The following is a 72089-nucleotide window of genomic DNA, read 5'->3' as shown; positions in this document are numbered from 1 at the left end:
CGCCCTAAAAGCCAAGACGACAGCTGAGAAAGTCTTCATGTTTCTGTCCTACAAATGACCCCACACCTGCCTGCCCCCCCCCCCCCCCCCCCCCCCCACACACACACTCTCCATCACTCACTTGTATGTCTTCTTCTATTATTGCTTCCTCTAAACTGTTGCTACTACAGAGGAACCTCCGAGAACACAATCCCTTCCGGAACGCTAGCCAAGCTCGCGTTTGTTTGTTTTTTTTCCCGTAGGAAATAATGGAAATAGAACTAATCGGTTCCAGGGTTTAGCTGTTGCCATCATAAAACTCTTCACTACACAGGAAATGTTTGAAGTAGTCGTATTTTAACATTCTTCAAGCGAAAGTCAACCCAAACATATTTTTTTCAGGAATATGTTCCCAACAAGCCCACTAGTTGAAACACGGCATTCTGATTAATTTTGCGTTTTTGGAATATAGGTTAAGCAGCAACATGTACTAGTTTTTAGCCATCTGTGGGGGCGGCCATTTTGTCTTCTGTAGACTGAAAATAACATCACAACTGCTCACAACGACCAATCACGGCTGACCTGTTTTCTGAATCTGAGCCATGATTGGTCGTTGTGAACTGTTGTGATGTCATTTTCATCGACAGAAGACAAAATGGCCGCCCCCTCAGATGGCTAAAAACGATTGGATTAACACTTATTCCGCAAACGCAATATTAATCAGAATGCCATGTTTCAACTAGTGGGCTTGTATAGAACATATTCTTGAAAAAAATGTTTTCCCTGACTTCCGCTTTAACTATCATATAAGTGGACAAAGAAATGAATAATTGTTAATAATAGGGCTGCCGGTGTTGACTCAAATTGAGTTGCGAATTGGCCTTTGGAAACGAACGCCAAATCAGAATTTTTGCATTGGAGTCAAAACGGATCAAAGCATATTGTCATCACAGACGAACGTTTGGATGGCACTTTTGTCTCTCTATGTGTGATGTTTCTACATGAGGAGTGCACATGGGTGAGAGCTTCGTACACGCTACATTTGAGCTGAGGCCCGGAAGTAGTTGCGTGTGCATGGGAATACTTTTGACTTTGATGGTCAGGAAGGAAAAAAAAAAATCCAGGCTTGATTGAATGTAAAATAAAATGCAAATTACAGGTCTGAATACAAATGAAGAAGACGTAATGTTCGCACACCTCACTTTTGAAAGTTGTTACTCAAACAAGAGGAAAAAGAAGTTAACAATGTGACAATCACTTCCTCAACTTTGAGAACAAGTAACAAAAAAACAACAAAAGGAATGGAAAGCTGAAGAACAAGCAAAACACATACATTGCTAATTTGCCTTGACGCTTTTTGGAATTTTGTTCAACTTTTCGGGTCTATTTTTGCCAAAAATTGTTGCGGAATTTTCCACTTACGGGGGCGTACTGAAAACTCCAATGTCATTTCATTTTTAGCACAAATCTATACTACTGGTAAGTCCACAAGTGTGGGTGTTATGTTTATACATTTTTGGCTGATCTAAAATATTGAAAATGGCTTGCGCGATCTTTGACGATTTAAAGTCAAATGGTTGAACAAGCCGTTTTGGGGAAGTGATTTTGATGATACAGGGATTCCTGCGGTGTATCGATTCTCTGCGGTTGTGTTTGATTGTGATGATTGGAGAATTAAAGTATACGTGTGCGTGTGCGCCTGAGGCATCTTCATCTCATCACCGTAGCTGTGTTGCGCTCACGCTCATCCAATACGCTGTCGTAATGACAGAGCGCACGCCAATAATGGCTTTGTCCAAATTGAACACGCTTTAACTTTAATGCAAGTCGCCAATCCATTCGGCCTCGCTTAGCGCTGTGCGAATGTGTTTAAAAGTCTTGGTCTTTCCTCACTAATGAATTTAAATGTGGGGGGATTTACTCGCAAGGGAAGGTGAAGGGTCACGTGAGAGATGTTGTTGAAGCAGCAGTGTTTGTTTAGAGGAGCCAGAAGATGACAAAAACACATTGCACACTTTGGAACTTCTCCAGTGGAGCTCAGCAGCCATCACTAAACCGACATGAACTGCTTCAATTACAGATACACAGTTTCTGGAGATTTGAATCATGCCCAACATTTTAAAGTGGAAGTCAGCCCAAACATATTTTTTTCAAGAATATGTTCTATGCAAGCCCACTCGTTGAAACAAGGCATTTTGATAAATATTGCGTTTGTGGAATAAGAGTTAATTCACCCGTTTTTAGCCATCTCTGGTGGCGACCATTTTGGCGACTGAAAATGACATCACAGTTGCTCCGGGCTCAGGTAACGACCAATCGTGGCTCACCTGCTTTCTGAAGCTGAGCTGTGTAAAGTTATACAAGAAAAAAAAAACACAAACTGATGTTTAAAAAAAAAAAAAGACAAAGGTAGAGTACCATTGAGTCACACAGGACAAAAAGGCACCCTCAGTTACTTACCATTTTTATGTTTGTTTTGTGTTTATATTCCAGAAGTGTTTTTATTCAAATATTTACTTTAATTTGATCTTATAGTTAAATTATAATTTGAATTTAACTTAACTACTGCGTTAGCTTTGGTTAGTGATAGTGTTGTGATGCTGGAGCCTTAAAAAAAAAAGCCAGAAAAAGCTTGAGTTAATCATTCCATGCTAGAAGAAATGAAGTTTTGCACGATTTTCTGACATCGTTCATAAAAACACGTCGATGTGTGATATTTGATGCTTAGTTTTCCCCAAAGCTTTGCTCATTTTCCAAGTGTACAACCTCAGAGGCGTTCGACTTGAGGCTAACATTTTTAGCCGTAATTAGAGAGACAGCCTCCTCAGAGTTCTGAAGTGAGTTTGACTCTAGACACAGGCCTTCTTCTATGGAGTTTGTATCTTTTCCCAAAACTTACGTGGGTTTCATACATGTTAGGTTAATAGAAAACTTTTTTTGTTCTAAATTATCCATAGGTGTGTTTGGTTGTTTGTTTGTATGCCCAGGAACTGATTGCCGACCAGAGTGCACCATGCCTCTTAAATAAGATGGGATGGAACCAGATGCCATTTATATGATGACAACTTTGAAATGTCGCTAATATTTGTACAAGAAAAGGATCTAAGGAGCGCAAGTTATTGTAAGAAATGGCTGTGATTGATTATTTAGACACGTTGACTCTCAGTGAGCCCGCGTGTGTGTTTTACAACTAATCCATGAAGAATCCTCTTGCTCGGCTTCCTCTTCCTCCCAGGATGTCCGGGTCACATCAAAGGGGGAGAGGCGACCTTTGAACCAGCGACCCCAGTTTAGCAGCTTTTATGAGGCAGTATGGCGAGAATCCATTAGCTACAGCGACAACAAAAACATGGGGATCTCTGGACAGGTGAAGCCAAGCCATTTAGCATCAATGATCATTGTCCTATTAAAACCACACTTTTTTTTTTTCAAATCAATTAAAAAGGTTGCTGTATAAACTGACCCTGAAGCTACGTTTACATGACAGGAACAAAATGGGAAATATGGGCTTGGCCTATCATTTCTTTTTCACAGATCCCAATGTAGTAAAATTCAAAGGTCCAAAGAGAACGAGCAGTGTGAGAAACTTCAAGTCAGTTATTACTTTGGGGTGACTGGTGAATCTGTTAAGCATTCTAATCTTGGGACTTTATGCCTTGAGCTGAGCATTTAGTCCAAAGTATCATTTGTAGGGGCCGGACAGATGTGAAAGCTTTCACTTCACTTAGACTTGTTAGGTGACTTTTGCAGCCTGTTAAATTTCATAAGAAATTAGGACTTGATAACGGTGCCTCATTCTGCTCATATTTTCTGGTCCCAGCAATTCTTTTTGCAGGGAGAGTGTATTAAGCATGTGTAAAATTTTAAGTCATTCAGATTTTGTTGTTGTTTTTCTTTAAACTGCCTAAATTGGGGGCTACTCCAATATAGTCGTATATTAAGTAGAGCCTGACCGATTAGAATGTTTGGCAGCCATTGCCGATTCCGATAGTTGGCCGAATAAAATTCTGATAACCGATTAATCGACCAATTAATTGAAATGCAAATGATGAAAAAGATAACTTATTTTTGGGTCCCTTTGCAACAATAAAGATATGAATCACAGGCAGAACAGTTGACTTTGTCCTTTGTGTTTTACATCAGAGAGAAAAATTGGCAAAAATTGCCTGATTTTTTGGGCAAATTTTATTATTATTTTTTTATTTTATTGAATTAGGTGGGTTGCAGCAGGGTGACATATTAAACATGCAAAATACTGGCTCTCGAGGATCAGAATGGCCCACCCCTGTTTTAAATTTTTCAAAATATGGGCCTTCATATTTGAAAAATATACTTCAAAGTCCAAAATACATTTTGTGGTTTGAGAGCGTGTTAAGATGGACTGGTATAATAAATTTCAAGTCCTTGAGTCTTCTGGAGTGATGGTGTGGCCTCTGAAACTTCATGACAGCACCCCAACGGAGTAAAAATCTTTGGCTCAAATATTTTTTTCCAAGATGACATTTATGTTAGACGAGTGTTTGAAATTTCAAATCCAAGGTTTGACTGGCGACCTGTTAATAAACTTTCTAATATGGAGGCTTAATGATAGCACCCAACAGGGTAAAAATCTATTGTTCAAAAGGATTTGTTTTGCTGGGCATACTATGTTAACAACATAATCATTTGTTATGAGATCACGTCCTTGTTTTCACAACTAATGACAAAAAGTCATGTTCCCCCTCTAACGTGCAGCGTGTGTGTGTGTGTGTGTGTGGGTGTGTGTGTGGGGGGTGCGTGGGTGTGAGTGTGTGTGTGCGCGCCAGTGCATTTGTGCATGTAAATGGGGGGCCCCAGTTACATTTGAAGTAGCCCCTCCAGCCCTAGGCTCTGTTTTTGTCTTTGTCCCTCATGAGTAACTTATCTAAACTGTGTCGCCCGTGCGGCTTCGCGTGGAGCCTCTCGTTTAGTATTCCGCCGCACACCTCTGAGAAGCCATTAGCATAAAAACACACACATTCACATGCAGATGGGTGGCTCTTAGCCTCTTAGCCGCACGGCTAATGGCACTAGCCACTTAATTAAGGTCACTTATGGGTAAACTCCGTTAGCACGGGCTCTAATAAGTAGTGGCCAGACAATGGTGTGAGTGTATGTGTGCGTTTATGTTGAAGCCTGACCTGCAGCCTCCATTAGCTGTTGGTTATCGAGTGGTTTGTTTTGCAGAGAGCCTCGTCAAGGTGATATCATTTCGTACGGACAGCGGTGTGTGCGTGTGGTCTCATCAGAGTCCGCGGTTGTCTGTGAAGCGAAAGCCATGTGGAAAGCGAATATCCGGCACCTCCTTAATTTATAGCCCCTTGCTTTCCACCCCGTCTCCCTCGCTCATTTGCTCCCATCCTCCCTTCCGGTGCCTCTCAGGTCGCCTCGTCTAGAAACAATTAGTTCCCCACTGCTCAAGCTCACTTTACGTCGGTGTGTGTTTGTGCGCTGCACATGTGTTGTCCCGCCGGAACATTGTCCTCGGAGCATCGCCGCACAAGATGCTTTCGAAATCCCGGTGATCTTTCACCTCCGATGGTGTTGAGATGAAAGGTTGGGGAGAAGTGCAATTGCTTATCTAAAAAATTTTATCTAAAAAAAAAAAAAAAAAATCATCATTAAGTGAAATGTTTTATTTTCTCCTCTGTACTCATGAATGTTCTTTAACCAAACAAAAATATATATTTTTTTCCCCGAATACTTACTTGAAGGAATTTTCAGTAGGATGCCCGAATATGAAAATATTCGATATTTTCGATTATATATTCGATTATCTTCCTCCTTCGGGATTTTGTGGAGATGAAGTGTGTGGTCTCATCTCACCGTAACACAGCACACTGACACAACAATGGCATCTCTAAAAAGAGCCGTCGACAAAAACCTGAATGTTTGGAGGGGATTGGCGAAATGGATGGATGGCATGTTGGGGAGCGGGGGGGGGTTGTTGAAGGAGACCCTGAGAGGAGGATTGACAGGGAAGCAGAAGATGCACGGAAGGATAAAAGATGGATTAAGGTTGTGTCACAGATTGGCAGGAGCGCTGCGCCTGTGTGCGCTTAATGTGCGCCGGCGGTAAGCTGGGAGATGTGCGACTTTATTTGTTGCAACAGCCTCGACGCTCCTCGCGTCTCACCGGGAAAAAAAGCCTTCATCACAAACGTATTTATCCCGTGTGTGTGTGTGTGTGTGAGAATCTAAAGCCCCTTACATGTGATAATGACAGCTGTAATGTCTGCTCTAGACTCAGCACTCACACTCCACTTGCATGTTTGCGTATCTGACACACTTGAAAAGCTTGTTGTGTTAACGCGGCAACCTATCAGGAAGGGATAATCTTATGTGTGTGTGCATTCTGTAAAGGAACAGTGCGTGTGATGAATGTTCTATGACAAGTGCTGGGGTTGAAATCTCCAATCATCGCACTTCACAATTATTCACCCTTTCACCGTATCCTGATTTTCGTATCAGCGCAAGGCATGCTATGCTAATTTGGCAGTCAGGGGCGGAGTCAGAACTGGCCAGGGTAACACAATGATTGACTATCATTCTTCTCCAAAGTTGTGAAGTCCACCTCGGCTACTATACACAAGTGCACATGGCCGAGAAGTCATTGTTTATCAAACAATCCACAGTCAGGGTTTTATTAAATTAAATGCACAGAGGAACAATCGTGGAGGCGTTCTCCAAGTGCTCATTTCACGTCGCAGATCTGCTTTATGTCGAGACTCTAGTGCGGGGGTCACCAACATTTTTTGAAAGTGAGGGCTACTTCTTGGGCACTGATTAAGGAAGACATTTGCTCAAATTACCTTCAATGATGTTATTATTAATAATGAATGATTCATCTATGTGAAGACACCAACCATGTACATGATTCAACAAGGTATGAAATGAATAAATGTCAGTATGTCACTTTACACCTCGATAAGAGTTTACATTTTCAAATGATCATTTATACAACATTTCTAGAAAAAAACTGTTCTTAAAAACCCGAATTAATATTACCCGTGTTCTAACACGAATATTGGATTATATAAACACGATCGGAATACCTTCTTTGAAAGGGGCATTTGTCTGCGCATGCTCGATTTCCCAAGGTGTCTTGGTCTTTGAAGTACAGGAAGTACTTGTATGGGCTTGTAAATACTTGTAAGCACTTGTAAGACACTTCTCGCTCCGGCGATTAGCAGCAATGCTAATTGTCGTAGCGAGAAGTGTCTTACATTACCACTAGATTTATACATAGATTTTTTCCGTGGCATTTTCTCTTGATTTTTTGTCTCCTGCGAAAATGACACAGTGAGTCTACATACACGCACATGTGTGTATACGTCTGTATGTCTGGCACGCAACCCGCCGGAAATACACAAGCAGAGGTAGTAAGCATGGTATTCACAGATACTACAGTACTGTACAACGTGAGGATGACGACCCCAAGTGGACAAAAATAATACTTGCCCCTCACATGCATATATTTTGGTTTTACATGCATGAAGCCACCCAGAACATAGCGTAAACACAGCCATAGTGTTTTACTTGACGTATTTGTACAATTTGTAAGATGTAACCAAGCTACTATTGTTGCTATCCACGACGGTTGACAGTGAATGAGGCTTTTGTCACCGTGGGATGGAATTCTCTAGTGCGCGTCCGTTCTCGCCCATGTGTGTGCTGTTTGTACAGTTCCTTGTGTTTTTACAGTGTGTGTGTGTTACGCTTGGGCGGCCGTCACAGGCTCATGCACTCGCTGTCATCCATGATGGTGCGTACAGTATGTTTACACACGGACCGCAGTAGTGTGTGTGTGTGTGTGTGTAGTGTACTCATCACGAGCCTGAAGTCTGGAGCCGTGCCCGGCCCGACACTCAAGCGGTGGGGTGGCCCGGCGTCCCACAGGGCCCGTGGCTCCAAGCCTGACCCGGAGAATGTTCCAGATCTCTGAAGAAGCTCCATCCGTTTGTGAGCGCACAGTGTGCCTGCGCACACACCCCCCGTGTGCGTGTATGTGTGTGTGTGTCACTGATTGGCAGACAAGAAGCTTAATGATGTTCCCAGAGCAGACACTTAGCTGAGGAAGAGGAGGAGGAAGACCCGCAATGGGCTCCTCACACTTATAGAAATAGATGACCGTATTTTGCAGACTATAAATCGCTTCAGAGTATAAATTGCACCAGTCCAAAAAAATGCATCACGAAGAAAAAAAAAAAAAAACCTATACAAGTCGCTCCAGAGTATAAATTGGATTTTTGGGTGAAATTTATTTTCCAAAAAGCGAGACCCAGAACTATAGAGCTCGGACTAATCGTGAGTTCATTCTGAAATACACTCCGAGTGCACACTGCTTCACTCCGACCGTTCATAAACTCAAATGTGCCGTTCGGTTATTCAGAGTGCCCAAAAGAGGAGTGCCAGAGTGTTCTTTAGGGGACACGGTGCGCCCAGTGCAGGCAGTCCATTTGGAAACAGTTCAAACACGAGCTGCTAATTGTTTTATAACATAGGCTGCATTCAGAAATTAATGGGAGTGGGGCATGCTCTGCCTCTCTGAACACACACACTATCAGACTGGTGTTAGGGTTTCAGATTGAATTTCCGAACGTGCTCCATGTTGATGGCAGCAAATGAATTCTGAAACTTCCATTTCTACAAATACGGATTTTTTTTCTTCTTAGTTTAAAATGACTTACCTTAACTAGAATGCCACATCGCATTGTGGCCAAAGGTGGAATCCTGGTTGGTTGTTGCACCCTTTGTTGCTGTAAATCCTTGTCGTGGCATAAGGAAACCGCAAGATAAACTAAATAAACATCGAACATTAGTTAACATGACTATTTCTACTTCTTCTTCTCCCATTTCATCATCTATTTTCTTTTGCTGGCAAATACTCTTGTTGCATTACTGCAATCTTCTGGCCACCGGTGGTGATGAACACTTAGGGTACATTTAAGGATTTGGGGATTTTGGGTGCCAGTCCGACCTCTAATTTTAACATATCGTTGCTGTCCTGTAAAAAACACTTGTCCATTTTTTTCAATTTTCTTATTTTTACGTGAATGGTGTTTCCACTTTACAGGCATCACATTAACGTGAAAATTTTAAAAAATTGGACATAAATGTTTTTCACAGGACAGTGACAATATACAAAGGTCGCACCTGAGTATAAGTCGCAGGACCAGCCAAACTAAAAAAAAAAAAAAAGTGTGACTCATAGCATGAAAAATATTGTACATTTTTTGTTAGGGCGGCATGGTGGTCGACTGGTTAGCATGTCCGCCTTACAGTTCAGAGGTCGTGGGTTCGATCCCGGCTCCGGCCTCCCTGTGTGGAGTTTGCATGTTCTCCCCGTGCCTGTGTGGGTTTTCTCCAGGTACTCCGGTTTCCTCCCACATTCCAAAAACATGCATGGTAAGTTGATTGGACTCTCGAAATTTCTCCATTTTCAATAAAAGTTGTGTTTTGAACAATCTTTTATTGTGTGAGTGTAAAAGGTGCTATATTCGGTGAAACCTCTGCCATGATCAAGAAAAGTTTGTGCATTTTCATCCAAATTGCAAGACGTTATTGGACCAGCCAAACTGGTAACGGCGAGTACTGAAACGGAAATACTTGTACTACTAGTATAGGCGCATCCCTAATATCAACCACCTGATATGCCGACAGATAATACCTCGATCAAGGTGCACATATGTCAACATGGCGAGTTGCTTTCACCGCATGTTACCTCTTGTTGTTGAAATCCTCCTGGGCACTATAATCCACACGCGCTCAACTCTGCGTGTGCGTGTTGACATGTTTGTGCGCGTCTACGCGGCTTTGTATCGGCGGCTACATGCGTGATGGCGCTGGTGTTTGTGTGCCGTTGCCTCGCAGGGTCCCACGGTGGCTGTTCCCCGCGCTCCAGACGCCTGCTCGGGCGATAGCATTGTCTGCGTGTCCAAAGACCTGCCGGCTGCCCTATTCCGCCATGTCTTTATCATGCTAATACAGCCAGAGACGGAAGCAGGGAGGCGGGAGAGGGGAACGATAGCTCCGCAAATAGAGGAGAGGTAATCTTTCCCCTCCTCTCTCTCTTTTCGTCGGCCTTCCTTTCTTTGCCCCCCACCCCCTCACCCTCCTCCTCCTCCTTCGCCGCCTTTCTTCTCGTGCCCGCACCCTCTTCATCTGCCGCTTCCTTATCTCCCCCTCACTTCTTTGATAATCCCTCTGAACATTGTCTTCATAATTACACACAACAATGATTCCCATCCTTGCTGGAAATATGCACAGAGAATATTTCATATTTCACAGAGAGAATTAATAACTTGGGCCTCGTATGTGGTTCCATCCCTCCACGTGTGTGTGTGTGTGTGTGTGTGTGTTGTTTTAACACGACTTTTACATTATGCATGCTGACAGCCTGTCCTGTTCCCTTTAAAGGCCCATCTTGTTTCCCCATTATATCTGCTTTCCCAGTTAATAGAGCTCTTTGTGTGCCACTTCCCTTCGTGCAGCCGCTGCTACAACACAAAAGGTCAACGCCGCTACCACCCGACAAGCCGGCGCGGACGCCACGGCCCACTCGCTCACCAAGGTGGCGGCGGCCGCACAGGTGACTTAGATATTTCAGGACAAGGTTTATCGCGGAAGCGAGATCTGTGCGGTTCGTCTTCCGCAAGTGATGCCAGGGAAGGAATTACAAATTTGTCGTTATAAAGAAAACTAATGACAACTAGAACTACGATTGCAAAAATTATTTTCGGGAAAGATATGAAATAAAAGCACAAATGCTTAAAATTTTTTACTGAAACTTCATCTTAGGCTTATAAAATTAACAAACTAAATAATTATAGTGAAAATGTCCTTTGTATTTGTCTCAATATCATATATGAGCTTTTGGGGTTAATTTCAAATGTATTTATTTTGGTATTGCTGTGCATCCACAGCTTCAGAAGGGAGAAGGTCAAACAGTTGTTAGAGAACTGTAGTTTACTTAACTTTACACAACTCAGTGACATTTTTGTTTGTTATCTTGCACTAAAACACACCATATATTTAAAAAAGTAAAACTGACACTAAAACTAATAAAAACAAAATGAGAATGAAGCATTTCCCTCAAAATGTAAACCAACAAACTTGCTCTAAAAACGAATTAAAACAAACAGAAAAAAGTCAAAAGATATAAAAACTAACAATAATGAAACATCCCAAACTGTTACAGTACGTTTTTTCTGACGACTTACTTTTACTCTTACATTTGAACACACTTACAGTATACCTTTTGAGTCCTTTTCTAATCTTATACTTTATAAAAACACACAATAATGACATCTTCCATCCCTGCGTCAAAATGTTTTTTCATTGTGCCTCCTCAAAGCACACCAAAGGTTTTTACACCAAGTACTAATTGCTGGAGAATCAAATACTTATTTACTGATATACTAATACCACTAAGAATTATATACTAATTTTTATTATATTATGCATTTCCCCTTTGATTTTGAAACACTTCGAAAAGTAAATGTCTGCTGGCTGTACTTCAGGTTGTTTCTCGTCAGTGCTGTTATTTTTTTTTTTTTTAGCTTTTAGAGATCATTTTTCTATGTCTGAGCAAGAACTTTATTGATTTTCAAGCACATGTGAACAATGATGTTGGAGGTAATTGAAATGAATGGTCACATTAATACGTGTCTCTTGTCAAACTTCTACCAGAAATCATTTGTGTAGCTTCTTCACGCTTTCAGGGTTCACTCTACTTTGTCAAAGCGAAACACGTTTCACTTTGAAGCAAGACATCCGAGCTTTCCGAGGCTGTTTTTTTTTTTTTGCTTCAAGCTTTTGAGGATTGTCAATGCAAGAACTCTTGTTTTGCAAACATTTCTGAACTGACATCAAAGGGCCGATGACATTTAATTTCTGGAGATCACTATTGACTTTTGAACCAATAGATTTGAGGTACCTGAGTTTTTTTTTCCAACTGTCACAATTTAGCATACATTCAATGCAATAGCGAGTTTAAGGATTATTCTTTTTCTGTCAAGCAAGAACATTACTGACTCAAAACGTCACATTTTCCACCGACCAACAAACGTTCAGGCATTCTTCTATGTCAAAGTAAGATTTCTATTGACATTAGAGGCAATTTAACCAACCTTTTTAAATAATCTAAGGTTAAAATTTTCCTTGTCAGTCCTTTTTATTTATTATTCTTCATCTTCAACCTGCAAAGTGAGACTGAGGGATTATTTTCCTGAATACTGCACTTCGCATATCACCTCGAATTATGATTGAGCAACATTTGCCACTAGATGAGTTTACAGCTACCAATCGTATTGATATCCATCTTACTGTATCTCCCTCTTTGAACTCTTTCAAGCATCCATTTCTGGTTTCATTTCAATACCGTGCACAGACCGAGTAACCCATAATTGCTTTCTAACATGGCAAATAAATCAGATCCGCTAATGTGCCGTTTTTCTGTACAGCAGCCAAATGAATAAAACATGAAATTATTTTATTTGATGCCATTAATTCCTTATTAAATACAGCCATAACCACCATTGCCTACTTTAGGAGCCATAATTCCTTGGCGTTCAGGCATTCTTTGGACACTTTCCCTTACAAATGACATAGAAGCAGCGCGGGCGTGTGCATTTGAATACATTTGCATCCGATCCATCACTCGCTTCTTGTTACTTAGCAGTCCTCTGTCGTCTCTTCATTATACGTAATAGCCACATGAAATAATACCCCGCTCTGCTCCCATCTTGTCTCCTCATTCTCGCTCCTGTTGTTGTTTTTTTTTCCCTTCTTCTCAACCCCCCTCCACCTCCCCGGTACCTTTTTGACCTCCTCCACATCCTTCATGTGAGTGTGGGCCTTTGCCACTGATCCATTGACGCTAATGGGCCTCACCGTTGCCACTGGAAAGCCCAGACACTGGGAGCGTGTTTGTTTAAAAACATCCAAATGAAAACTGAAAGAACAATATTTGTGTAGCATGCTCATACACACATGTCTTGTGTGTGCGCGTGTGCTTTGAATGTCAACATGTGTGTGTAGATCGTTTCACGGTGAGGATTAAAGAGGGTCAGGTATGATATCTTGTTTCCTGTGACCCGCTCATCGCATGGTTTCCCACACTCATCACTTCGCTCTATCACATCCCTCTCGCTGACAGCGTTAGCCCGGACCCCAAACACACGCACGCACACACACGCCGCTGAACTGTACCGTAAATCCACATTATCTACAGATACCTGTGTATGTGTGTCTAAATGTCTGCTAGTGTGTGTAACGTTATATTCCTGTCATAGCAAACACTCCAGACTGTATTTATTTGTGTGTGTGTTTCCTGTAAGTTATTGCAGGTTATGATAACAACAGCTTCTCCTGTCAACAGCCCATAATGTCAGATTTACAGGGTTGCCCCCAGTAACCAGCGGGACTTGCCTGGCTGAGTGGGTTGAGCCAGAGACAATCTATCACATGCATGCACGCACGCACACACACTCTGATAAACAAAAATGCTAAAGAGCTATTATGCACTCTAAAAACAGTTTGGTCAAAAATACCCCAGCATGGGTCAAAAAGGGACAGACAGCTATTTTTTGGGGTATTCATCCATCCATCCATCCATCCATCCATCCATCCATTATCTATACTGCATATCCTCACAAGATGTTAGTAAAAAAGTTGTGTCAGATGAATAATTTTGTTTTGTTTTGTACAAAAACAGCCTCATATTTTGGGTTGCAAGGCAAGGCGGTCTCCAATTTCCCACGTCACACACACGGCTGATGACATCATCCGAAAAAGGGAGATGTTACAGTTTACCTGCCACTGTCATGCACAAACTCCAGCGAGTCTAATTTCTGTTACCCCACGTCAAGCACGGCGTACTCAGGCGCGCGCTTCGTACCGCCATGATTTTGACGCAAATTAGGGATGCAGCGAGGATTGGCCGAGAAAACACTACATTCAATCCCACAATGGCACGCAAAGGTGCAAATGCCCTGTTCCACCCATTTTTACTGGCGCAAAGTCTGGCAAAATACCAAAAGAAAGAAAACTCCACCCATGCTCACAGTTAGGCCTTGTCTACACATACGCGGGGGTTTTGCAAAAGGCGGATATTAGCCTGCGGTTGGCCCTATCATAGACACGTCCCCAGAGTTTTTTCATTGAAAACTTAAAACTCCGGCCACGGTGGAGGTTTGCGGATACCTCCGGACCCGCGTTTGGCTGTGGACAGTTAGACTCGAAGATTTACGTCGTCGCTATGCGACAAAAATGTTCTGACGTCACTTGCGCGACTTGTGTTTTCAAGAGTCAACATGGATGCCCGCGGAGCAGCGTTGGTTATAGCCAATCTCATGGTGCTTTTTGCTTACTTATTTGTCCGCAACCAACTACTGCTTCGCATTGAAAGGTTTAAAAGCAGTACTGACCTCTTGTCGCTCCTCACAAACGAGCCTGGCGCTGTGTTTTTGGGTTCGTAGAAGTGACGTCAAAGGACGGAAGTTCCTTCTGAATGGACAGTGTTTGGCTAACTACTGCTGGCTAGAAGCTTGGCATGTGTTTGAAAATGCACTTTCGCGGTGTAGTGTAGCAGCGTTTTTAACAAATGAGCATGTGTATTCTAAAACGGAGTGGGGGAGAAATATTCGGTCGTTTAAAAAAAGCAAAGCTATGTGTAGACAATTCCTTGGACTGCACTTTGCTCTAGACTTGCGGCCAGAACAAAAATAGGGCCGATAATGTGCTTATCAAGAACTAATAATAAGACACAATACATTGGTCGTCTAATCCAAAGTAGAATATCATTTTACACAACTCCAAACAATGACCACAATAATAAAAATGCAATTTTACATCAAAACCTTCCGACACTATAAATCAAAAAAGCTGTGCATCCTCGTCTTTGTGAAGGCAGAATATTTGATGCACCAGTATTGGCTTTCCTTAGATATCAAATATTGCGTCCAATGAGTGCATGTGTAAAAGTTGTGAAACTTTGCAATAAGACGAAGAAAACTGAAAAACTTGTTCCTTAATGTGATCAAAGCTTCGCACAAACACTTTTAAACGGCCTTGCTGTCACTGATGCGAAACCTTGAGGACGTATCGGGCCTTGCGATCGTGCGGCGCGTTCACACTGCCAGTGTTTTACTTCTTATCACGCCTTTTCTCATTCTTGATCTCGTCTTGATAAACCTGTTTAATTCTTATCATAATAGACTATTTCATGCACCGATGCCTCTTCCGTCCCGCACGGCGGCGACGAGGTACAATTGGTTTGTTATGCTCTATTCTTCGTCTTGCTACGCCGCCGAGCGCGCACAATTTTATTGCCTCTGCTTTTCTTTTGTTCTTTTATCAAACAGAACTGTCGGCCCACTTCTGCCGCTTTAGTTGTCTCTTCAAACACTCGCACACGCCACGCTAAAAGGGAACATTTGTTCCAGCTGTGACATTGCACGATCCATGTATTCCATCTTAAACTCACACGAAAACTAGTTGTGAGACAAAATTTGGGACTTTCACTTCCTCTACTGCCTCTCACCTTCCTAACCTGGAAAAAGAGCCATGATAGGGCATGGAACTACATCTGGTAACTTAAAGCTAAAATGAACGCCACTATAAGGTCCAACACCCCTGTGATTTATGCCAGCAGATCAATGAAAGAAGATTACATTCATCTATACATTTTCAACACCGGGTCGCGGGGTGTTTATGCCAACTGACTTTGGGCAAAAGGCGGACTACTCCCTCAACTGGTCAGTAACCAGTCACAGGGAACATATAGAGACGGACACCCGTTCCCAACATCACTGAGTGGGAACTTAACCTGCGCTGCCTGCTCTGAAGTCAGGCAAATGTAGCACTGCACAATCAATGACTGATTTTATAATCTTAAAATTGAGTGGGTAGTGACATGAAATGACACTTGGGGGCCCAATTTTTGTTCCGGGGGAAGTCTAGCAGAAAGCACCGTCGAACTGTGCACATGGGTGGAGTTCTTTCTTTTGGTGTTTTGGAAGACTTTGCCCTGTTAAAAATAGGTGTAATGGGGCATTTGTGCCTTTGTGCGCCATTGTGAAATGAAACATAAACATGTTTCCCCGGGCAATCCTCGCCGAATCCCTAATTTGCATCAAAATCAGGGCGGTACGGCGCGCACGCCCGAGCACGCTGTGCTGGACATGCGGAAACCGAAATTAGACTCGCTGGAGTTCATGTATGACATTGACATGTATGTAATATCTCCCCTTTCGGATGATATAGTCAGCCGTATTTGCACCTCCCGATCACGTGTGTGACGCCACAAGAACTTCCCCCCAAAAATAGTGACTGGGGTGCTATTAAAATATTTTCAAGATGACAATGTATATAATTCTTTCAATGAATCGATTTCTACAACGATTCAGAGGGATTGTCCCATGCTGAAGTCATATTATGATATATTCCTCATATTCATATTATATTATATTCCTGCGCCTCGATTAAATACACTAAAACTGCATTACAACACCTGCGCTGCAAAATAGGCCAACTTTTAGCCAGTCTATAATTTTGTCTATTTTTCGTAACTAAATTTGCAGATACGCTGTGGGGCCAGTCTGAAATACACAGTCAAAATGCATATCTAAATATTCCAAAATGAAAATATAAAAATAGTAGTCAAGTCTCTACATTTTTACAATTTGCAAAAGAAATGGTGAATCTAATTGAATATGAACTATAGAGAAACATAGATAATGAATATACAATAGTCAAAATATTAAAATGTAAATAAAAATTGGCCATGGTTGTGGTTTGAGGTAAGCCTTCAAAAACATGTTCCAGTTGCGTGAGAGTTGTAATTAATCATAATGTGCTGTTACGTGAGCTGTAGTGGGCACATGCGTGTGCAGGGGTCTTGTATATACTGTCTGTGCATGTGTGTATCTGTGTGTGTACGTGTGCATGCGCGTTCAGAAGACGGGTACATGTCATGATGTGTCATGTTAGTCACTGCCCCTCCGACAGCTCATGTCAATAGGCTGCTGATACAGCTGTCATCATGTCGTGGTGTGAATGAGCTTGGCTCGACTGTGCACGTCTGTATGTTTGTGCTCTCTCTGTGTAGTGTGTACGTGTGTGTGTGTATCGTCCCAGACGGAAACCCAGAGGACAGATGGCGGGCTCAGACGCAGACTGACACAGCGTAACCAAGTGATTACACACTCAATGACTCCCCCTGAAGAGAGCGAAAGAGAGAAAAGGAGGGGGAGGGGACGTGAGGTGGTGGGAGAGAAGCTGGGACATTTTAGGGCAAAGACGAGGGGGGGGGGAGGTTTTAATGGATCAATTATCGGAAAGGGTGGGATATTGATGGAGAAAGTGCATGGTGTTAAGACGCGGTGAGGAGATATTGAAGTAAATATGACAAGCGTAAAGAGAGGCAAAAGGTCACATTGGGGAACACAGGATTACATGATAGCCAATTAGGACAAAGGTATGGAAATGGAAGAAAATTCAACTCTTCTGGGAAGACTTTGGAGTGTCGCAATTTTTGTCTAGTCACGCAATGATGTTTCTGCCAGGTGCCTCAGAAACATCCTCAAAACATGCTTGTTAGTTTAATTGAAGACTCTAAATTATCTATGGTGGTCTAAACACTATCAGAAGCACAGAATTTTTTTTTTGTCCAATCAGATTTCAGCTTCTATGTGTTGCCATGTCAATGTAATCTGCCCAGGGCATTCAGAATCAGCAGGGCTAGCCCATGACATATGCACACTATTATCAATGGCTGTTTTTTTTTTTAACCAATCAGATTAGCAAATTATGGCCTTCGCAAAGGTTTACAGTGATGTCTGCATTTTTCCGTCCTCTGATTGGTGGATTAGCGCTACTTTGTAAGTGACAGAGGAGGGCGAATGTTGTACATTGTCATAAATTCATTTTCAAGGCGGACCTTTCGAGGACAATAGTTCCCAACAGCGTTGCTTGTTTCAACCCAGAAAAGCATTTATTTGGCACTTCCTGAATAGCATGTATGTGTGTGACAACTAGCGAGCTCCGACTACACAGTTATTTCACTAACTATCTCTGAAGAGCAAAGAAAAGAAGGCTGTATTTGTGATCTATAAATAATTAGCATGCCTTGTGAGTACGAGGTATTAGATTTATGTTTTTGTCACGTTATTAGATAAATATGGATTGTGAAATGTTTGGAGTTGTTTGAAGGACGACTGCTCCATTTTCCTGCCCCAAAATCCTCCACTTAAGTTATAAGAACGCAATATTCCAAACTGTAGCAGTTTACTTTCATCCTCGTACCTATCATACTTGATTTCTTCAAGGTTTGTCACTGACGGAGCTGTCACTGCATATCAAAAATCACACACACACACACACACACCGATTGGACTTCAGCGTGTGATTCATGGGTGTCGAGAACATCCATCCCATGTGTTTCGTCATGTGTTGGCAGCCTGTTTTAATGTGTGTGAGCGAGTGCTGTCAAACCTCCGCCTGCTGTTTACGGCCTTAAGCCCGACCAAACTACTACACACTACGAGCCCAGGTCAGGTCAAGTGGGATCATGGGAAACAGTTCCTGTGGCCCTTCTCACCTTTTTCATCTCGGAGCGTCTCAAAAACATCCCAGACCTTGCGCTCGGTGCCCTTTTCTTCCTTTTTATTTCGCTCAAGTACACTGCAAAGTCACTCATTGTCATTGTGATGAGTAACATCGAGTTTAAGTAAATTCCAGTTTTAGGTGATTGTTATGACTTGAGTGAGTCTCAGTGACAAAAAAAATGACCGTTCAATATCCGTTTTTTTTTTTAGTTAGTTGAAAAAAAACAGTGCAAATTATTGTTAGTTTGCATTTATTTGTTCTCTACACTTCTGTGCCTTCCTGCACTACCCAACTGTACATTTTAGCCACTTTAAATGATAGATCATTTATGCATTCAAATTAGATAAATAATAAGTAAACAAACAACAAATAAATGCTATCATCGGACAGTGTCACATGCAGTCAATCATTAGCCCCATTGAAATACATATTTCAAGGTGTATTAACTCATAGCATGTAAAAAATAAAATCAAACAACATACCCTTTCAATGTTCTATTTAAGGTGGAAAATAAATTCAGTTTCAATGTTTCCGGTTACTTCCGTCAGCGTGCGTTCAGTTGTCAAATAGTGACGGTGTGAATGTGAGAGCACTGGCTGATGAGCAGTTTCCTGGCCAGGAAACCTTTTTTTTTTTTAATCCCGTAAAGATTAGAATGAATTATATTATATAAAACAGGGAACTCCTTTACTTGTACAGCACGTCTCCACCCTGAGATGTTTAATGGGGTTATCATGCATAATATCATTTTATTGTAAGAGTTGTACTGAGTCGACTAGTCATTTATTTGAACAAAGTTACGCTGCTCGCTTGCTCGATCTGAGTATGGCACACGGCCGCCGAGTCATTTATTTGAACAAAGTTATGCTGCTCGCTTGCTCGATCTGAGTATGGCACACGGCCGCCGGGCCAGCACGCATGCGCCGTTGGATTAGCTGCTTCTTCTTCGTCGGTTTAGCGGCTTCTTCTTCGTATTCGGAGGCGGATGCGCGCTGTCTGCGTCACGCTCCATGCTGCGATAGGGTTTGTTTTCTTTTTTTTTCTATCGAACGTTTTGTCAAAGGCATTTTCTATTGATATCGATCACTTGCCAATCGCCATACGTATTGACAACGAATTATCGGTCCAGCCCTAATGCGTGTGCATTTTATTTCATGAAAGCCGGACTGTGGATGGCATGATAAACAACAACTTCCCGGCTATGTGCGCTGTGCAGCCAAGGTAAGTACAGTATCTCATCCCATGAGTTGAAAAGTTACAATGGCACACACGTGTCATGTTATGGGCACCCGTCGTATCAACCTGGCTACCCCACTGAGGGAAATGTTTGACAATACCACTGAAAGTGTCCCTTTTTTAAAGGTAAACCTTTTGTAAACAATGAACTATTTTACACAGCTTGTATAACAAACTTTAAACAGGAAGTGGGTTTACTATTTGGGCAAAAAAAATAAATAATTTATGATAATGGGTTACAGAAGCGTAAGGATTTATAAAGTGTTTTATTAGTCAATAAACCATTAATTGTGAAATGGTACCCTAAGAGTGAAAAGACATTCACATTTTACAATCTAGTCCTTCTAAAGTATTAATAAACTTTCCATGAATCTATTTTAAACCCTTCATAAGGATATCCTTATGTTAAAGCGGGTGCCTTATTTTTACTTTCTAGCACTACACAAACAGGTCGTTGGTGTTTAATAGATTTGGCTGCCATGCCGTTGGGGGGGGGGGGGGTGATGAGAAAGAGAGAGAGTGAGAGCGCCATCAATTTATCTGCTGCTTAACTGCTCGAGTCTCACCTCCGCAAACTCATTTTAGTATCTCCTCTCCAATCTGAAAAGCTATCATCTCTCTAATCTTGGCCTTTCATTTCGCCGGAGGGAGGGGGGAGCGGAGAGTGGAGTGGGGGGTTGGGGGGGGGCGTTGGGTTCACATCAATCCCCGATTTCGGAGATGATCTGTTAGCCCGGCGTAAATGTTTATAACACGAGGCCAATCTCCAGGGTTTATCCATCAATGCACATCCAGTCACACACTTCCCTTTTTCCCCCCTTTATTTTCAATGTCTTCCCCTCCCGCTCGGTCTCTCTCCAGGGCATTTACAGGGATGTGGAAGCTGTTATTGGACAGGTCAGTGGAGTGGAACTGTCAGATAATAGGCCAGTTACCGCGGCAGCACATGAATGAGGGATGGAGACAGAGGCGGCGGGAGCGCTCCACTTGCTCCTTAATCAGGAGGCAAACGGGGAAATCTGGAGAGTTTAGGCTCCCGGATGAAATGGATCGAGAGGTGGGGCGATAACATGGGTGAGGGAGTGGAAGGGGGCAGGGTTGTCGGCAGGTGAAAGGTAAGCAAGACAATGTGGTGTGTGTGATGGTGGTGGGGAGGTGGGGTGGTCGTGAATGATTGTGGACAAAGACGAAGACAGCGAGGAAGTTTATTAGCGTTCCCGTGGAGCCGAATGTTTATTTGTAAATGCCAACTTCATTCACCCAGAGTGCAACAGGAGCGAGCAGCCACCCCAAGGTCATGCTAAGCAGACTGTGAATAAAGAGAGGATCACACTTGATCTAATGTATCCTCTCTTCTTGCAGTCCATCCTTGCCACATCCCGTCTTACTGGTTTTCCAGCATCCTCACCACCTCTGCTGCCTTGTTTCCTACTTGCACATCCCTCCATCCTTTCCCTCTTCCTTCCTCCCTCTATCCTTGTATTACCCGGAATCCCTCTCTCCCTTTCATTCATTCATTCAAGGGCTGCAACTAACGATTCCAGTAAATCCTCCTCCATCACAGAGGTTACGTTCCAGAACACTCCTGCAATAAGTGAAAACCGCAATATAGAAATACACCTTAGGCATGTTATCACAGCTTTTACGGCACTTAAGAGCTTTAAACACACTTTTAAAAGAATAATATAATATATTGAGGGAACAAGATCAATGAATAACACAAAAATGTTGTACCATCAATGCAACAGTGTGTACTCACGATGACGATGATGATGATTTACAGTTTATTTACAGCAAAATATAAGGGGGGGGGGGCAACAACCCAGACTGAGCTCATAAAAGGGGAGCACAGTATGGATTGGAAAAAAATAAATAAATCAGCAAACAGGCATAAATCAATACACAACACACAGACTGGCACATGTGGAGGTGGGGTGGAAAGTGTCAGGGGGGACATTACAGTCCAGGGCACCACCACATCCCATCCTGCAGATGTGCCATAATAGACCCCCGACCCCAATGAGGACAAGCACGATTAAAAAAAAAAAAAAAAATGGATGTCTGGCCTTCAATCAAATGCATTGGTTGCAATTGTAACCAAAATTATTTCAAGAGATGACCCACTCAAAGATGAACTGCTTGTCCACGACTCAACAGTATGTGGCCATTTATTCGAAATTGGGGAGCATAACATTGAGTGATGTTCTATATATAAACTGGTCATTGCGTGTTAGAATGCCTACACACTCTGTGGTGTCACTGTTTGGAATGATCGGAGGGGGGGGGGGAATCCTAAGATAGATATTTTCCTTGCTGCACACATGACTCGACGTGCTATTGTAGCAATCACAGATTCTTTTGATGTCTGCACTTGAATGAAGCTCTCAGCAGGGGCTGTTCTTCAAACTACTAATCTTTCAAAGGTGCTGTAGAGGGAGAAGAAAAGGAGGGAGCAGAAAAAGAGGATGAGGGGAGGAGTGAGAGAAGGAACGGAGCGAAAGAGGAGGTCACAAATTGGAAAATGAACGAGGAGGAAAAGTGATAAGAACTCCTGCTTTTGAACTTGAAGAGCTTAATTTGAAATGTCAGGGCTACTCCTCTTCCTCCTCCTCTTCTTCCTCACCTTCCTGCTCTTTTCTCCCCCCCCCCCTTCCCCTCTCTCTCTCAAAAGTCCCCGCTGTACGGTCGTGAGGATTAAAATAATTAAACAGGCTCTGTTTTAATTAAGACAATAAAGCCGCCGGTCTCCGGGTGAGCCCGGAGAGAGATGGCAGCGAGGCGGCAGAGGGCAGCTCGATAAAGAGCTCTAACGAGAGAGGCGGGATGATAGGTGCTGTGGAGGGACACACTTGATTGGCTTATCTGTCTGGTCTATTGCTGGACTGTGTTGCTCCTTCATGCTCCCAAATACAATGGAATTTTGGAAATGTTCTGTCATCATGCGTAAAGTCAAACAACATGGTGGGCGAGTGGTTAGCAATGTCTTTCTTTCAGATTTAGGTTCGCGGTTCGAATCTTGGCTCCGGCCTTCTTGTGAGGCGTTTGCATGCCCTCCCTGTGCTTGCGTGCTTTTTCTCTGATTTCCTCCTACATTCTAAAAACATCCTCTCTAGGTTCACTAAAGGTCTAAATTGTCCATAGGGGAAATCAACCCAAACATATTTTTTTCAAGAATATGTTCTATTCAGAGGGCGGCACGTGGTCGACTGGTTAGCACGTCCGCCTCATAGTTCAGAAGGTTGTGGGTTCGATTCCGGCCCCGACCTTCCTAGGTGGAGTTTGCATGTTCTGTTGCGTGGGTTTTTTCCGGGTACTCCGGTTTCCCCCCACATTCCAAAAACATGCATGGTAGGTTAATTGATCGCTTTAAATTGCCCCTAGGTGTGATTGTGAGTGCGGTTTGTTTGTCTCTGTGTGCCCTGCGATTGACTGGCAACCAGTTCAGGGTGTCCCCCGCCTACTGCCCAAAGACAGCTGTAGCACTCCCCGCAACCTTCGTGAGGATAAGCGGTGTAGATAATGGATGGATGTTCTATTCAGGCCCACAAGTTGAAACAAGGCATTCTGATGAATATTGCGTTTGTGGAATAAGAGTTAATCCACCTGTTTTTAGCCTTCTCAGGGGGCGGCCTGTCAATTCAACTGAAAATGACATCACATCTGCTCAGGGCTCAGGTAGCGACCAATCACGGCTCAGCTTCAGAAAACAGGTCAGCCGTGATTGGTCAAAATGGCGGCCCCCTGAGATTACTAAAAACGGGTGGATTAACTCTTATTCCAAAAACGCAATATTTATCAGAATGCCGTTTCAACTAGTGGGCTTGCGTAGAACGTACTCTTGAAAAAAAATCTGTTTGGGTTGACTTCCACTTTAAGTGATCTATTTTCATGTCCAGTGCAAGTCTGGCGCGAGGTGCAGTATAAACCTGCACAGGGGCGGCTAGACCAAGTTTTGGTAAGTTTGCAGACCCATGCAAATCGATGCAGAATGGCGCTTTTTGAAAAGGACATTTTGTGCCGTTGTGGGCGTGAACACAGCCGAATTGTTAATCAATCAAAGCGGCTCCTCCTATTCCCTTCCCACACACAAGAGCTGTGCTGATAGTCCTTGACATGGCGAAGAAGACACTGGTTTGCTTGAGTCCTACGGCAGGTCGAGATGTGCAAAGTACGTTTACAGTGCTCAGCGTAAATGAGTACACCCCTTTGATAAGCAACATTTTAAACAATATCTCAATCAACACAAAAACAAATGGCGAAATTCTGCCACGACCATGTTTAATACATCTGTTTATACAATTATACAAACATTTTGTCCCGTCAATCATTTTCCATCGGTTCAAGAATGACCTCTTTTAGAGACTGGATGCTGGATGGAGAGTGATGCTCAACTTGTCTCCTCAGAAGTCTCCATAGGTGTTAAATAGGGTTCACATCAGGAGTCATACTGGGCCACAGAATCACATTTAACCTGTTCTTCTTCAGAAATCCCACAGTGGCCTTAGATTTGTGCATAGAATCGTTGTCATGTTGGAAAAGTGCACGACGACCAAGGGCATGGAATGATGGCAGCATCTTGTCTTTGAGTATGGAGCAATGCATCTGTGAGTTTCTTATGCCATTAATGAAATGCAGCTCCCCGACACTAGCAGTACTCTTGCAACCCCAAATGAGGACACTGCCACCACCATGTTTCACTGTAGGCATCATGCATTTGTCCTTGTATTCCTCACCTTTGCGATGCCATCCAGTTTTGAAGCCATTCGTTGCAGAAACATTTATCTTGGTCTCCTCACTGAAGACTGTAGAGTCCCAGTGGTCTTCATCTTTTGTCAACATGTGCCCTGGCAAACTCTCGGGGCACTTTTTTATGCCTGGGCTTAATAAGAGGCTTCCTTGGTTCACGGTACCCATGCATGCCATTCCTCTGCAGTGTATGCCATATTGTGTCACGGGAAACCGTCACCCCAATTTGGCTTTCTACTGACTTGGATAACTGCAGTGAACTTGCACGGCAATTTTCTTCAACCCTTCTCATCATAAGACACTATTGGCGAGGTGTTAACTTGCGTTGATGACCTTGATGTCTCTGAGAGATGGTAGCACTTTTATCTTTTAAAAATGTTTTGACAACTTTTACTACAATGAAAAAATGAATTATTTTCTTTCACAGGTCTTGTGACATTTCTCTTCCATGTGGTGCCATTGCTACCAACATGAAATGGGAAAGGGTTTTCTTTAAGTAACACCCATTTATAGTCAACTGTCTGCTTGACACCTGTGTAATAAATAATTAGACGCATTTGTGGACATTTGTAGTCAAAAATCTAGCTTTGCTCCGTAGTCTTTCAGTCGGGTGTACTCATTTTTGCATCACCCTAATTTAAATAAAGATGAAAAAGTTGTTCTCTAAGTTACACACATGTTATTCAAATTTAGTCTTGTCATCATATTGGAAATTGTTTTTGTTTTCATTGACATTTTGTGTAGAATGTTATTTTCCGAAGGGGGTGTACTCATTTATGCTGAGCACTGTATATGAAACTGCATGTAGACCTCCACCTCCACGGGTAGAAGACAAAAAGTTGGCTATAGGGAGATCACTAATCTGTGAAGTGGCCACTTGGCGACACATGGACACGTTTAGTCCAGGTGGAAGTTGGTCTCCAAGTACAGACTTTACAGATCTGTGATTTTCCTATAGCCAGCTTTATATCCTCCGTCCGTGGAGATCTGCTTGCATTCCCTATAAACATACTTTGGCGCCTCCACTTGCCACAGGACTCAAGCGAATCGCTGTCTTCTTCCGCCATGTCAAGGACCATCCGAGCGTCTCTCGTGCGCCGTTTCAAGGGAATGACCCCTTCAGTTGCTGATGAAGAAAGTCGGCAGTGTTCAAGCAAACAATGGCGCAAAACACCCTGCGCAGATTTACACTACATCTTGCGCCAGACTTACACTGGACGCGAAAATAGAGCCCAAGACTTTAAAGGTTGTGGGTGTGGCCCAAGCCCGTGTAAAGCATCTTCTGTTTTTCTCTGAACACGTGCATTGTCGTACGTGCTTTATGTCCCCCGCCCCTGCCTTCTAATGAAATATTTATTTATTTCCCCCTAGCAAGGGCGCCGAGTGGCAAAGAAACCCAAATGAAATGTCATATCTCATTCTGTGTCCCCGCCAGGAGGGGCGTCGTTGGCACAAAACGAGGAGGAGGAGGCGGAAGGTGTACGTGTGTGCGTGCATGTGTGTTTTGGAGTTGCTACTCAATTATATCAGGCGGAGGATTCCGAGGGGAGTGATTAGATGAGGACAACGACGGAGGGGGAGCAGAGTTTGGGGGGGGGGGGGTAGCAAGTTGCATCATCTGATGTGGGAACTCAATTGTTTAACACACACATACAGTCGTGATTCCTCAATGTTTCATGCAGCACATGAAGACATTCCGTGGGGATATGCCACAGTTTATCTTTTAGGAAGACCTGTTATCATTGCACCGTTAAAATACACGCATCCGCACAACCAACACACACACACACTACTGCATCTACAATGTTGTGTGGAAGATTAAAACTTTATCTTCTCTGTGCCCTACATGTGGCGCAACACACACACTGTGAAGAAGAAAACCACCTGTAATGAAGTTAAGGTTGCTCTATTAGTGGCTATTTTAACTAGCAGAGCAAAGGAGCACACCATGTAACATTTATTTCTTCTACAATGCAACTGAGAGTTTGCCTAGCTTTTGACCAGATATGCAGGAGCAGATTTAGTCGCCCAAAAGAAATGGCTTAAAAAGAGGCTTGAAACCATGAACACTGCCGTAGTTGGATGTGCTTTTGACAACAAAATTACTCATTTATTATAAGATGTCATGACTGCAATAATGTGTCAATAGTTTTTAAGTATCTAAGGTACATAATCAGGATTGGGCTCAATTTAAACAGCCCCAAAGACCCATGAAAAGCATCTTACTGGATCTAAAACAGGGATGGCCAAGTCCGGTCCTCAATCCAGCCTGTTTTAGATGTCTCCCTCCTCAAACACACCTAATCCAAATGATCAGTTCATTAGAAAGCTCTGAGAAGCCTGATAACGATCCAGATCATTTGAATCAGGTGTAATGAAGGAGGTCGACATCTAAAACAGGCTGGATATGGACTTGGGTACCCCTGATCTAAAACATGCATTAAAGCGCCAACTCGAGGATCAGAGTTTGAGACCCCTGCTCTAAGTCAAGTCTTTTTACTAGTTTTTGTTTTGGGGTACTTTAACCCTTGTTATTTTGGACTTCAGTTAATTCAGTGGTTTTGATAATCCAAGTACACAGTAGGTTTGTTTTGTTCTTCTGGAAAATAAATACATTTAGTTTTTGAGTACATCCTGCCTTCCTGCTTCCCTCAGTTGGGTCCTCAACCCTTGCACTCCAAACCAAAGTTCTTTTTTACCCAGTTTTCTTGAAAATCCCTTCAGGACACATCAAGAACAATATCAGATTTGGTGTCAAACTATAATCATATTCTTTAGCGGATTATTCTTTATTCTGAAAGCGGATCCTCTCATTAAGTATTTGGGATCTTATTACACAATCATATACAGTGGTACCTCGACTTACGAACATCTCTTCATACGAAATTTTCAAGTTACGAAACGCCTCAACAGGAAAATATTGCCTTTTACGAAAGAAATTTCAGGACACGAAAGGAAAAAAACTGTATGGGCTGCTAATCGCAGCTCCAGAGTTTCCTGAACGCAACAGACACATAGCTGCTCTGCCATTGGCTATTACCTAGCATCTTCCTGGCATCCCATTGGCTAAGAGGGACCTCTACCGTTTGTGTCTATGTGTGTAGGTAGACAGGTAGATAGATATATATGTGATAAATATGTCTATGCAGCGTCCTCATCGTTTGCCCCTCGGGCCATGAGATGTTCCGATAGTTTTACGTGAATTAGAAACGAGGAAAAGGAAAAAAGGAGAAAATCGTTTTGTTTTTTTTGTCCATACAAACAAAGCAAGAGATAATAGAAAAGTAGGAAAAAGGGATGCGTTTCGTTGATCTCGCCAAAGAATATGAATGTAATGTATCGACAGCCGCCATGTTATTAAATCAGTTCTTTACAAAACGCCAGATAGAAGCCACTTCTGAGAGGGAACATGAACCAAAGAGGGCAAAAAGCGATGAGGACAGCTATTAAAAGGTAAACGACCATCATTTTTCTTCTTTACTCTGTTCTTTGTTTTTTACATTATGCACAACTCTCATTTATTGTGCAATAATCTAATTGTAACATTGTATTGTTACATGTTTTGATGCATTTTTATGATTTATAAAACATTTACGTCTGAATATTGGGGGGTCTTGGAACGGATTAGGGCATTTACATGGAAAATGCGTCTCCACTTACAAAATTACAAAAAGAAATTCCTTCCAGAACCAATTAATTTCGTAAGTAGAGGTACCACTGTACAAAGATTGTAATTTTAACTCATACTTAGCACACCGACATACAGCGCATGCAGTCTTCTATAGTGAACATGCAATTTAGCATTGATTATTAAGCATCTTAGTACTTGTAAATCAGAACCTTAGTCAAATTAATTTAGTAGCTTAGCTAAAAGCGGATGTCAAACGTACCGTTAATTGCAAACAGCCTTGGCTATTCTCGTCAATCCTGCCGTCCAGGAGTTAGCGCTCCTCTGGGAGTCTCCCGTTTACTAACAGTGAGACGATCCTCTCCTGAAACCCGGATCCTTTCTCACGACCCTCTCCGGCCATGTCGCAGGTGCAAAAACAAAGCAATAAACAAACAAAGTGTGAAAACAAACGCGAGCTAATGACAGCACAGCTGCATCGCGCTCAGCGGGGTTCTCTCCATTAGGACTAAAAGGCTTCTTTATGACTTTGCCTTACGGAGTTAATTCACCACTAAGTGAGTGAAGGTGCGTCTTTAACACCTTCGCACAATATGGCTGGAGTCAATTCTCCATCTGCCACCGTTGCCGCTTACATGCATCAAGCTGAGAACGCTTTTGAAGGTTAATATGCATTTAAAGCTCAAAGGGAACTATTTGTTTGTCAATTTGTATGTTGTTAGCCTAAAAGCATAATTGCCCAAGTCATCTTTAATTTACTGTCACGATAACCATAAAAAATACCAACTTGCCCGGGGTGGGGGTGGGGATGGGGGGGACGCTTTATCTTTGTCTGTGTAGATTCTAGGTCAGCGAGGTTGTGAAAAAAAAATGCTAAGGTTGAATCAAAACAGCTGGACAGAGGATGAAAATGTTCAAAAATGATTCTTCAATTCTGCTATTAGGCTACAAATGTTTTTCAATCTTCTTAATTACTGGCAAAACTACCAAGATGAGTACATTTACGCTGTAAATTTTACGAGCACGAGTCAAAGTGTTGAGAATATTAAATATTTTGCATAGTTTCTCAAATTGTTTGGAAGTTAACACTCCAACCTTTGCGATGTTAATGTTTCAGTTTGGGCGGCACAATAAAATCCATAGGTTACATTTGGGGCTGAAATGTCAGACTGAAATTAATTTTGCGGGTGAGAATATTGCAGGCCGCAGGCGAGAAATGAGACTGTGGCAGGAACAATAGTCATTGATGAAATCCCATCATCCTCTTGTGTGTGCCCGCGTAAATGTGAGGCATTGAATAGTCCGGGTTTGTTAGTATTTGACTTCTCATTGTCTCAAATCGGGCAGCCTGTAGTTTGTATTTTGGATTAATATCAGGCAAGCCTGCTTTGCTTCCTGTCTTCTAATAATGTAAACACTTCAATTATAAGAGTTGTATTAAAAATTTGCTTTCACAAAAAAATAACAATGCACACTCTTGATTGACATTTGTCAGAGGTATTAATTAAACAATATGCATATTATTGCGCTTGCCGTTTGTAGCACTATAATACTGTACTGCATCATACTGATCGCTAATAGTCACAAAAAAAATTTAAGGTGACTGAAAAATGAATGGTAGTACTTTATAGGACAAAGTTTTCCATATACCTTTAACACGTAGTACAAATGGGCTGCTAGTTAACTCCTGGTTGAAGTTAACTTTGTTATGCTAACGTAAATTCATTAGCTTATGTGTATGTTGGCTACTGTTATGTTGTGAACATGCAAGAATTTTTGGCTGGGCAGCAAGTGTACTGTAATGCGTTGTCAACGTTGTCATAGTTATCCATGTTTGAGTGGGTGTCTAAAACATGGAGGAAAATGTATCATTTTAGAACTGCTGCTGTTCCTCACACACATAAAAAACAATAACCCAACTGTACAGAGACTTTATATTATCGGCCACAGCTTGAGAGAGGTGGGTAGGCCTACGTCATATTTTTGTTTCACTTGTTAGATAGTTAAGGCCATTAGTTTTTTTTTTCAAAGTATGTCAAATTTTTGGAAATGTATAATCAATTCTTATGAAATATTATTAGCCTATTACTAAATACCGAAAATGTGATTGAAACAAAACCCTAACCTTTTCGTTGACTAAAACTGGACAAAAACCATCACATGTAGAGATGACTCAAATGTGACTAAGACTAATAAGCACAACTAAAACTAAAATGGCTGCCAAAATCAACACTGCATAGAATTCATCATAATTTTAGGACATTGCACACCAACACCAAGACACTTTATGGCACTATGGTGTTACTTTTGTAACACTTAACAGAATACGGCATACGACCAGTCTCATTCGAGCATATAAGGGTGACTGATATTTGTAATATTTGCTTTCATTTGTTTCTTTGCTGGTCCATTAAAATGTCTTCAAATAAGAGCCGTCAGTGGCGCTAAAATATTTAGGCACCACTGCCTTTATTTAAAACAAATAAATTAATAAAAGTTTGTTGTGCGTTATTGGAATATCAGTGCTAACTAAGTATATTGTAATGGATGTATTTTTTTTAGGGTTGGTACACATGCAAATAAAAAGACGCTGAATATGAAATAATCTCTCAAATTTAACACATTATGTCATGAATATACTTGGCCAGCATCACTTCTGATCAACCCCCATCGTTATTTTTATCCCATTATTTTCAAAATTGGCTCACAAGCTTGATTCCGATGTTCTTCGATTTACCATTGTATACCTTTTCCAGAAATGACTTTTTTCTGATTGGCTCAAATGATTTAAAAGCTTAGGTGTTATAGCACCACCTGTTGCTCCGGCATACACTTGACAGCCTGCAAATGTATTTTACTGTAGACAGAAAACATGCTAGTTTTTTGTTAGTGTTGGATCCCACGGTGGTAAACTACAATCTCCTCCCTGTGCGGTGTGACATGTTTTTAACACATGCTGCTGTGTGTCTCCTTGTCTACTGAGTGATAAAAAAAAAAAAAAAAACGTTGGAGGTCGGAAGAGGCAAAACAGAAGGCCGCGGCCGGGCGGCTCTGTGGAAGCGCTGCTAATGGCGGCACGCACGTGGGAGTGTTTAATGGCGAGTGGAGTCATTTGCGCTTTTTAATGATGATTAGAGGAGGAAATTGGCTCAGATTTACAGTGTCACTCTACGTTTAGACAGAGGAGGGAGGATATAGAATAAGGCCTCTAAATCATGTGTGTCTGTGTGCGCGCCCGTATGAGACCGACAGACAGACATGCTAACCCCCCCCCCCCTCAGTCAGCCCCCACCCACAGCACCCATCCACCCACACACCTCCACTCGCAGAGGAAATGTATCACTTAAAGCGACTGCAGCTCAGCTCACACAACCTAATGAATCCGCACTCAATTTTACGCCTAGCTGCCCTTCCAACTGACACACACGTACACACACGCCTGCACACGCACACACTAAAATAACTTTAGCTTCTTGGTCTTTATAATGTGAATGGGAAATTGGAAAAGTTAGATTTTGGGGGCTGGTTTTCCGTCTTCGCATCAACAGTTTAGTGTCTTAACTCACCTTTTGGAAGTGTCTCTTCAAACTCATCCCCAACCCCTCTCTTAAAATCTCCTTATGCATCACACCATTTGCGTTCTTTGCTCATTTAAAACCGTGGTTAAAATTACAACTAAGTGTGGTCCCCTTATCACCAATTCTTGCTGCATTTCAAAAAGAAAAATTTAATTTGAATTTAGTATGTCATTTTTCCAAATGACATTTCTATCCAATCTATTTGGACAATATTTGTATATCTATTTGTCCTCCAACAATATTTGTCCTCCACGCTCCCAGAACTTCTCCCATTTGATGCGTCAAACGGGCGACCGCCCCACCTCACATTATTTCTCAATACTCAGACTCATCCATCATTCACAAGAAAATTTTGAAAATGCTGAAGAAAAAGCTTCATGTAATGACTATTTGCTTATTTAACAATTAACACGTTTGAAGTTAACATCTATTGCACTCGGCACGGGCCACTTTGACGGTTTACCGTGGTTTGATACGGTCATGGTTTCAATAACTGGCTGTCACCGGGAATGAGCGCTTCTTTTCTTTTTTAAGGTGACGCCTAAGCAGGGCACAATGATTGTCTGCTTGCAGAGTTGAGTAAACAAGCTGCCTCTCCGTGAAGTTAATTGCCTCCAGTTAACTTTTTTACTCCTTCTCGGTGAGCAGTCATGCACGGAGAAGGAAGGAGGGAGCAAGACGAAGGAGACACAGCAAACATGGATGCCTTTTTGCTCTGTGCAGTGTCCTTTAAAAAAAAATGGTGCTAGCGGGTACTAGTTAGCCCTAAGGACAGCATGAAAAGCCCACTGGTCTGTTCTAAAAATAGCTCACCAGTGAGGGGACACTGTGACTTACTAAGAAAAAACATAGAAAAAACATAGTTCACGTTTCTTCTGTACCAAATACAGATATTTGGTCCAAAAATAAAATAAGTATCCAATGCGTTAAAAATAAGTTGTTTTTATTTAGCCCATTTTTATTTTTATTTTTTTAGGAAATTTAAGAGGTAAAATTGTAATATCATGACACCGTGATATTTTTGCTCACAGTTATTATACCATCAGAATCTAATATTGTCCCATGCCTAGTTTGCACTTGCTTCATGGCTGTAAGACCATGCCATTGTGTATTTTGTTCTTTCTGCCATATACGTTTTTTAATGCAGTGATTTGTTTCTTTTCAATGCAGTTCCAGTGGCTTGGTTTCTCTAGAAAACATGCTTCTTGACACACGCGGCAACTAATAGAGGGGTGCGGGCATCTATTGGAGCAGAGGCCATTATTCGAGAAAATACGGTAAATCTGCTCATGCGCAGTAAAAGTTTACGCTCGGAACTTTACTCTTGTAAAATTGCAACTTTTTTCCCCCTCAGTCTTTTAAAATGATTCTCCTAGCTAGAACTAAGCACATCACTTTATTCTAAAAATAGTTTATTTATTTGTTTATTTATTTAATTTTCAGTGCTCTTTCAGTACAAATGTATGATAGTAAATACTGTAAATGAATTGTTTTCAAGTGCTGCACAGTAGGGTAATGGTTAGCATGTCTGCCTCACATTTGAGAAGTTCTGTGTTTAAATCGTCATGTGCTGGTTTTGTATATTCTACCGATGCTTGCGTAGGCTTGCTCAGGCTGGTTTCCTCCCACATTCCAAAAACATGAATGGATGTTAGGTTCATTGTAGGCTGTAACTTGTCTATAGCAGTGAGTGTGAACAAGTCAGCAGTCTAGGGTGTAATCAACCGGGATACACTCCAGCTCACCCATGAACCTAAATAAGGACAAGTGAGAAAGAACATCCATCAATTTTCTAAGTTTAAAAAAATTAAAAATAAAATAATAAAAAAAAATGTTGCAGTCTGATCCAAATTGATGACTTCCAAGTACAGTATTTCAATAAGTGGCCTATAGGGGACAAAGAAATGAAAGCATTTCAGTTATTCAATAGTTAGCATCACTTTATGGTTTAAAAATGTTTTCCAATGTCCAATTTGAAGTTTGACATCCCCCTCGGAAAAACTAAACCTTGCAATAAATGCAATCCTCAAAAATGATAAACTTATGCGAACACAAACAAATCATATTGAAAAAAATCCACAATGGCTGCAAAGATGTACTTTCTGGCCATCAGGCGGTTTCTCGTTGCACGGCGTTCTAGTGGCAGCTGTGACGAATGTGAAAGATGCAGAGAACCAATTGACATTTCCAACAACAATAGAAACTGATTTTTAGAGGCCTGCTCTTCAGTTTTGTGCCAACAAGCTTTTCAGAGAGTGAAAAGCTGCTTCAAACTGTCAAAACAAAATAAGTGTGAAATCACTCAAACACCTCTGATCGCCACTGACAACAAAGCAGCCGGTTCGCCCAAGTGCACACAAAACACATTTTCCATTGAACTTTATATTGATTTTATTAAGTAGATGTTATGCTGTTAGAAATACATATTGGTCAAGCTCACACTCTATTCTTTTTCATAAATTAACCGCAAGTAAACATTGTAAATGTGTAACGTGAGCTTGCTGACAGGGTGGACAATGACATAGTGTCCGCCCTTACATTTTTAACTAATCTTAGCATTTCATGAGCACATGGTGGACCTTCACTTAGCAATATTATTCAGTAAGCAATGCAACTGTGTACTGTTTAAAAAATACATTTATACAAAAAAAAAGAGGAAACGGAGGCACTCAAAGTGATTCTGAATTAAAAGGCCGTTATTTTAACATTGCCCTGACGAGAGCCTACCAAGGCTGAAACGCGTAGGCATTTTTTTTCAACTGGCCATGTTAAAATAAAGGCCTTTTAATTCAGAATCACTTTGAGTGTCCTGCACTGATTCCTTGACTGAAGAGCACCAAAACGATATTTTTGAGAAAAGTCAACACATGTGAGAAGCACTCCTGTATGCTATTTGCTTGAATACATTTATAATTTCTGAAACACTTTTCTATTGATTAATATTTGACCATGATGAGGTGGACATGTTAGGCTTGACATCCAACTATGCAGTTACCCCATAACAACAGATTTGACAGCATTTTCAGGGACACACAGGGAAAATTGCTTTCTTTATTGAATACTTTATTCTGGACAGTAAAACCACTTGTTACACACATTGTAGTTCGCAGTGCAGTGTGCGGACAAATGTAAAAATACCTTCCATGATACATCCCCAAAAAATAAAGGGATTTTTTTTTTATATATACTGGCATGTGTGCAAATGTTTGGCCAATAATAATAATAACACCTCAGGGTTTAATTATCCTGCTACGTTTTCACACTACGTAATTCTGATAAGGGCACCAAAAGCACTTTATTGCAATATTAACAAGTGTAAATTAGTGTAAATTGTGACATCATTTCCTGTTGTGTTTCTTCTGCTTCTATTTTTTTTTCCAGTTCCTGTCTTAAGTTTCACGTCACCTCTTGACCTCTTCACACCCAAATCTCTAAATGTGGATGGCGTGGAGCAATTCCAAACACAGTCTTGGAGGTTGACAGACTACACAACTGTGTAAGTTAGCTCATGTTGCCATATTATTATGTTAATGCAAATTCTCCCGCTGTGGCACTAACAAAGGATAATAATTGTATACTACTACATGACAAAGTGAGTGCAAAAATCCACATGCACTCAGTTACTGATTGAGTAGGCAAACCTCAAAATTGCCCCCCAGCAGCTGTTTGCTTCCTCGAATGGATACAGAGACACCTAAATCAAATAAACAACCCACACATGTGTACAGACGCTTTTGTACATTGTGTAAAACACAACAAGCGCACAATGATGACTGATGGCCTTTTTCTACTGCACGGTATCCACACAGCTCTACAGTTCTATTAGCAAAAGCAGGTACTACCGTATGTACAACAAGGTACTATTGACCAATATTTCCCAACCTTGATTGAGCCAAGGCACATATTTAGGAAAGATCGCACTCACGCTACACCACCAAACAAAAAATGTCAAGCCAATCACAGTGCTCGTATATTTATACACGTTATCAAACACAGTAAGGTCTAAATGACTTTATAATGGCACTTCTCCACACTTAAACATCTAGATTAATCCATTATTCACTAGATCAACCAGCAGTTCTTAAACTTTTTACACCTGGGACCACCTCAAAAAATACTTTGCTCACCGTGTACCATAATTACCAGCATTAAAATACAGTAGCATAGTAGGCCCAAGTGTTCATAAAAATGGCACAGAGGTTTTTTAACTAAAAAGGGAGAAGCAAAACATTGTGCTTGAATAATAATTATATTAAAATATAAAATTTTAATCAATGTAAATGAACCACAAATAAAGGTTAAATACAACTGAATGATACTTCATTTTACACAGATCTGATCAGCTGGATTGAACCGGCAGATATTTTGCGCTTTAAGCTAAATTGGTGATCGGTTGTAATGCAGGTTCACAAAATAAGACATGACAGCAAACAAAGCATATACAGTTGGATTTTTTTTTTTCTAATTTTTTCCAAATATTTTTAAATAACACACATTTTACATGTATTGAATGCTTCTCCGTCTTTTTGGGAGAATGTTTAGCGTTTAATTGTTATCATTTTCTCCCAATGCATATCAGTGGGTCTCAATTTTTTCGAATTTTGGTTATTCATGGGACTTTTGCAAATTTAGGTTATTCATGGGCTTGGCCGGTCCCAGTCGAATTGCGGGTGTCAACTGCACAGCAAATACACAAGTTGTTTAAATAGATTGGATGGATTGGTCCATCTTCTGATCGGATCGGTGATCGGCTATCCCTTTTTTTTTTTTTTAAACTCGCTGATTGGTAATCGTCTCCAAAATCCTAATCATGTAAAGCCTAAAATGTACTTTACTAGTTCCAGAAAATGTTGAACCCACTGTATGATTATGCACTGTCGCATTTAATTCAGTGATTCTGTCGTGTACCACAAGATGGAGCCAACGTACCACATGTTGTACTCGTACCACACTTTGACAACCACGACATTAGAGAATCAATGAAATTGTGTCGTTTTGATAACTAACAAGTGTGAGGGCTCTAATGACGTTATGCCTCTTCGGGTTTGCATTTAAGACCATTTTACATGTGTTATTAAGCGATTTATATTTCTTTTCATCGCTGTTCCAAGGCTTGGTTTGTCCGAAGAATCTAAAGCCCCGTATGCTACTTCACACAACGCGCAACAAATGGAGCACACAATTTGAGGAAATTTCACTCACATGTGGAAAATCTGTTTTTAAAACACCCACATATTTGTGGACATTGTTGGTCCAAAAAGACGCACGCACGCATGCGCACGCACAAACACACGGGGAGCGTGCCAGCTGTTTCACTAACCCGTCTAGGCTGACCATGTGTCGTTGTTGCTTCCTGATGTCTCCATCAGCCTCACTTCCCTGACTCATCGCACATCTTGTCTTTTCCTCACAGCCTTGCTCCCTCCTCCACTCACATCAATAGCGGCTGGTATCATTTGCGAGCACACACGCGCGCGCGCGCACACACACTTCCTAGAATCAACACAATAATTGAAATATTTTCAACCTGATTAGGTCTGGCCTGCCGACTGGGTCGGTTGCTAGGGCTGTGCTCCCTGGTTGCTAGGGGGAGTAAATCAGCCGGCATTATTTGATTTCTGGGCCAGATATGAAACCGTTACCGCGGCGATTAAATGTTTCACAGCTTAGACACCTTGAGGGGGGGAAAAACGGAGGAAGAGAGATATTAAGTCGAGGAGGCAGGGAGGGAGGGGACGAGTGAAGGGAGACTCTACAAAGAAAGGTGAGAGCAAAGATGGAAAGAGGGCCTCGTCCAAGGCCAAACAATCCAAATTTGTCAAAACAAAATGTTTACTGAACCTTCATCGAGCCCCATATACATATAAAAAAATCTACTCATTCAGATGTATGTGTTATTATATAATAAATTAAGGACGGTGGCAAAAATGCTTGACTTTACAATAGAATTGAAATAAGTAGTTATTGATCCACATTGATTCAACTGCGTAACTTGTGCGCAATCCTTCGAAATGAAAATGGAATCTCCTGGTAGAATTCTTTCTGTGTGAGTGTGTGTGTGTGCGCTTGTCTTCCTGTTTTGACCCTGTTAGACTGTGTTTATGTGCGTGCATGCTTTAGTGTGTGTGATGCAAAATAAGAGGCCAATACGGTGGAAATGTTTTCCAGCACTTCCAAGTCTCAGTTGGCTGCGCTTTATCCCTGAGGTCGTGCGGGTTTGCGTATGTCTGCGTGTGTCTACGTGTGCCCGTGTGTGAGTGCGTGCGTGCGCGCCGCGGCGTTGTTTGCACCGCGTTGATATAGAGACGTCTAGAGAGTCACGCCGAGGACACCGGCAGCCGCCTCCGCATGGGAGCTGTGGGTGTTGTCAAATGTTTGGAAAACACAAAGTCAACCAAGCGCTCCCACTGGAACACATTCTACATACATGCACACACACAAACAATACGTGAGCTGGCTGCAAAGGTGAAAGGTCACATTTGAATGGTTTATAACTTCTTTATTCATCCTGTTTATTGTTCACACACATACATATGTTATTAGTAATGAGTAACTTTCTGCGTCCCCACATTAATATAAATGCAAGTACTGCTGATCAGAGATTTAGCACAATAGATAATTAAAAACGTGACAGAAGCATGAATTTACTAAATAGTGAGCCCACACGTGGCTGTACCACCATTTTATGCGATTTATGTGTGAACTAAATATTCTTCACGCGCAGACTTTATTTTTACTGCCGGCAGCTCGCCTTGTCTGAGAGGATTACACTAGTAAGCACTTGTGACTGAATTGGATTGATTCAGGCCCATCTAGTTTGTCACAGAAACTGGCTTCTGTTCTCTCCAGACATCTGGAGGTTTTCTCCAGGTACTCCTGCTTCCTCACGCATTCCCCCCCAAATCCAGTTAGGTTCATTGAAAACTCTAAATTGCCCATAGGTGTGGAGTGAGTGGGAATGGCTGTTTGTCAAAAGCTGCTCTGCTCATTTGGGGGCCACAGAGTGAAATGATGACATTGTTACTTAGTTTGTCCTATTATTTTGAGTAACAGCAATTATCTTGAAAAAAATCAGACAGAGCAGCCTACTTCATATACCTTCGTTGGTCATTTGAAGTTGCATGTACAGATGCATCGCAATGGATTAGAAAATCTTTAAAACATTTACTTTTTTTCAGTATTTCACTGATATTTTATATCGATATCAGTTAATATCATCTGATATTTATTTTTCTTTTTTCTTTTTTTTAAAGTTAATTTTCCCTGCTGAAGCTGCTGCCCCCGTGACCTGAACTCAAATAAGCGGTAGCTAATGGATGGATGGATGGATGGATGGATAATTCTGATGATTAGTTTACAGACAATCCAATGAATGGAAATGCCATTAATCCAGTCCAGGCTCGCCTTCCCACCACCCAAAAATGGATGTGTTTTTAAACAAAAAGAATAGCGCTCTATAATATTGTACTTTTAAAAACATACTGTAATGGCATCATTAAATGTAAAGAATTCAACTTTTTGTCACATTGTTTAGCCTTCATTGTTCTGCGCTTTCTGGTGTGTGTGCGTTAGCCACCTGGGGGCAGTATAATACAGATATAGAGACACAAGAAGAAGAATTTCACAAATGACTCAGTAAGCTGCAGTAATATAAGTCTTATTTCTTGGCAGATAAAGAATAATTGTGAGTATTGTTATATTGTTTGTCTAAATGTGTTGCCCTGCCCTTTGTGTTTAAATATCTGCTATTTCAAAGGTTTTAACACTGCAACACTGAGGCTATTTGTTAGCCCATCAAGGGCGTTTTATATTGTTTGTTAGCATTAAACTGTCTACAGGCAGAGCTATGGGGTTGTTTCAAATACAAAATGAGTCACTCTCTTTGTTTAATGTTTAGTTTGACCGTAAAGAATTAACACTAAAACACTAACGTCGGGTGATGTTCACCAATAGTTTTTCTTATGTGATATTTTGTATTGGGAAATTAAAGAAGATAATTTCCAATTTGGCATACAGTGTTGTACTTTTACATGAATTGATGAAAACTGTATTTTTATCCAGGATATTATATTGGTTTAAATGTACCCAACGTTAGTGATGGTGTTACTAATTTTAACGTTAGTGTTATATAATCATTTTTTATTTTTTACTTTTTTTGGGGGGGGGTTGTTCACTGCCAAACTGCTGCTTGTTGTGAAGTGAGTTGAGTTTCCTGCCACCATATAGCTAAACTCAAGGCACCTCTGTACTGAAAGAAACAATGTTTTTAGCCATTTTAATATATTGCGCTAAATTGTTGCTATAAGAATGGTGTTTATTTAGCAAAGCGATGTTTGTCACACTTTTTAGCGGGCCGCACAAAGCATCACAGCAGGTTTGTGGGAGAAAGTACACTGCTCTAATTGCCTTAAACCAGTCAATACGCCTGCAGTGCGCGCGCTCGTGTTTGTGTGGTCAATAAAGTGTGCGTTCGGAGGCAATTGGTTGTTTTTCCTCAGCTTGATGCGTTAAATGCATCCACACCAGCAAGGCTGCTGGCTAAACGCTATTGATTCCGTCCCGTTTTCAACTTCTTCTCTCATAACGACTCGTCGCTCGATCGCACTCGCCAGCGAGCGAGTGAGCGTGCGAGGAGAGCCTCTTAAATTACGAGCGTACGCAAATGTTCAAATGAGCGCAAACACGGCCTAGCGTCGTCGTTAATGCCGTTTGTTGACAATTTGCGCTGATGACTTGAATGATTGGCACTCACGCCGCGGCTCTATTGTCTTCGCTTCCAGTCGACCGGCGTTGGGGTCAACCGCGTTTTGATTGCTTTCATTTGGAGCGGCTCGAATTCCTCCCACTCCAGTGATAATTGTCCAAAGTGTGGCCATTACTGGAGCAACAAAGTGCTCGATGCTGCTAATTGACATTTTGGAATATCGAGCAGCGGTAGCGCTAACTGGAATTTGGCCGTCTTGTCAACGCTACACATGGTTGCAATATTCTCAACCCATTGTCTAATTTTCTGTGGTTATTTACAGCTGATTTTGATTGTATTGTAAGAGATTGAGATTTGCACTGAGAACTCTCGACTGTGAGGCAGATGTGCTAAATACTAGATGGAAATCTCTCACGTTAGACGAGGGCGGCACTAGCATTATTGATCGCTCTCCGGCCAGCCCACATCTAGTGGAAAATTTTCACGAATATGATTTGGTGGCGCAGATTATTAGTTCTGCCTTATTGCTGTTTCCATACGGTCGCATTACACTGCGCCACTTTTTTGCTGTGCCATCATATGAAAGAAAACGTGAAACAATCTTTCATAACAGTGAAATATTTTGTATTTACCGTTAGAATGATGATTAATCATCAAGATGATTCATTTCACACCTTAGCGCACAAGCAACATGGCTGAGTAATCAGTGAATATCACACCATCCACAGTCAGGGTTTCATGAAATAAAATAGACCAATCTTGCCCAATACATTCAAAATACGAGCAAGAAGAAATATAAGTTAAAAAAAAAGAAGCTATTTTTAGAATATTGAAAAATTAAGAGATTGTCGTGCCATTGTGCTTCTAAGAAATGATTTGAATAAATGAGCCATTGACCACCAGGATGCAAAATGGTGTCGGTTGACAATTGATCATATTGATTGACTGTTAGTAAGCAATTGAGCGCATGAGATAGAAGTGCACTATGAGATAACACACAATAGCAAAGAACCAGCAAATCTAGTAAATCAAGCTCAGCAAAATATTAATATCTGCTTTGATCTGTTCCTGTACGTATTACAAGTGTGTGCACACTTATGTCATCTTACAGCCACCCCTTAGTGAGTCGCCTCGTCACCCTGGCCACCCCGCTGAAAAATTTCTGGCTCCGTCGGATTAATGCAATTGTCCAGTTTTTCAGTTTCTTAACATCCAAGAGGAAATCAATCCAAACATATTTTTTTCAAGAATATGTTCCCAGCAGGCCCACTAGTTGAAACACTGATTAATATTTTATTTGTGGAATATGAGTTAAGCAGCAAAATCCACTCCTTTTTAGCCATCTCAGGGGGCGGCCATTTTGTCGTTTCTGTCGACTGAAAATGACATCACAACTTTTCAGGGCTCAGGTAACAACCAATCACAGCTCAGCTTCAGAAAACAGGTTAGCTGCGATTTGTTTCAACTAGTGGGCTTGCATAGAACTTATTCTTGAAAAAAATATGTTTAGGTTGACTTCCCCTTTAAAGTCCATGTGTTCCGCTGTATTTATTTTTAAAGACCCTGTAAAAAGAATTCAGAGGTTTGTTTCTTTAATACATAAAACAAGTATGAAGAAAATTTCAGCGCATGACTGCCGAAAGCTAAACCGAAATATAATGATGATGATGATATAATGATGTAGTTTATGAACAACACTCTTGCCTGTGGTTTGTCATATATTGAGGATTGATCTAATTTCACTTTAACGAGATTTTAACCTTAAACGTTTTTCCACCAGTTTAAGACAAACTGCAGTTGCCAATTAAACGAACTGTAAACGTATAATGTAAACTTTATCTCATGACCCTCATCGTCTTCTCTTTCAACCCTCCATAACCCCTTGCACCCCCTCAACCCTCCCCCCAATGCCCCATGCCGCCCCACCCTTTAAGCGGCCATCCACACGTCGGTGGACTCACATCTGGAAAGTGCATTTAGTTCTGCTTGAGTCACAGGAAGTTTTCACACTTCATGACTCATTAACCTGCAGACCTCCCCAAGCTAGCGAGGGGGCACGGAGAGAGGATGGTGGAGGGTAGGCGGGGGGATGCGGATGATGGGTTCGGGGAAAAGGAAGGTCTGCGAGATAATGGCAGAAAGCGAAGGTTCGATTATTATCTTTGTCTCACTGATCGAACGCCATGGAGCAAAAATGATGAAGGTGTGACGGCCGAGAAAAGCAGACAAGGATGGGGGGGTGATGAATTAAATACTGGATTGTGTGTGTGTGCGTGTGTTGTCCAGGTTGTGTGTGTGTGTGTGTGTGTGTGTGTGTGTGCGTGTGTGCCCAGCCCAGTGTGACTAAAGTGTCTGAAAGTGGAGCTTTTTCATAATGAAACACTTTTCTCAGAGTGATAATTACACCAGCAGAAAAGCAAGGACACCTCCTGTCAATGTGTGAAATTTTGTTTACTAAAATACTAACTTCCCCCCTGGTTGCATATATGTGAGTGTGTGTATGTGTGTGTGTGTGTGTGTGGGTGCGTGATCTTGTGTGTGGCATTAGAATCACTACTTAATAATCAACGCAATAAGTGCGAGCAGCCCTTCTCCCCAACGTGTTCCTGCATTTCCTGTCAGCTGACACGTTGAGCTTATTGTACATCTCGGCCGTCCGTTTCCCATCACAAATTTTATTAACTTCTTTCAGCAGATACCTTTTTTTTTTTTTTGTTTTCAACCACCCCTCCCCCCGCTCACAGTTCCTCCGCCGATTGCAATCTTTTTGGCAAAGGGAGGAATGACAGCCTTTCATTGCATGTCACAGTGGCTGAAAGCCCCTCGCCGAGGGGTTGGATCGAAGATAAGCCGTGACAGAGCAAAAGCTCAGATACGAAAGCAAGAAATGGGAAAAAAAAAAAAAAAGGTCCATTGGTGATTGCACAAATACAACAAAAGATACCTGTGTCTTTAATAGAATTTGTCTGAATCCTCATGTTGTTGTTTGACACCCAAAGGCTTTTATTTAAACAAATCCGAGAAGCAGAACAATTCAATTATTCGGCGTTGCTTTAATAAAAGCTTCGCTGTGCATTACGCGCCATCTTCCCTAATTCAAATTTTACGATTTAACAGTCGGGGCCTTTCCCATTAAATCTCGACACACAACGTTACAATTTTTGGGCAAGGTTTATTGAATAAATACCAAGAGAATTCTTGTTGGAGGAGCAGGCGCGAGTGGAGATTAGTGTGCGCAAGTAAGAAAAAGTTTCAGCTGCTGGTGCGTTTATAATCAACTGTTGGCAAGCACACTGGCACATCTGGCACAGGAAGTCTTTCATTTAAGACTTTTTGCAAATATGGGAATTCTATTTTTCTTGAGCAATGACTTTTCCAAGTGGTTAAAGTCAAGTTTTCAACTGTCAGGTTATACAAATAGGTTTGCGTTTGAGTGGCTCTAAAACAATAACTCTTCTGCCCTTCTGGGATTTTGTAACATGTCGTTTTCATTGACAGGAATAATACATCACTACAAAAATGAAATGATATGCTTTCACGTATACACTCCATCACTTGCAGCGTTTCAGCAAAAGTACTTTTAACTATTACTATAAATATGACAAAAATGGCATTTTAAATTTGGACAAAATATATGCATACATGCAAGATACGGGCTCTTATTACATTTCCTTTTCACTATACCTTTCTCAGTGCATGTATAAAAGATCCACTATGCTAACCCAACAACAAAGGGTTTGAAGCAAACAACAAAATAACCACAGACTGTAAAATTGATTTCCCAGTACAAAAGGGCTGTCTTGCACAAAAAATACCATTCAAGAACGACACAAAACTACTAAACAGCAAACCAACATTAAGTGCAAGAACTCATTTTGTGCATTTTTTCCCACAAAATCAACTCACTCAAAATGTTAATATTATTGCGGGACTGTTTGTCATTTCATTCCAAATCTGCAAAAAATTATTAGGCCTACTCACATTGAGGCATAGGGCAGTGTACGTGCAATTAAGCCATGTATGCCATCTAGTGGTGAATTGTGATATTACAACGTAAAACTACACTCACCCTCTGCATATTCATCAAATTAACTAGCACTCAAGTGCTGGGCTTAAGATATCAATGAGTACTAAATATAAATGAACAACTTCCTTCCTTCACTCTTTACCAAGATAATGCAGTTAAATAGGAGATTAAACAGTCCATATTGCCCTTAATGGAGATAAAGTGTATTGACTTGGTAGATAAATGTATATTAGATACTAATGCTGACTGATGTTGGTGTTGGGAGGATGTACCTTCAGCTCCACATTCAATATGGGAATGGTTTTAGGACAAAAACTGCTCATAAATCTTGGCGGTGTGTGTTTTGATGGAAAAATAATATGCTCTCTCCTCCTAACCACCTTGAAACGATTGTGTGGTTCAGCTATATTGTTTTTTGCACGGCCCTTGCCACTCATGTTACTGGAAAATAGTCCAGTATTATTGTGCTCAACATTTTTTATGATTTCTTATGAAAGCATTTCTTCTAAATGTATCGTTTGTTTATAAAAACACTGCGTAAACTGCACGTGTGATGTAAAGGCTGCCAATTCAGCCCTGTGACAATGCTAATTATTACAGATAGCGCTGCATGGTGGCAGTGAAATCAACTCACTCGTACACTGAGCAATGACTGTACAAATTCTAGTTCTAATTCTACTTCACAAACAGCAGCAGTTTGGCAGATGGCTGACAATTCTTCACAAAAAGCTTTTTGCAACTCCCAGTTGAAGTGTACTATCAAACTAAACATAAAACAAAAGAATTACACATGTAAAACAACCACATAGCTGTACCTTAGTAAAGTCAGTTTAGCTTAACGTTAACAAACATTGATCAATGCCATAGACGTCCTAACAAATAGCATCAGTGTCACAGTGCTGTATTTGAACAGAAATGGTGAAGCAACACATGTCGACAGAAAATAAACAATACTCACAGGCATGTTTTTTATCTTTTGTGAAAAATGACTAATATTACTGCATCTTACTGAGTCATTGGTGAAATTCTTCTTTGTGTGTGTCTTCGTTTCGGTATTATACTGTCCCCTGGTGGCCAAGGGGCCAAAATGAGCTAGACAACGTTTATTGAATTTAAGGATAAAATATGGCAAAAAATATTTCAATCTTTACATTGTATTTGATTTTATGATTAGAATTAGAGTCTTTATTGTCATTGCACTGTATGTTTTTAAATTCTACAAAACACATAGCAAAATTTGCTTTCAATTCATTTCAATGGGGAAAGATGATCACACGGAATGAATAATAATCAAACCTTAGAAATTTTCATTTTCAATTCACTTTAAATTATCAACATTTTACCCACATTTTATTCAGTTGTAATAGTAACAAATAACAACTTCCATATTATTTCAGACATTTGTGATACCATGTTTGATGCGCCCTGCAAGATTTGCATGATCTCGATGGAATAACACAACAGTGGGGGTCAACTGCCTTCAAAAAGTGTCCAGAATTATATTGATAATGACAGTTATTACGTTAACACTTTTGGATGCACAAGCACAACACCTTTTTATCAATAACACGATTACCCAAGCTAATAATGATAATAATCCTATATGGTCAGCTATAATTTGCCCACATCTTCCCTATGTAATTATAAACCGGTGTTAATCATTGTATTGGTGTTCTTTTGATTCCACCAGCTGGGCTTATTAAAGGCCACTCTTTGCTAATTAGCTCCATGCTGGCTTTCACCTGAAATGAGCTCAGCCATTGTCGTGGCATGCATGTTATCCAGCAGCAGCAGCAGCAACCACTAAAGCACAAGAGACACTTGATGTTTCCACGCCATGTCAACATTGTGTTCATGCAGGGGTTTTTATTTATTGATGTTATTTTGTGTTGGTGCGCAACATTAGCATGCAAAACATGTCGACATTTTCCTCAGACGTAATGTCCTGAGTCATCTGTGTGTGAATGAGTCTGTTGCTTTACTTTCAAATGTGCGATAGATGCAGTACAGTGAATCCCTAAAATTACGTCTATTTTGATTCAAAGACTGTTCTCTGATCCTTGAATATGATTCTTTTCCTGGAAAATACAACTGTTGAACAATACACCAAAGACGTACAAAAGACGATTTTCCAAAAAGCGATTATTTGAAAATATAAACACTTGCAGGGATTTATAGAATCAAAGTGTTGCATCTGGAAATCCTACCTTGTTAAATCAATGTTGATAATTGTGATAAATTGAGCAGATTTGTTATTTCAGAAGTGGCTTGTGATTGGCTAGGACATGTTTCAGCTCCCTAATGAGGACTAGCACCATAGAAAATGGACGGATGAACATTTTGACGGGATTCTTGGCTGCTAATCAGTTGCTGAGTATCTTGTGTCACACTTTGTTTTTATTTGTTTCTTGTGTCGTGCGTTTGATTCCTTCGTGGGAGGCTTGGCGGGTGGCGTGTGTCTGACACCTCTTTGCTTCCGTTAACCTCAATCAGATAGTGCCGGACCTCTGCGGAACACCTGCTCTCACAATGTGCGCCGAAGTCTGTGATGCTGAATCGATGGGGCACCTGGGGGATGGCACGACGGGCCCGCGTCGAAGGAAGGTGTGGAGGAGGGGAGGGGGTTGCATTGGGCTCGTCTGCCAGCCTCATTCTTCACGCTTCTTTAAAGAGAGGCGTGCGTGCGAAATAATACCTGCTCATTAGGAGCACGCCGCCTCCTGGCTAATTCATCGTGGACTGTCACGAGCTTGTGTACGACCCCCGGGAAACACATAAATCACACGCCGAACCGAGCGGCCGAGCGGCCGGCTTCATGCCCCCAACGCCGCTGATTTATCAAGCAAATTACTGCAAGTCCTGCTCGGCCCAAACACTTTGCAGAGGAAATCACCGACTAACCCCTGAGCCAACCGATTTATTGAAAAACTGCCCCCCCCACGCTCTACCCCCACCACCACCCCCAGCCCACACTCACCCAACCCCCTTCTCCGCCATCTCTTCCCGTGCCACTCCACTCATCTTTCACCGACTTAATTAAAATCCATCCCGTTGGCTCGTTGGCATTTATTACAACCAACGGGCTAATGAAACAAAGACAACGACAAACCCAAAGCTGCTTTGTGCCAGTAAACATTTTACAGCCCTCCCCGTCCTCCCCACGCACACACTTGAAAAGACGGCCTTCCTACTGTAGTGACATTTAAACAAGGTTTAAGGTAAGGTAGGGTATGACGATGAGTTTGCTTTAGTCAATTATCCAAACACCAAAAGCAGGCAACTAAAACAAGGAGATTTAAGGGAACCCCGATGTTGGCCACACTCATTATATGACATTGAGTTTTCTTGGCTCAAAACTCAATGATATGCTTACTGTCGCATGAAGATGAGTGAATAGCATTCATTTTATCATATCTTACGCCGTGTATAAACAAATGTGGTGAGAAACTGTTATTGTTTCGTACTGCAGTTTTTTGCACTCATGGTTAGGAGCGCCTCCAGATTTTTGGGGGGGCTCTTCACCAATGCTAGAAGAATCTGGAAAATAATTGATTCCTATTGATATTTCCTAATATCCGTTTACAACAGGGTTCCGTTTCTACGGCAGCCACCTAAGCCGAATTTGTACCTTAGTCAGAACAATGGTGATAATAGTTTCAGATTTTTCAATATAGTTAGTTTTAATTTCATGAAAAACGTGTGTGTGTATTTTTATGCGTTCTTAAAAGCATTTTTGTTTTTATTTTATTTTGTTAATGAAAATGACTTTTCAATTTTAGCTTTAGTTAAATCTATAATAACCTTGATCGGAACATGCAATAATGTGGTATTGAAATAATTACAGTAGATGTGTAAAACAGTAGGCTATAAATATAAAACAATCATATGAAAAAGAGTACGGCAGTAATTAAGTGTGCCATCTTGTGCCACTTCACCACGTCTTGTATCTTATGCTGCTGTGCAGACGAATTAATTGCACGGCATTCATAACCTCGAAATTCCGTATGTGGCATAAATCAAGGACTCTGCTGCCCCTATTCCGCTTGAGTTTTTGTATGACTTCCAACACCATTTTACAAGTAAGGTACTCTTATAAAGGAGTATAGTGCTCTATATTCATAATGCTGGCATATGCTGATTTTCATGTTTGGAAATTTGGCAGACCATTCTGCACCAAGCTGGGTGTTCTAGCGTTGCAAAAGTGTGTCTATTGACATGCGCTTGGAGCATCTGACAATTTGGTGGCAGAAAGTTTTTGAAACATGTTGTGGACCACGTCTAAGTCTGGCACGGTAAGTGCACTGCCCAATATGTGTGAATATGATCGGGGAAAAGGCAGACAGATTCACGGAAAGTGCATGGATGAATTAAATTTATCACTCTAAAAACAGTTGGCTTAAAAAATAACCCAATTTGGATTTAAAAAATGGACCAATATATTACTTGGATCAAGTTAACCCAATTTTCTGGGTTGTTTTGCACAAAACAACACGAAAAGGCTTTCATCATTGTACACATTGTTTTCTTATTATTATTAATATCATTATTATATTTTTTAAATCTTCCCACTGTGGTATGTATAGCTACATGAGGCCCATAAGTGCACTGGTTATCGCCAGGCTCATTTAACTTCCATTGTCTGTTGCCACTGCGGAGCCACTTTGATTTGCAGCGAATCAAGTTGAGTATGACCACATCAACAATTGCGCAAACAGCCCGTTTTAAAATATGCTGACTTGAGCGCGTCTGCGAAATTACCAACACCAGGTCTAACCTGCCTCCGCACAGATTTAGACCGCGTGATGTGCCGGATTTGCGCCAGTCACGAAAACAGAGCCCTTAGTCTAGTAGTTGCACACGGATGACTAAGTCATGCTACCAAAGTAGCAAACGTGGATAACATCGGCTTGTGTACAGTGCATATGACGTACAGTTCACATCTTGTGCATGTCGGTGAGGGGTGTGGCATTAATCAGAGACTTTATGGGCAAAGGGATTAGCGAAGTGAGGCTACTTTCAAATCTTACTAGCAGTTTTAAGACTGGAAACTCCCCTTTTGATAATGTTGTGTTTCCGACATGAGGTTTTGGGTAAAATCATATAACTTGTTTATTTCTATTGCTTTGTTGTGTTTAATTGATTAAGAAATACATACTATATGGGCCATTGTGAGGCTTAGTGTGTTGCCACCGCTGTTACACACAAGTGTAACCAGGCTGGATCACTATGGGCCTTAATTGACTCTCTTACTCGGGATGGAGGCGGGTGATGAAGAGCCGGAGAGCTTCTCAGATTGGCCATGATACTTAAAGTGCAAATGTGTCTGTATTGAATAAGCAAAACAACAACTCAATTACAGGTCTAACTGCCTAGATGGGAGGTCCAAATGACATTGTAGCCGTGGTTCTTGGCAGTCGCTGGACTCGCTCTCTCTCCCTCTCCTGCTTCCTCTTGAGGTTTGGAAATGGGGGAGACGGCATGGAGGAAGGCGCTAAATTAGCTGGCTGATCCGCGCTCATTGCCGCATACACATCCCCCTATTACCGCCGCCCGGGCGCCGCTTAATATTCCGGGCATGGTGGTGCGCGTCTAGATTGCAGATTTATCAAATGGGAAAATGAATGTATGATGATCAGTTAAATTGAAAATCAGCGCCCGGGTGACAGACCGCGCTGACACCTCGGTAATTAGAAAGAAAAATGATGGCGTCCGAATGCATAATAGAGCAAAAACAATTTACGCCATACACACTCCCCGCACCCCACCCCAACCTCCTTCTTCAACGCTGTAATGACGGCGTGCTCAAATTGAAAATTTCTCCCAGGTTGAAATTGAATTCATAAAAGGTGATGCATGAGAGACGCAGGAGGATGTTTCTAGGTCCACTCCTGGCTTGGCGTGTTAGCTCCCCAGAAAACTCAACCAATAAAGTGGATGTCCAAAGTCAAAGGTGATTATGTTCCTCAATTTGCCAACACTGCAACAATGATAGACAAGGTAGAGTAAAGTGTGTAAATTATGGCATCTACCAAGTGTACAAAGCATCAATTTTCTTGTTTAGGCTCCAAAATAGAGATAAATTAGGTACTTCTACACAATTTAATGATTCCCGATATAAGAAGTGGAGACAAAATGCTTTTGCTTGACAGTCTGTCATGATGTTCTTTGGTGCTGTTTTTGATGGATAAAAGATATGGTAAATATATTTATGGCTAGGTAGGTAGTCAACAAACAAACAAACACAAAGTAACTGAAACTTAAACTTGGGTATATTTCTATTTTGTAATCATTTTATGGGTCAAATTGAACCCAGTGATTAAAAAAAACAACATATATTTGAAGTATGAATGTAAATTTGATGGTAGCTGGCTATTAATTGACTCACATGAGCTTGGAACACAGTAAAAACGGATGGGTTAATTCAACTCAATTTGAGAAAATCGATTGCAATGATTAAATACAATAATACAAACTCAATTTGGAAAATAATATTTGATTTGGCTACAATTACCTAAGTTATTTATTGTTTAAGTAGCACAAGTGAATCAAATTTTACTTAATTTATTCAAAAATAATATGAGACAAATTGTAAAGGGGCATTCATATGTCTTGCACTATTGCACCTTCAAGGCCTCTCATTCTCATTCGACTACTGATGACACATCATCCATAAAAACTTTGCTCAAGTACACTTCAACATGGTCACAAGGGGTGAGAACCTACAACCTGGTTGGTAGACAAACACTCTGATGGGCTGATGGTGTCACGTGATGATGGATGTGCATATTGCCCTCAAATGCAATTGTGTATACAATGCAGTGTATGCAATGGTAAATGCACTGCAATATGCATATAAGTTAATGGGAAAATTTTGAATTATCAGGAGGGCAAATTTAAAATGCTCCCGAATGTTATTGTACTCATAACAACTGAATTACCACTACAAAAAGTTCTCTTTGAGTTAGGTCATTTTTTTTGGAATGAGTGATTCTAGCTGTTTTACGGTTTTAAGTTATCTTAACTTATTTGTTTTTATTAGGATGTACTGTTAGGTTTTACATTCACTAGTAGTATAACTCATGTCATTTATAAATCACATTTTCCCCTTTTTAACTACCTGAACTTCATAATATGAAAAGAACCAATTCCTGTAAACCGACAGATCCTATAAGAGTTTACTTTAATAATTTGCTTCATTTAAAAGCTTGTTAGATAATGTTACAGTACGTAGCATATGTCATGTCTTTTACTTAGAAAAAAAAAAGTGCTATGTCTATTTCTTTCGTTACAGAGATTTTTGCAAAGTACTCTTTGCTATAAGAGGCAGATCAAAACCTACATTTTCTAATTAATCGTCCTCTTGAAACTAACCGATTAAAGCAAATAAAAGCGCAGATTTCACCGGAATGAACGATTTAATGTGATTGTTTCGGTCGAAGGGGACGTTTCCCGAGGCCTTATGGGAAAATAATGTCCTTATGAATTAAATAATAGGGTTATTACTTTCATTGATTTTAGCTGTCTGGGAATTTAGTGTTGAGCTCGGGTCTTAACCCATCCTCCATCCTCCTCCTCCTCTGTCTTCCTCCTCCTCCTCTTCCTCGTGTCTAATTATTTTCCTCTAAGCCGCCCTGCTTCCTGCAGCGCAAACAGCGCACTCGCCGGGCGAAAATTATGTAAATATTATTAAAGGGACTCGGGCGCGGAAATTCATTTTTAGCTCGGGCTCCGCGGAGCAAAGCCTCCCGTCCCTCGGATCCTGCGTCAATTTATTTGCAAATAAAGCAGGCGCTGTGACCGGGAGGGATCAGGGATATTTAGGCGTCCTGTCAACACGGCTCCTATGTGCGCACGCCGGCCAGAATTAATGCTTTTAATAATTGGGATTTCACTTTCCAGGGGACTGGGGTGGCGTTTATAAGAGCATAATCTTAACATGCGTTTTTTTTTTCTTCTTCCCTCAGTGTTCCATCTGGTCCTTATGGACGTTTAACCCATTTCAACGATACGCAAGTTGTTGTTGTTGTTGCGACTTTCGGCTTGCCCCGTCAGGCAACTCTAAAAATATAATTTACTGCAACCTTTAAAAGGCAATTAATTTCAGAAGATGATTGCATTTTTTCCGAAAAAGGTTTGTGCATCACAAGGCACTGTTCATACTACAAGTTCTATGATGCATTTCAGATATCTGTACGTTGCTTCCTCCACAGGTTTACCAGTAGGAACACTTTTTACACTTCTTTAAATCAAGTTCAAGGTCATTTCTTGAAATTAGTTCAATGCTAACTCTAAAACTCTTAATTGTTGAAAATGTTAGCTAGCAACGCTTAGCTTGTGTTAGCTCACTAAGCTGAAGTGTTAGCTCATTAAAATATATATTTTTTCTGTTTTCATCTATGTTCATCTGAAAAATATGATATAGTAGTAATCGTGATACATTTTACAGTGGAACCTCTGTTTACGTGTGCCCTAGTTTTTGATCGATTTGTTTTTTTACTTTGCCATCATTTTGTTCCAGTTGTTGTATAGTCATTTGTTTTTTTGTAGCAAAAGCGTGTGATTTGCCCGTTCATTTCCTGGAATTGAGCGTCCACACAGAACATCCCATCTGCATGTGTAACTATTGAGTGTTTCTTGGTGAGGAGCTTCACCTTTTCAACATTTCAGTTGTTTTTTTTTTTTTTGCTTGTTTATGATTTGTAACCAGGGGCCAAAGAAGCTCTAAAAGACCGGTCCTTCCACAAAGAAAGTAAGAAGCATGATAGTATTCATGAAATAATTAGAAGCAAGTACAAAAATACACGTATCCGATCTTGGCAGGATTGTACAGTCAAGGAAGTCCACATTAACCACAGATTTTTTTGTTGTTAATATTTTTGTCCAAACTCTAATGCTGGTTGGATCAAGAAGACGTGAAATGCCATAGAAGTCAAGTCTTTCTTGAAAACTCATGCCAAAGTACAAAAATGGCGATTCCGATTTCAAACAATACCGTCCTTTTCCTGCTCTCCTCTCTGCCGTTCTAGTAACCAATAAGTGTCTTTAATAAAGGTAAAGGTGATTCTATCATGTTCATTTATCAATTTCATTAGTCATTTATATTTATTTCACATTGTTTGCTATTCAGCTGTTAAACTATAGGTATTCTCTATTAAATGTTTTATTTTTTGTTTGTTTTGGGTTTATGGAATAGATGTTTTTTTCTATTTACATTATTTCCTATGGGAAACAATGCTTCAGGTTCCACACATTTCGGCTGTTTTGTTATTTACAAACAACATTTACAATGATGTAAAATGTATTTTCTATGACCAGAAAAATTTGTGTAGCTGTCACGTACCTCACTGTCCATGCATGGCAACAACTGGACCATAGCTTCCTTTGTCATCACTCACTATTCACACCACAAGTCCCAAAATGCATTGCGATAACCAGACCATAACTTCCTACCGTAAATTTGCTAGCATGGATGAGCATTAGCTCCCATATAGCTTTTTTAAAGAAAGTTTTGAACTGTAATTTCATGACACTAATGAGTGGCACAGAATGACAAGTTTGAAAAGAGAAACTGCTCTCTAAATGAATGAAAATGTAAGCTTATGAGGCTTTGCTTATGTTAGCTTGCTAAGCTAAAGTGATTGGTAGTTGAAGCATGTTTTCAGGCAGTTAGCTTCCTTTTTTTCAGGACATACAGTAAATTTGGCTGCAATCTCCTCCTTTAATGAAACCTAATGAATCTCAGCTTTTTTGTAAATTAGCTAAATCATGCAGCCTTCAAGTGTTTATTTATGAAAGCTGTATTTGTTTTTTTCATTTATAAATGCTACTGTTTTTAAAAGGTAAAATGAATGCCGCATTAAAATGTAGTTTTCCAGGGGTTATTAATTGTTTTTCTTCAATGGTTTTGTTAAAACTTTTATTTGATCAAAACCACTGTGCAGCTAATAATATTATAAGTGACTGTATATTTTGGGTAAAATGGGCCATCAAAAACTATTTTTAATTTTTCCTAAATATGAAATATTTTGGTTTAATATCTTTCATACTTTCACATGGTTATACGTTTATTTTGTTGTTTGTTTCGAACTTACCAATATTAGAAGTGGCTTTGTTTGTTGTATAATGGCAAGACATTTCAGTTCTACACCCTCATGTACAGTATGTATCCAAAAATGGGCATACAGCCGAAAAAATCTGGTTCAAGCATCTTTCTTTAGTTTGAGCCCCCCCCCCCCCCAAAAAAAATATTAATGTGGGCTCTGACTCCATATTTCCCCCTCCCCTGAATCTTTATCTGGCTCACTCCCGTAGGGCCCCACAATAACAACAAATGACAAGGGGCTCCGGCGCCTTTTGTGAGGGGGGAGGAGTGGGGGGTCGGGACGCAGGCAGCACGCCTGTCCTATTATGTGCGACACATGATCAATAGGGCGATAAGGCAGCGACATCAATATAAGCGACAGAACAATGAGGGATATCATCGAACATCTATCTTAATATAGCCGGCTACAAGGGCTGCCTGACAAGCGCGCCAGCTCATGAAAATTCCGCCCCACGAATCACACACTCCCCCCTACCCCAACCCCTCCTTCATACGCTCAATAGTCTATGCACACACACGCATGCAGGCTGCCAGGCGCGTGCGCGAGCGCCGTGCAGCTGGCTATTATTCCCCCATTTCAATTTGACACCCCTGCCTTTCATGCTAATTCTATTATTGTAGGAAGTTTATGTGATTCCATATCACTAGAAATCACTAATGTCTAATAACCCTTTGGGCTGAGGAGGGGGGGTAGGAGGAGGAAGGGGAGCTGCCTGGAGACCCTGCAGCAGCCAGTGGGAAAATAATTACTTTCATATCAAAACTCAGCAGGAGGCGCAGGGTCCTATAGCCGGCGGCCACTAACCTCATTCCAGGCCGGCCTTTTCAAATGAATAAATTTGTTAAAGCAATAAATACAAACAGCCAGACGGTGGTGAGAGAGGGGGATTTATCTGCTCTAACGCCCACAACGGTCCACAAGCTTCAGCCCTGTTTGCCTTCCCTTGCTCCATCCCTGCAAAGACAGTGCTCATTTTTAAACAATAGCTTTTATTTATCAAAACGTTTACATATAAATATCGTTTTCTCCTTTTTACAATATCTGAGGATTTCGGTTGCAAGTAAGATGTGTTTTCTTTACAGGTTTTGGTCACCAAAAAGAGAAAAAAAAGAAAACCTGCGGCCTCAACGTTCAGGACACGTGATTAAAAAATAGGTGAGGATTAAAGCCCCTTTTCCACCAAGCAGTGCAGTTCACATCGACTGTAAATATCACGATCGACGTTTTATTGTTTGTTTGTTTTTTTTGCTTGTTTGTTTTTTTGCCATTGTCCATGTTGAGCAAGAAGCTATGATAACTGATTTGAAATTTGCCACCTTGATATGGGTGGAGCTAGACACACTGCAGTCCATTGATTGGTCGACATACAATAGTCACGCCCGTGTGGCAAAGGGATTGCTATGCCAAGAAGAACGAACTCATGCTTGATATCCTCCATGTCATGTTCTACCACAGTCGGCTCACTTATTGAATTCATTGACTGTAGCACCTTGTTACACAGTCTGCTCAACCAGCGATTTAGCTGCTTTTTTTACAGGCCGTTTGTATATGTATAAACCACACACAGAGACACTGGCACCGAATGGGGGTTGCCAGTATTTCAGCTTCAGACGTAATATCCGATCCAAAACTACATCCGTAAAAATAGTTTCACTTTTGTCTTGTAAAAATACTTCCTTACTGTATTTCAGTACATTTTTCAAGTTATTGGTACTTTAGTTGAGTATTTATTTTTTTATTTACCTTTACTCCCTACAAGGGGTGCACCGATTCCCAATCTTTAAAAAGCCTGACCTGCTGATCCAGATTTATTTTCCCCATCACAATTTTTTTTCATAACCAACAGTATACGCTTTCAATGTTCCAATCTTGTTTTATTGTCAAATATTAAACAATACCTCGGAAACAATACAAACGGGTAGTTTCAACTGCGCATGAAGCGGTACTCAAATAAAAATGAAAAGTGTTTTATTCATATTAGAGCAGAAGAGGACAGTGGCTGACTTTTTCAGATCTCTGCGGAAGGAGATGAAATCGGTGGACAAGATCGGATTTATTTTAAGTTATCAGCCGATCCCCGAAAATGAAGGAAATCGATCCTGGCTGATCGATCAGTGCACCCCTACTCTCTACATTTGAAAATGAGTATTTGTATTTTCTACTCCCTTGTAAAACTAGGATCGTTACTTTTTTTTCAACCGTCGAAGATGACGGCACAATGTTAAAAAAAGATGTAAATAGAGAGCGGTTAAGTCAACCTCAGTTGAGATCCCGATCAATTGAGATGTTGGAGTCTTCAAGTTGGAAAAAACAACAATGACATGGAGAAACATGAACTCGGGAGCATCAACGACGGCAATGGATTTGGAGGAGCAAATATTCCCCATCCATAGTTTATTTAACGGAATATCAGCAAAAGGATTGGTGGTAGCATCTGTACTTCAGCTCAATGTGCAACGGGTTTTGCCACCTAGTGCACACTACCGTGATCATGACCCACCTTTGCTGGGACCTATATAAAAGGCAACAGTGCCTGGATCTTCTGATACTGCTCTAACAGAGCGATTTTATGTTTTCTTTTAGTAAAACAGGCTTTGTTGCACTTCTATGACCTCAGTGGAAACCTGCCAGATCAGGGTTTACCGTTCCAAATCGGACCTTGAGCTGAACGGAACCGCGTTGCTTGGTGGAAACCTGGCTAAAGTCTCCCGATTTCCTGATATGTTTCCAAGCATCTATGCAGAGCTTTGGGAATGTTTGAACAGTCCACTCTCAGAAAAATGTAGCTTCGGTGTACAGGCCTTGTCACTCAAATATTTTGTATCCAACATACCTGGCAATCCTCTAATCAGGGGAACATTATTGTACCTTGATGGACCAAAATGGACTCCTCTCTAGCCCTGTTTCTGACAGCGTCTGAGCAGTGCTGCTTTGTGTGTGCTCCTACAACAAGTGTTAGTCCATATCCACGTCCTCGCCATCTGTTTCGGGAGCTTCCCTACAGTCTGCGGTTGCTCCGAGACCCTCGGAGAGGCCCGGAGACGCTGGTTCCTCCTTCGCACACCGCTCCTCGGCTTGGCAGCCGTCTGTCAGCACCTCCCCGTGGACTCTCCCCGCCTCGCCGGAATCGGCGGACAGCGAGGATGCCTGAGACTTGGCGAGCGCGGGGCTATCGCCGGCACGCTCCTCCTCCACGTCGACTCTATTGCTAACGGGACTGTGATGGTCGTGTGTTTTATGATCCGCGCTTATAGGCTTAGCAAGCGCGCAAGAGAGGTCAGTGGGAGCGCATGACTGTTCAAGGTGGAGCCTGTTGATGCCGTCCTGACACGGTGACGCCTTCAGGGCCGTTTGGGGCACAAGAAAGCCAAGGGGCTGATGGGTAATGGGGTAAAGCAAAAAGTGGCCTTTACCCACCAGTGTCCTCTGGGTGGGCAGCGAGGGGAAGTCCAGAGGAGGCTTCCGTCGAGGCGTGGCGTCCGAAAGGAGGCTCTCCACGCTGAAAGGGTTGCGCTTCTGCAGGGCCGAGGACCTCGAGCCCGCGGGACTATCGGAGCTGTGCGTGCTGCTCGGAGAAACCTGCTCCGCTTCTCTTCTTTGGTTTTGGTGGTTGAAGTCGTGTCGGGTTTGGTCACAGCTGGATTCGGTTTGGTGTCCTTGGGCACCCCTGGACGTCAGGGGCAGCTCCACGTGAATATTCCCGTTGGGGCCCGAAGAAGGCTGCTGCTCGCTGTCGGTGAACTGCGACACGCCGCTGTCGCTCTCGGAGCCGCCGGGCGTGTGGAAGCTGTCGCCGTGCAGAAGTTTGCTCTGCGACTTGAGCAGCTTCCTCTCCTGCTTGCGTTTCTTCTTTTCGGCGCGCTCGTGCTCCCGCCGCGCGATCTCCTCAGGGTCCATGGGCTCGCCACTGCACGTGGTCGGGTGGGAGTTGTGCGCGGGCCGCCCGGGCCCTTTCTTTGTGTTCTCCTTCTTCCTCCACTTAGCACGTCGGTTCTGGAACCAAACCTGTGCACACAAACGCACGTGACTTGTTTATTTCAAAGAAAACGTCATTAGATCATTTCCAATTCAGTTCAGAACTCATGGGTTTTGTTTAGATCCCACAGGTTCAGCCATTCTGTCATCTTACACCGGCTCCCTGATCATTTTGGGATTTAGTACAGCGCACACAGGCTCCTCCATACTTAGTGGATCTTGTCTCATTTTAGTCACCTGTTAGGTCACTGCAGTGTGATGACTACCTTTTATTTACTGTCCTGAAAACCTAAAGGTGATTAGGTGCCTTGGAGTTTGTTGCTCCCAAACTCTTTTTTTATTTTTTATTTTTTTTACCACTGTATGTGTGTGAAGCCCACTTTGTGAGCTCACTCTGTGAGAAGTGTTCTACAAATGGACTTACTTGTCAGGAAAGCAAAACCCACACTTTAACTTTCTGCTGAATAAATTAATTAGCAAATTCATTAGCAACAATAATCATCAAAGTCAAATAAAATAGATACAAGGACAGACTGTATATGAAGGGATTTTTCTGACAATTTGGCATGCACTGTTTAAATGGCTTCCGCGGATGTTTATTTAATGTGAGCATGTGTATGTTTTTATAAGCACTGGGACAAAATAAAACAAGGAGCCAAAATGCTTTATTAAAATTCTCCAGCATATGTCGAAAAATACCTCGGCGCAAATGAATAACTTAAAATTATAGCAGCGAAATTCAAACACATGCGTCCGTTTATCAATTTTCTATGCAACTAATTCCGTAATTACTGTAAATGGCATCACTCAGTTCTCCTTAAACAGCTCTCCACAATCCATACCAACTAAATTATGCCTACCTAACAGATGGCTCCTATCGACCAGGTGAAATTATCACTCCACTCATCATAAACATACTGTACACCATGTATGAAACGTCCTCACCTTTTGTTAAGTGACTCTTACTTTTAAAGTCATGTCAGTTCATATGGTAAAATTTGAGCATCCGTTTTGAGTATTTCAAGCTCTTGATATGCACGAACCAAATTTATAAGTCTGATGTTGCCTGTGATCTTATTATGAAGACAATGTCAGATTGAATTCAAATCAGCTTTGGACGTTGCACTATACTTTAAATCAGATTGTGTGTGCACTTGTGTGCTTCTATTTTCTGGGAGCACTATTTACATTTTTTTTTCTTTTTTTTAGATTGACATATTTACTCTTTTGGAGCAGCTCTTCTGCATATTTTGCAGTGAGCATAGAGTTCACATTGTCTTCCAATATAGGAGGCATTGTTGGTATATAGTTGCCTTGCAGGAGGTAACAGCAGAAGCGTTTGCGTTAATCACCGAGGAGTTTGCTTCATGCCCAACTCTGCCAATTAAATCTAATTGCAGCCGAACTAATTGGGAGCGTTTCATTTTAAGACCAGCACACACATTGCAGTCCACACCAGCTAGGGCTGCCTTCTTCTCAGCCGGCCAAGAGCGACTAGCTACCCATCTCCCCCACGCCTGGGAGCTCTCTGGGACCGGCCTCGAGCTGGGCTCGCTGAGGGCCGCGTGTTGGCCGCTGATAAGGCGCGGGGAGCGTCGTAATGAGGGCGAGGCGCGGGCACGGAGCGCGACAATGTGCGATTGTTGATGTGGCTTCTATCGCGTGTTCACCCCCACCCTTCGCAAACCTGCGATAAAGGAGCGTTTAAGCAGCTTGAAGGCTGAATAAGCTGAGGTTTAGGACCCCCCCCTCGCCCCCCCCACCATAAAGCATCACGCAATTGTGATGGTTGTTCGACAATGACGTGCATTTTTTTTTTATTGAAGAAAAATCCTTTTTTATTCATAACACAATTATGATTACGCAATTCTGAATTTAGTTACATTGGAATCTAATCAAAAATAATAACAAATATGTCCACTCATGTTTTAAAAAAAAAATATTCCAATCATGCGAATGCCAGGGTATGTAAACTTGTGAGGAATTAATCACTTATAGTTATCATCAGTTGTTATTGTATAGGGCAATCATTTATTAAATTAACAGCTCTTAATGTGAGTAAAAAATAGTATATTTAAATGCATATTCGAGTATTTTAGCATTTACTACAAAAATATTGTATCTTAAATTCATGATTTTAATATGTGCAATAGTTTAGTTCAAGGGCAAAAATTTATTTTTCAATCATATGGATAATTACAATTACCATAATAAACACAATACATTAAAATCAATTTTCATTTTAAATTTAAAAAGAATAACTTTTCAACTGCTTACACTTCGCCTCCATTGTTACAAAAACGATGATCTAATCAAAACTCTAAATAAAGATCTAGTTAGGGATGTAGCTCAAATATTTTCTGCCCCTTTGGTAGGCTCAGTGACAAGCCTTTTTTTTTTTTTTTAATTAACCCATAAATCAATAGGTTGTGTCCATGCATAATTCAAAGGGGGACCCTTTATTGAAGCTTTAATTGACAAATTGCTGCCCCCAGTATGGGGTGGGCCTTCACGGGCCAGCTCCTGAACAAACTGCCCTCCTGACATGTTTGGTGGGTGGGTGGCTTGAGATTTTGCCATATACACCTCTCCTAAAAAAAAATGCATTTCAAACGCAATCCAGATCAATAAATGAAAAGTGGCCCTGCAGTTACCTGAACCCTGGACTCGACCAGATCCAGCCTGAGGGCGAGCGCCTCCCGCATGAACACATCCGGATAGTGGCTCTCGTTGAAGGCCTTCTCCAGCTCCTCCAGCTGCCAGCCGGTGAAGTTGGTCCTGGTTCTTCGCCGTTTACAACCGGGACTCTCTTTGTCTGGGTCCCCGGAATCTGTTGTTGTTATTATAAACAGTTACTACATCAGCATTCATTGATTGACAGCTTGGCCAATTAGGAGAAGCATGCAGTTATGTGCTGCAGCTTAATTAAATAATTTTAACTCATGACTTTTATTTTTTTTCAAGAGAAAATCATTACTGAGGATGAAACTTAGCCATTATTATAGAGTATGTACATTTTATTTATACAGCGCTCCTCACGTGCAGATACAAATTACGGTGTTTTAAAATTACACACAGCTCTGGAAAAATTAAGAGACCGATGCAAGATTGAGTAAAAATAAAAATTGTAAGACTTCAAAATCAAGGATGGATATTGGGGCCAATGTGCTCGCTGCGCTTGTGTGGCAATTATATCGACGTTTACAGAAAATGGCAAACACTTCATGCAGTTACTTTGCATCTCAATGAAGATTTGATGACAAACTTATATTTTGTATACATTTCACACACTGGTCTCTTAATTTTTCTCACGGCTGCATCTAAAATGCAGAAACGCGACATTTTAAAATTAAATATAAAAGGAAAACACAATCAAATCAAAATTAAATACAAATAATAATGGTAAAAAAAAATCCAAACAATCAAGTCCCACTCGAATGCCTGCAGAAACAAAAAAAAACTGCTGTTTAAAAATATCCACAGCTCGAAAGGAAGTTTAAAAAAAAACAACAAGAACACAGTTTAGCATCCCCGCAAACACAAATGAAAATCCAGCAAAACGTCAAAGTATTTTACACAAAAATTTGAGATTAATTCGAGATAAAGGAATGAAGGTTTTCTGTACTCGCAACCTTCATTTTATCAACCCCAAAGTCTTAATAAATGAGAATAGAAACAGAGTTCATATTTAAAGGGAACGAATAGGGCGAGCTTACCGGAGAGTTTGTACTGGCCGTCGGGCGACAAGAGCGCGCTGGAGCTCACCACCGACGCTGAGCAAGAGCCGTTTAGTAATCCGTCTATGGTGAAGGGGACGGCGGCCGCCGACTGCAGCTGGTGCGCGCTGGCGAGCTCGTAGTGGTGCTGCTGCTGATGATGATGTTGATGATGATGCTGCTGCTGCTGGTGGTGATGGTGGTGGTGGTGATGATGGTGAGCACCGAGCGGATACGGGAAGCCCACCAGCCCGCCCAAGGAGCTCCCGAAGTGGGCGTGAGGGTGATGCTCGAGGACGCGACTGTCCATGCTCGCCCGGGCTGCATGCGGCGGGGCCGAAGTGAGGATGCGCGTCGGGCGTCAGTGTGTGGCTGAACATGCAGTCAGCAAAGGATGCAAAATGTTGTTTTAAAAAGGAAGCGAGGCTGCGTGCCGATGTGTCGTCTCCCACGGCCCGCGGATGAGCGTTGTGATAAAGCCAGCAGCGACGTGTTGTGGTCCAGCCGGAGATGTCAAGATCGCTTCCCCCTCCCGGAGCCAGCTCATTAGGACTCCCCCATTTGCTGGCGGGGCCAATCACAAGCCTTAATGGCAGAGTGACGTCACCGTGCACAGAGGAGGCTGAGCGTTGTTAGGATTTTATTATTATTTTTAACTTCACCCCTTCACTGGGTCGATGGCTAATGACGTGGTGCCGTCCACTCATTCAGTATGTCCAAACATGAAGGACACTTAATTGATTCCTTAATTTAATAACTTGATACTTTTTCCCCCATTCAACTTAAATGCAGCACCAGCACATGACATTGGGGGAAATGTTTAACTATGGCTACAATTTACTAAAAGGAAGGGGGGGGGGGGGAATAATTGTTAGCCCAAACATGACATGGGTGCATGTGGAAAATAAATAATTGTAACTACCATACCACAAAATGCTCATTTTGGGGCCAGAAATAGTTGTTATTTTGACTTACAAGTATAACTTGTTCCATTACCAAGTTTGTAACTCAGTTTACTCGTATATCAAATCAATTATGCAAAATACTAAACTGTTGCCATATAGCTATATTCTGTCCAACTATATGTCCAAAGTGCACCTTACTGTCACAGTGGTGTGCAAAGAAGGGGGAGGGTGAAGGGGGCGGGGCCTCCAGGTATCCACCTGAGGGCGGCATCTAACAAATCTTGAGAAACATCAAACACATTTATTTTTGATCGGGCCATTAACAGGTTTAAGATGAATTAAGGCGGATACAGTAGTTTTTGTAAATCAAAACGATTTTCTGCCTATTCAGTTTTCCTTTTTATACATATACATACAGTACAGTGTCTATTAGGGGTGGGCGATATAGTTGTCACATGATATGATATGAGTGTCACAATCAAAGTTTTTTTTTTTGAACTCTTTAAAATAAGGACCTGGAGAATAAAGGATGAATGTAGGTAATTTTATTTTAAAATATAATATTCAACCTCAAATATGAGGTCAAGACAACTATGAATAAGTCAAATTAATTGGTCAATTTAAAGATTAAACAAACATCTTTTTAAACAATGTGCTTAGTTGGGAGGGGCGAATCAGGATGAACATATTTCATAATAGTCTATCGAGATTTTGATTTTTTTCGTACCTCTTTAAAATAAGAAAAACATTTACACTGATTAAAGATACAATGAAAAACAATTTGATTAAAGGAAAAAATTACATAAAACAATCAACAAAATACCATTCAAAATATCTGATAGTAAAATTGATTTTCAAGGAATGTACACTGTTGTTGTGTACATTGTAATATAGTGTAACGTGCAATGCTGTTAAAGCGGAAGTTAACCCAAACGTCTGTCGACTGAAAATGACATCACAGTTGCTCAGGGCTCTGGTAACGACCAATCACAGTTCACCTGTTTTCTGAAGGTCGTGAAACATCGAGATACTGTATGATGATATTAGTTATCAAAAAAAAAATTAACGACATGAGTGGATAATTATGTGGTAAATGCATACTGCAGTGCTTGTATTGAATGTTGACTATGGCAGTCTAAACCTATACAATTAAAACTGACGGGTCTATTTTTGTGACCGAAGTAAATCTTGCGTAGAGCATGGCGTCACGCAGAGAGACGGGTTAGACCCGATGTTGGTAATTTCACAGACGAGTGCAGGCCGACAGATCTGCGAGAGGGAGGTCTGCACCACTGGGGGAGTGGTCACAGCCAACTCCAATCAAAGCTGCTCCTTTCACATCAGCGCCGTAAAGTGGCCCGTTGATCATTCGTGGTCTCCTCTAATTGCCGTGCCACCCAATGGAATGATTTAACAAATGTAATACAATGAGTCAGAGGGTTTGATGCCTGCTGGTCACATATGGAATACGTCACATTAAACCGGCAGTCTACCGTGTGCCGGTGTAAGACGATACGAAAATCAGGCTCCGCCGGCATTCTACTAAAATAGATCTGAGAGGCCAGTGGGGGAGTTAAGCAAATTTTCATTGCACAGTTGTAATATTCCAACTGTGTTGTGTCTAGAATGCACTCCAAAAAACACCTTATCCCTTTTCCAATGTGTAGCATCAGAGCTAAAGTGAGTTTTCCAATACCATGAATCGATTCTCCATCTTGACCACAAAACAGGATGTTCTGACTCATAAAAGTTCAAGCTTTTGATTGGTTTTCAAATAATATACGTACTATTTTAAAATGACATTTATTTCTCTGTACCTGCAGTAATTAAAACATGAAGTCGAATTCTTCTTGGGTTTTATGGTGGAGAATGTCATGTCAACACTCACTCACTTTATATTAGATGTAAATACAAATTACAGTGTGATCCAATACATGAGCTGCATTAAAAAATTATTTTAAAAAAGATAGTTATCAATATGGTTGTTGCTTGCGGTGATGCAAAATTGCATCAAGCTGAGGTATTTCTAATAGTTCTTGTTTCTTAGCTGAATGAGAACTATTATCAGGCACGTTTACCAATCATTTATCCTACATGTCTTCTTAAAAATAACTCAAATATGCCGGTTCAACACACAAGTTGGAAGCACAGAGGACTAGTGGTTAGCAAGTCTCCCTCCCAGTTCTGAGGTTCGGGTTCAAATCTTGGCTTCCTATGTTAAAACACACATGGTGCGCTTTAGCGGGTTTTCTTCTTCCACTCATATTCCAAAAACATACTTCAATTTCAATTGTCCATAGGTGTTAGCAGAGCTGGGCATTTTACTAGAAATTGAGCGTCCGTTCGTCATCCGTCATTCGCCTTTTTTTCCGGGGTGGAAAAAATAGTACCGGTCCATAGGCCGGTCTGCCTCTAATTTTAAACGGCCGAGGTCTGTTCACAGCCCAGTCCCTCACTCAAATCTGTCCCCCAAGCAACAACTCACTATTTTCCTCCACGCGCTCGCTGTTGCCATCGAAGCCTCGCTGCGAAAAATGCAGATGAATGGCGGACTAAATAAAGGGATTTCCATCTATGCTTAATCCGTCTATTTTAAACATTTCCATGTCATTTGTCAACCAACCGTCAGCAAAAGGGCCGTCCGTCAGTGACGGATAGATGGACCGGTCCGTCACATAGGCGGTATTCCCAGCTCTCTCTGTTCAATTTACCTGATTTGTGATTGATATTTTCAGAAATTTCAACAGTATGTAAAAATACTCATTTAAAATATAAACTGTTATTGAGTTTGAACATAACCACTTCCTGTCAGCCATTTTGTAAATTACATCATCAATCTGTCAGAAGCGAAGAGCCGTGATTGAATTCCTTGTTTTGGAAGGGGAACCACCAATAAATATTTTCATATAAAATTAGAACGTCGTCTCCTGTCACTATACGGTTGAGGAGCTTTGTCATTTTGTGACACAATAGAAGAATGAGGAACAGGGTAATTTTTAACCACTATGTCTAAAACAGTCCCTGTTTTGGTGGGACCATTAAAATGAAGACAACAGCGTAAAACAGGTATGTCGCATAAACGACAAATTTTGGGCGCGGTCTGGAACCCTGGTGTGAGGCGTTTTAAAAGTGTTTTTTTCCTCCTCTAGCCGTTGAAAAAAATGCTAAACCTGTTCAATATTTACGGTCACAATTTGATTAGATTTACTTTTCATGCTTTGTCATGTTTTCCTTTGTCCCTTTTTGTTTTATCTTGCTCGTGTCTTGCTCGCCACCTGTTCTCATCAGCCCGGTCCCTAGCGTCAACCAATCAGCTCCTTCCAGCCATTCGTGTCCTGTCCCGGTGTTCCTTGTTGTCTCATCAGTTTGTTTGTAGTAGTTGCTAGTAATTGTAGCAGTTGCCTGGTTTCTTTCAGTCTTTTTGTCTTTGGTATGTTGTATTTTCATTAGTTTGGACGTTAATTTTGCGTTTTGATTCCTCCACCAGTGCCTTGTTTGCCTTTTTGTTTTGTTTTTTTTGGAGGGGGAATAAAATGTTTTTTGAGCTTCTTCCTACTTTGCTTCCCTGCTTGGGTCTTCCACCTTTGACCAGAAAACTGAGAAATTTCACAGTGGTGAACATAATATTACAGTTTTTTTGACAGTCCAAAATGTTAAAATGTTGTTTAAAACATTGCATAGTTAATAGCGTATAAGCCTGGAACAAATTAATTAACGTTACATTACATCCTATGGGAATTTGGTTTTACCCTTTAAATTTGAAGAACGTCTTCAGCTGGAGGTTTCAATGCGTTGTGCTTGTTTTTGCTAATGGGTGGTGTTTTTCAAGTGACAAGCATTCAGAGCGTTACGTGTCGTGCGTACGCTTTAAATAAACTAATTATCCAGTTGAGGACTTGTCTAATGGCCCTCGACTTGAAGCGTGTGTTGGAAAAGAAGGTGTTGAAATTTACAGTCATGAAAGAGGCCAGTAGCAACTGGCTGTGCAGGTCCACATCTTTGGGGAGCAAGTGTGTGAGGGTGGGAGTAGACAAGGGGGTGTTTGGGCGGGAGAGAAAAAGATTATACATATAAATTGTAAACGGTGTCGCAGGGGCCAAATCTTGCCCGGGGCGGTGACTGCTTCATTTTGTGTTAAATTTCTTGACAGAGAGACACCGGCGTGCTGGTGAATACTGAATGGTAATCAGAGCTGCTTGAATAAGTGCCCCCTCCCTCCTTCTTCCATTATACTGTGAATTAATTCGACTTTATTTATCCAATTTCTGGAGCTGACAGAATGTTAATTTGAGTTGAGATTTCTCTCTGCTGTTCCGCATGTGACCCTGCAGCCCTGGGATTGGCGTGTTGTAATAACCTGAATCTTTCACCAGAAGCTCCGATAATTGTTACCTTATTAGCATGTAAATTGTTTAATTAATATTATTATGAAGAACCATATAATCCCCTCCGTTACTTGACCCGCGAGTCAGCCGACGAGCAGGCTCTCTGCATTTCAATGTGTGCTGCTTAAATGGCCTCTTTAATGTCGCCATATAAAGCTTTTCCTGCAATCTTAGTGCAACTTTGAGCACTTAAGAGGCGCTTTTGATGTCACTCCATCTCTTTCTTTATTTCCCCGCTGCTCCCTCTGATGCCTATTTATTTTCCACATCAAAATCCATCGCTTTCTTGTCATTTGCTTATAAAAGCTCCTTCCTTCACAAAGGCCGGGCCCCCCTTCCTCCACTCTGCCGGCGGCGGTGCGAGCCAAACGCATGCGGCGCTCGATGAAAAGCAGCCCTTGACATGAGGTCCCACGAGAGCGCACCATTTAAATTCGCCTTTCTTCCTTCCTCCTCCCTCTTTTTTTTTCATTTGCAGGGCACGAGTGACATTGTCAGATGCTAGCTTTAATTAACTTGATAATAAGATGGGCGATTCACGTGCGAGGCTGGCCACCAGCCCCAAAAAGACCCCCTTCAACAAGCAGGCGCAGAACTGCAGCCACACTCCCAAACCAAAAAATCATACATGATCTCTACTACCACCGCATTTTACTATAATGACTCCAAATATCGGTGACTATACGTATTCACTATTAAATGTAACCTACGTTTCAAGCTGAAGCAATTGAAAATGAAGAAATCAATCAGTGTCCTTCTAAGCCGGGTGCGCAGATACTGACATCTAACATCTTTCCTGATTTGTAAAATGTGATAGACCCCGCAGTGTGTGTTGTACTTGAGAACCAACAAAGCACACGATGCCACACTCAAAACGATATCGACAGACAATCGTGAATCTCCTACCCCAAATCAGACTCCTGTCGTAGTGGCGAGACTCACCTGTGAGAGGCAGCATGGTGCCACAGGAACTACAGACGGACGGAAAATACAAAAGATTCATAGTAGAAGAAGAAATGGAAGAAGCTAGGTCGTTCAGGTCACTTCCTAATTGGCTGTTTGTATGCTTCACGTCTCAAAAAAAAAAAAAAGATGATCATTAGTCATAACGTTAATGTTTATGTTCATAATTATAAAGCATTTCTTTTTTTTTACAATCTTTCTGTTTTTAGTCTGGCCCTAATGTTATCTCTGTTTTTCACACACCTTTAACAAGCCACTAATTCATTCTGAAACCTACACAGGCGTTTTTGAGGCTGATCAGCTCAGCTCAAACAGCACGCACCTTAAAAAAATATTAATAACAGGCAAATTTAAGGCAGACTCATCTCTATTCCTTCACTTTCTAATTAGTCTGCAATTAGTGTTAAGAGCGTCATCGTCATTATCAGGTTCTCGTTTGTAATTTAACCATCATCACATCACATAGTGCATACCCTTCGCCAAACACTTTCCATCAGCTGTCTTGCCTTCAAACAACTTTTTTTGTGACACAAAACATCCTTATGTCTCACTTTCACTGAATTACATTTTATTCACGTAAAACCGACTCACAACATGCAAGCTGTTGCAGTTCTCCCTGGATCATTATGCCTTTAAGAATTACATAGGAAATCATACTAACAGTTGAGTGCCAAATTAATTTCCTAACTGAACTCGAGCGCCCACATTGACGCACACAAAAACGAAACTAGCAGATTGGCTAACTAATGTTGTATTGCCATATTACACTGTATTAAAGTCCCTGTAAAGTGAAAATGTATTGGAAATGAGACACACACACAGAAGAGTGTTAACAACCCTGCCAAATTTTAAATGATTAAAAAAAAAAAATTAAATGAGGCCTAAAAATCGTAAAAAAATGTATTTATAAAATATATTATCAAGCCATTGTTTCTGTTATCAAAGGCTGTGGGTGTGTCCTCTGAATGTGAAACCACGCTGAAAAATGGATGCAACTTCATCTGTATCGTTTTTACGCCAACATGTCTGAAATGTATCACTTAATAAAGCCACCGGTGGCTGGAGCATATCCCACCGGCTCATTGTGGGGCTTTCCACTTGCCATCTTGTGAGGTAACGAATTTGGACCTATTAATAACTAAGTAACTCGAAATTGTGCCGGATAAGTACTGATCCGAACAAAAGCGTTCAAGTTCTTATAAAATGTGGGAGGAGGGACTCATGCCTGACACCAAAGTACATCACTGGGAACAATTTTAGCCGAGTTCCTGGAGATGTAACACGAATTTCCGCGTATGTCGGATTTCACTGGTAAAGTCGAAATTTATGTCAAAATACTTTGTATAAAAAAATGAAAATACATTGAAATAAAAAGCTTAAGATGCTGTAATTAGCATTACTTCTGAAATGACATCCATTTGAGTCCGTGTATCGCCGTACACAGTGGGTTATTCAAATGCCGGAGCAACTCTGTCCGCTCAATCATGTAAACGAGATATTCAGAATGTTTCAGAAATCGGAATTTTGACTTAAAACCCAAATACTGACTGCATGTAAACGTAGTCAGTATGGTGCTAGGGACAAAATGGGGGAGGAGGCCCGGGCGTCGTAAAGTCGAAACGTCGTAGGTCACGTACGTGGTAATACGAGGACTGCCTGTAGTTCTATATTTTAATACTACATAGTCAGTCTTTGCATATGTTCTCACGGCCTATCTTCAAAAATATATCATGTATTTAGAAACACATCTCTGAATTCACTCTACACAGTCTTGAAGAGGTTCATTCAGTACTTCCACTTTGATGACAACTCCTGACATGTTGACATGACGCACTGGGCCCTCACATTCATCAACCTATCCAATGAGTTTAAAAAAAAAAAAAAAGAATATCACAGCGCCCGTGTATTTGTGCCTTAATACATGAGATATCTATAATTAACATCTTGTCCTTATGTCTTATGCTTGAATAATTTGGAAGCACACTCACGGAGACTCATTATTAGCAGCTTTCAGCAGAGGCCTGCATGCATCAACTTTAAGTTAATCAATATGGAAATAGTGAGTGCAGAGTGTATTCTACTGTCTAAGCCAATAGTCCTTAGACATTGGCCTAGACAATTCCCAATGTAGGGCTCAGAGGAGACACAATCAAAACCATCCTGTAATATCTAGTAGTCCTCCTACACGACAAAAGGAAATAATGATGAGTCCCGGTCATGCTTCCTAAAAAATAAACTCATAAAACAATATAGGCACTCCGTAGAAGGCAGAAATCCGGAAAAGTGGAACGATTGTGGAATGTCTACACAAAGGTTATTATTAGGGATGTCACATTATCGGCAATATCGTGATATCGCAATATTAAAATTGCCACAATACATTGTTAAAAAATCTATGTTTGAAAGCCAAAGTTGTTTTCCATTTGTGCAGTTCCAGCCCCTGTTCGTATTTCAAAAATAGTACTTAGAGATAATTTGTCTCCATACATTTTGTGCGTGGCTGGAATTGTTGGCAAACAGGGACATTTGTAACTCAATGTTTCACTGTATGTATTTTGGTATGATTATTCGGCCTTAAAGAACTAAGGTTGAGCATTCATTTGAGAATCGCAGTTTACTTTAATTTATTACACAAAACTTGTGACCTTTTTTTTCTCTTTCACATGACAAATACTCTATATATATGGAAAACTAAAACAAATACTAAAATAAAAAAATTCTAAAATCTAATTAAATATAACTGAATTAAAAAAAAGTCAAAACTAAATGAAACTTGTTTTCAAATAAGGACAACTCCTAAACTACTATAACCCTGGTCAACACTGAGGGTTCCTCGCAAAAAGAAATTGAAATAGTTGTATTCACACTGGTAATGTATAAAAAGTGTACGTGTGCGCTTCAGACCCACACCACCCCCTCCACCCCCACCGCTAAATGGCGGTAACATCCGGCCACTATCAATTCACATTGGTTTCCTGTGGAAGGACAATGTCAGTTGGTGGCATTTAGTAGTATTCAATCGACACTACAGAAGGAGAGAAACATGGAAGAACAATACATCACTTACTTGTGTTACATGTTTACAGGTTATGTGGTGAGCAAATATTATTACTGTGTTTTTATAAATCATGAAAAAATAACACCATCACAGGGCCCCTATGGGAAAAAGCTGTGTTCTGAGTGCCCAACAAACCGTAGGTTGTCCAGCGTCTTGGAATCGATTGCGTTGGACATTTAAGCTTTTGCTGTATCCCAGAAAGTAATTTACCACTGATTAGCACAAATACCCCACACCCCACCCACGACCCCACCAAGAAAAAAAACATGGTTAAAAAAAACAACAACATGGATATCAGACATGTCACCCTGCAGGTTGGCGAACAATCTTTCTTAGAACACTTCAAGTCTCCACTTGCCTCTTGAGAGAAGGAATCAAGTCACATTTATTTTTTAATTAGCCAAAGCAAGGTGATGAAGAGGAGCGTTAATTAGTCCATTGCCGCGTGTAAGTTAATTT

At 41.1% G+C, this 72089-nt stretch overlaps 1 protein-coding gene and 1 long non-coding RNA gene across 4 annotated transcripts; one reads left to right on the top strand and one right to left on the bottom strand.

Moving 5' to 3' along the window:
* Nucleotides 1–19257: 19257 nt before the first annotated feature.
* On the top strand, nt 19258–62909 carry LOC147146154 (uncharacterized). Of its 3 annotated transcripts, none has more exons than XR_015087069.1 (6): nt 19258–19629; nt 19768–19827; nt 32965–33071; nt 35176–35290; nt 55711–55783; nt 61227–62909. It is a non-coding gene; the product is annotated as an uncharacterized LOC147146154 (long non-coding RNA). The 3 variants fall into 3 exon arrangements; XR_015087070.1 differs by lacking the exon at nt 61227–62909 and adding an exon at nt 57212–59543; XR_015087068.1 differs by lacking the exon at nt 61227–62909 and having other exon boundaries at nt 55711–56634.
* Nucleotides 55673–62810, bottom strand: LOC147146155 (homeobox protein unc-4 homolog). The gene is made up of 3 exons (XM_086032593.1): nt 62320–62810; nt 61258–61433; nt 55673–58633 (listed from the first exon to the last, which is right to left on the bottom strand). The coding sequence occupies exons 1-3, from the start codon at nt 62627–62629 to the stop codon at nt 57584–57586; spliced, it is 1536 nt and encodes a 511-aa protein (XP_085888719.1). The 5' UTR covers nt 62630–62810; the 3' UTR covers nt 55673–57583.
* Nucleotides 62910–72089: the final 9180 nt, after the last annotated feature.

This window comes from Filicampus tigris, chromosome 6 (genome assembly GCF_054856515.1).
Source record: "Filicampus tigris isolate MCC_2025a chromosome 6, RoL_Ftig_1.0, whole genome shotgun sequence".
In the NCBI taxonomy this organism is placed as follows: domain Eukaryota; kingdom Metazoa; phylum Chordata; class Actinopteri; order Syngnathiformes; family Syngnathidae; genus Filicampus; species Filicampus tigris.
This window is presented reverse-complemented; position numbering and strand designations above follow the sequence as displayed.

Bases quoted from the DNA above. Each gene is read 5' to 3' on its own strand.
- LOC147146155 (XM_086032593.1), bottom strand. From the start codon at position 62,629: ATGGACAGTCGCGTCCTCGAGCATCACCCTCACGCCCACTTCGGGAGC. The intron at 61,434-62,319 runs GTAAGCTCGCCC...TAACAACAACAG, and splicing joins CGGCCAGTACAAACTCTCCG to ATTCCGGGGACCCAGACAAA. The intron at 58,634-61,257 runs GTAACTGCAGGG...TTGTGTGCACAG, and splicing joins TGGTCGAGTCCAGGGTTCAG to GTTTGGTTCCAGAACCGACG.